The following is a 72,089-nucleotide window of genomic DNA, read 5'->3' as shown; positions in this document are numbered from 1 at the left end:
AATGGGCAGACACGTGGCAGATGAATTTATTGCAGAGAAATGTGAAGTGATACATTATGATAGGAAGAACAAGGAGGTAACATAAAATACCAGAGGAGATGTTGGCATAGTGGTAATGTCATAGAAACATAGAAACATAGAAAATAGGAGCAGGAGTAGGCCATTCGGCCCTTCGAGCCTATTCTGCCATTCATTATGATCATGGCTAATAATCCAACTCAGTAACCTGTTCCCGCTTTTGCCCCATATCCTTTGATCCCTTTAAACCCAAGAGATATTTGTAACTCCTTCTTGAAAACATACAACGTTTTGGCCTCAACTGCTTTCTTTGGTAGCAAATTCCACAGGCTCACCACTCTCTGGGTGAAGAAATTTCTCCTCATCTCAGTCCTGAATGATTTACCCTATGACCCCTGGTTCTGGACTCCCCCACCATTGGGAACATCCTTCCGGCATCTACCCTGGCAAGTCCTGTTAGAATTTTATAGGTTTCTATGAGATTCCCCCCTCACTGTTCTGAACTCCAGCAAATATAATCCTAACTGATTCAATCTCTCCTCATACGTCAGTCCCGCCATCCCAGGAATCAGTCTGGTAAACCTTTGCTGCACTCCCTCTATAGCAAGAACATCCTTCCTCAGATAAGGAGACCAAAACTGCACACAATATTCCGGGTGTGGCCTCACCAAGGCCCTGTATATTTGCAGCAAGCCATCCCTGCTCCTGTACTTGAATCCTCTCGCTATGAAGGCCAACATACTATTTGCCATTTTTACTACCTGTTGGACCTGAAAGCTTACCTTCAGTGACTGGTGTACAAGAACACCCAGGTCTCGTTGCATATTCCCTTCTCTCAGTTTATAGCCATTCAAATAATAATCTGTCTTCCTGTTTTTGCTACCAAAGTGGATAACCTCACATTTATCCACATTATACTGCATCTGTTATGCATTTACCCACTCACTCAACTTATCCAAATCACCCTGAAGCCTCTCTGCATCCTCCTCACAACTCACCCTCCCACCCAGTTTTGTGTCATCTGCAAATTTGGAGATATTACATTTCGTTCCCTCATCTAAATCATGAATATATATTGTGAATAGCTGGGGTCCTAGCACCGATCCCTGTGGTACCCCACTGCCATTTGGAAAAAGACTCATTTATCCCTACTCTTTGTTTCCCATCTGCCAACCAATTTTCTATCCATTGCAATACACTACCCCCAATCCCATGCGCTTTAATTTTACACGCTAATCTCTTATATGGGACTTTGTCGAAAGCCTTCAGAAAGTCCAAATAAACCACAACCACTGGCTCCCCCTCATCAACTCTACTAGTTACATCCTCAAAGAATTCTAGTAGATTTGTCAAGCATGCTTTTCCTTTCATAAATCCATGCTGACTCTTCCCGATTCTACCACTGTTCTCCAGCTCTGCTATAAAATCTTTGATAATGGACTCCAGAATTTTCCCCACTATCAACGTCAGGCTGATTGGTCTACAATTCTTTGCTTTCTCTCGACCTCCCTTTTTAAATAGTGGCGTTACATTAGCTACCCTCCAACCTGTAGGAACTATTCGAGTCTTTAGAATCTTGGAAGATGACCACCAATGCATCCACTATTTCTAGGGCCACTTTCTTAAGTACTCTGGGATGCATACCATCAGGCCTTGGGGATTCATCGGCCTTCAATCCCATCAATTTCCCCAACACCATTTCTCTACTCATATTAATTTCCTTCAGTTCTTCTCTCTCACTGAACCCTGCGTTCCTCAACATTTCTGGTATGATATTTGTGTCCTCCTTTGTGAAGACAGAGCCAAAGTATGCATTTAGTTGGTCAGCCATTTCTTTTGTTCCCCATAATAAATTCCCCTGTTTCTGACGGTAAGGGACCTACATTTGTCTTCACTAATCTTTTTCTCTTCATATACCTTCAGTTATCTGTCACTGGACTAGTAATCCAGAGGCCCAGGCTAATGCCCTGGGGACATGCATTTGAATCCCACCACAGCAGCTGGTGGAATTTAAATTCAATTCATTAATAAAAAAGTCTGGAATTGAAAGCTATTCTCTATAATGGTGACCATTACAGCATCGATTGTCATTAAAAACCTACCTGGTTCAGTAATGTCCTTTAGGGAAGGAAATCAGCTGTCCGCACATGGTCTGGCCTACATGTAACTCCAGACCCACGGCAATGTGGTTGACTCTTAACTGCCCTCTGAAATAGCCTAGCAATTCACTCAGTTGTCAATGGCAATTAGGGATGGGCACCAAATGCTGGCCTTGCCATAGACGCCCACACCCATGAAACTATAATAAAAAAAAAGATGCAATTCTAAAGGGGGTGCAGGAGCAGAGGGACCTTGGGGTATATTTTATTTTATTTTTTTATTTATTTAGAGATACAGCACTGAAACAGGCCCTTCGGCCCACCGAGTCTGTGCCGACCATCAACCACCCATTTATACTAATCCTACACTAATCCCATATTCCTACCACATCCCCACCTGTCCCTATATTCTCCTACCACCTACCTATACTAGGGGTAATTTATAATGGCCAATTTACCTATCAACCTGCAAGTCTTTTGGTGGTGGGAGGAAACCGGAGCACCCGGAGAAAACCCACGCAGACACAGGGAGAACTTGCAAACTCCACACAGGCAGTACCCAGAATTGAACCCGGGTTGCTGGAGCTGTGAGGCTGCGGTGCTAACCACTAAATGTGCACAAATCGTTGAAGATTGTAGAACAGGGTGTGAAAGTAAGGCATACAGGATCCTGGGCTTTAAAAATGGAGGCATACAGTACAAAAGCAAGGAAGTTGTGGTGAAATAAAAACAAAAATTGCTTGAAATACTCAGCAGGTCTGGCAGCATCTGTGCTGATGAAAGGTCACTGACCTGAAACATTAACTCTGCTTCTCTCTCCACGGATGCTGCCACACCTGCTGAGTATTTCCAACATTTTTTGGTTTTTGTTTCAGATTTCCAGTATCTGCAGTATTTTACTTTTATTTTAAAAGTTATGTTGAACCTTTGTAAAATACAAGTTCAGCCTCAACTGGTGTATTGTGTCCAATTCTGAGCACTGCACTTTAGGAAGGATGTGAAGGCATTAGAGAGGGTGCAGAAAATATTTAGGAGATTGTTTCCAGGGATGAGAGATTTCAGTTATATGGATAGATTGGAGAAGCTGGGACTGTTCTCTTTAGATAAGCATAGGTTGAGAGGAGATTTGATTGAGGTGATCAAAATCATGAGGGGAGATTTGATAGAGGTGATCAAAATCATGAGGGGTCTGGACAGAGAAGATAGGGAGAAACTTTTCCCATTGGTCAAGAATCAGAGGACACCAATTTAACATGAATGGCAATAGAGCCTGAGGCGACATGAGGAAAAACTTTTTTTACGCAGTGAGTGTTTAGGATCTGGAATGGACTGCCTGAGATTGTGGTTGAGGCAGATTCAATTGTGGCTTTCAAAAGGGAACAGGATAATTATTTGAAGAGAATTGATTTGCAGGGCTATGGGGAAAAGACAGAGGAGTTGGACTAGCTGAGTTGCACTGACAGAGAACCATCACGGACATGATGGGCCAAATGGCCTCCTTCTGTGCTGTAACCATTTTATGATTCCATAAGTTGATATTAAATGTTTATTGAGCATATATGTGACTACAAGTAAACAAATACATCTAATTATACTCACAAGTAGGATATCCATCAGGGACTAAGACCCTATGAAGGAGAAAGAAAGAATTTGCATTTATATTGTGCCTTTCACCAACTCAAGACATCCCAAATAGCTTTACAGCTATTTAAGTAATTTTGAAGTGCAATCAATGTTGTAATGTAAGGAACGTGGCAGCAAGGTTGTACACAGCAAGCTGCCGCAATCAGCAATGTGAGAATGATCAATCTGTTTTTTCGTGATGCTGATTGATGGATAGATATTGACTGAGCCCCGGGGTAAACCCATCTACTCATCATTGACTCAGTGCAATGGGACCTTTTGTACCTGCCTGAGAGGGCAGATGGGGCCTCTAACAGTGTATTATTCCCTCAGTGTTGCACTATCAGCATAGATTTTGTGTTCATGTCTCTGGAGTAGGATTTGAACACAGTCATCTGATTCAGAGGTGCGAATACTACTAAGTGAGCCACAGCCGACAATAGTTGTTAGGCTCTGTGTAATTAAGAATGCACAACTCCATCCCATATTTATATGTTTCAAGGAAATATATCTCTTCTGGTCACAAGCTATCCATTTGGCTGTACTTGACTTCAACCAGTCTGTCCAGATTTGCAGTATTTCGCACAACCTGCTTTTTGGCATGAAAGTGTCAGCTGATGTGTCCTACTACTCATCTAAGTTTATCTCATCTGAGTATTTTTCCATCACACGTCTATTTTAACCCCAATATTGCCAAAGAACTTTAATCTCCACATCCCCTCTTCGAGGCAATTTTTGAGCTTTTCAATTAATCACATGTGCTAACTATCCCATGGTGCTCTTTACGTATGCCAAGTTCTCAATTTATTGTATATTATACTTCCTTGCACATATCAGAAAATGCAGGCTAACGGATCAGGACACTCCCCTTTTCATGTCTGGTAACTGGCTCAAACCTCTGTGAATTTTTTCCCTGATTTATGGATGACTTTTAATCCAAGACATTTGCCATGGTGGAATTTGAGGTGATGACCATTGGGTTGTTAGTTGAGCACCATAAGTATCACACTACCATACACAATTTCAGGTACTCTGACAGCAGCACACATTCAGAGTTTCAGCTCTATTATGTTTTTACAATTACTGCCACCTCAGTCTACACACAGTGGAATGGGAAACAATCATTGAAATTATATTAGGAGCCAGCAGTGCATATATTAATCAATATTATTGATAAATATATGGAATCATACAGCACAGAAGGAGGCCTTTTGGCTCATCACACCTGTGCTGACTCCTTGAAACAGCTATCCAATTAATCTCACTTCCCTGCTCTTTTCCCATAGTCCTGCAATTTTTTTAGCAATTGATGCAAGATGAGGATTTAGCAGCAGTTCAGACCAACTCACACACTGACCTGAGGAAAATTGAATCTTTGAATTTTGTTTGATAATGCTCCTGTGGAATGCTTTGGAACATTTTACTTTGTTAAAGGTGCTATAGGAGTACAAGTTGTTGTTGTTGTATTCCATGCAACATTCCCCACAAAAGAAATACGAGAAAAATAGGAGCTTCCTTACAATTTAGTTGGTAACTAGCTCCCCAGTGTGACTGGCAGAATACGAATTCAAGAATGAAATTGGATATAATAGCAGTTGTGAATATGTGTGGGCCTATTTGCAGAAACATTTGCGGGTATAGTACCATGGAGGCTTGCAGCACGGAAGGAAGCATTCTCATTCATTATGTCTGTGCCAGCTCTTTGCTGGAGCAATCCAAAACCAATTCCACTTCCTTGCCCTCTTGCCCTCTCCCATAGCCCTGTGCCTTCCTCTGCTTTCAACAATTCTTCCAATTTTCCCTTAAAAGATACAATATTCTCTCTCTCAACATCTCCCTATGACAACGGAGTACCACAGGATATCAGCTACATTTAACACAAACCCCACACGTAAGAGTAGTAAGAAAGAAGTTGAATTATTCAGAAACTATGAGAAATAATATCCAACTTAATTTATTTCTTTTAAAAGAAGCTGTTCTATAAATTGGTTCCTCTTTCACCTTTGAAGAGCTGGAACTTTTTTACTTTGTCGTTGACAAATAAAAACTCACTCAAGGTGATCTAATTACTACAAAATATGCCTTTTGCACCAGCTGTTGGACCAGATGTTGTCCTAACAATTAGCTGTGTTTGTTTTATATTGCATTTGCAAACCTTTAATCTTTGGTACCCCATAATATTCAGAAATATCTCAGATTCACAACAGATTGCCAAACATATGTAGTCTTTTAAGCTATTTGCTGATGTATTATGTGTCAGCCTGTTATAATGTATTCTCCCTATCAGCAGTAAAACAGTGGTATCTTCTTTCTAAATTTTATGGATCTCCCATTCATGTCCTGTGCTCCCAAGGCGCAACTGTTGACTATCAGTTGTTGATTTCACCATCATTTATAAATGTTTGCAGTCTGATCCCATGCTGTTAGTTGCTGCAGTGCAATAAATTTACTAAAACCTCTCTGTTTCAAGGGGCTTGCACACAGCAAACAAAGCCTCACGCTAGAAGATAAACAGCCTGTTTTATATAGATTAGATTCAGCTGACACCAGCATGAAATGAAGTGTCAGAGTGGACTATTACTAGGAATAAAACTGTTTCCATGCTTTGTTCTCCATTTCCTTCTTCCCTCCCCTCCGGTTTTCTCCCATTCTTGTGTGAAGCTATTTGACTCTTTGCTGAGATTTGGCTCCATGGGCAGTGACAGCTCTTTGGTACCTGTCCAGCTGACCATTCTGCACTTCGGAACCATTTAACACTGGCAGGCTCTTTGACTATGGGGGAGATGGTGGCATAGTGGTAATGGCACTGAATTAGTAATCCAGAGACCAGGTTAATGTCCTGGGGACACGGGTTCAACTCCCACCACAGCAGCTGGTGGAATTTAAATTCAATTCATTAATAAAAATCTGGAATTTTCAGTAATGGTGCCACCATAACTATCATTGATTGTCATAAAAACCTATCTGGTTCACTAATGCCCTTTAGGGAAGGAAATCTTCTTTCCTTACCGGGACTGGCCTACATGTGACTCCAGACCCACAACAATGTAGTTGACTCTTAACTGCTCTGTGAAATGGACTAGCAAGCCATTCAGTTCTCAAGGGCAATTCGGGATGGGCAACAAATGCTGATCCTGCCAGCGATGTCTACATCCCATGAAAGAACAAAAGAAAGGGATGGGGGACGGTCTCCCACAGCTGTGTCCAATCTTATTCTTAGTAAAGGGAGTAAGAGTCTTGACTTGCAATGTTATTTCTGTATCTGATTTGGGTATCCTTGCCGTTATACAGCGTACATAGATGTTTCCACCTTCCCTTCATAATTTAGTTGATAGGTTCCTCACTCTCAGATGAGTTTGAAACTGGGATTTTTTGCTTTGTCCCTTGGCTTGTGCTGGACATCCAGAGCCATACTTGTAGAATTTTAAGATTACATTCTGTAGTCATGGCAATTCTGCAGAATAATGGTTCCTTCAAGATGCTTTCAAATGGTCTGTGGTCACTTTCCACTCTGATCCTGCAGTCTTGGAGAAAGTGATGAGATTCTTCACAAGATCTATCATCTTCCTATTTGTGTGTAATTCCTTTGTGCTGCCATCAGTGCATATGAGGTATAAGCATCAGGTTAGACAGCTCAAAGGATTGCAGCACCTAACGTGGCCAGTGATGTGTCAACTTGTAACATGAACCCTTCTGTCAAGATACTGTAACATTGGTCCTGAAGTCATTGTGATCAGTTGCTTTGTCTTCTTTTAAATCAAAGTTGGCATCCAATTCAAAAAGTGCCTTCTTTTTCATTAACTTATACAGTGATTCTGTCATCTGTCTTAGTCTTGTTGCAAATGTCTTAAGATCATTGGAAATACCCATGCTCAGCTCATGCTCCACTTTCATATTTCAAACATGCTCTATTCTTCAAGACCATTAACATTTACTTTTGGAACTGTGACCTGTATTTTGTCCTTGTAGTCCTCAGTTCTTCTTCCATTATAGGGAAGTCTTGGATTGCCAATTCTGTTTGGACATATTCCTAGACATTTTATCACTCAACCTTTCATTTGATAGAGATTTTCAAAATCTACAAGTGTTTTGACAGAGTGAAAAAGCAGAAGCTGTTTGTGCTGGCAGAAGGACCAGTACCAGAGGACACAAATTCAAGGTAATTGGCATAAGTACCAGAGGCGATAGGAGGAAAAATATTTTTTAACACAGTGTGTTGTTATGGTCAGGAATTCACTGCTTAGAAGGTTGGTGGAAGCAGATTCAGGAATAACTTTCAAAAGGTAATTGGATATATAATTGAATAGGAAAAGTCTGCAGGGCTATGGGAAATGAGCAGTGGAGTGGGAATAATTGGATAGCTCTTTCAAAGAGCCAGCACAGGCACGATGGGACGAATAGCCTCCTTATGCATTGTATCATTCTATGGCTCTCCACCTCCAACCATCCCCACTTCCATGCTCCTGTCCTCGATCGCTTGACTCCTCATAGAGTCCTGGTTATCCAAGCCAATTGGAAATTAAACAGACTCTTAATTACCAGTTTGAATGATGTGAGTCAGTTAAACAGCCTTTTTATCAAGTTTTCAATATTTTGAACAGCCTTTTTGTTGAGTTTCCAACATATTAATAACTAAGAAATTAAAGACATAAACAAATACACACGATTTCTGTTTCAATATCCCCTTTGATTTTTCTCTTGAACTGATATTGGCAGTATCCTGGAGATTAATCTTCAATTCCTGGAGCCTCCAGGATAATCCTGAAGAGTAGAATCATAGAAATCATAGAAAGTTTAAGGCATAGAAAGAGGCCACCTGGCCCATCGTGTCTGTGCTGGCCGAAAAACGATCCATCTATTCTAATCCGACCTTCCAGCATTTGATCTGTAGCCCTGCATCTTACGGCACTTGATGTGCTTTTCCAGACTCCTTTTGAATGAGTTGAGAATTTCTGCCTCAACTACCCTTTCAGGCAATGAGTTCCAGACCATCACCACCCTCTAGGTGAAAAAGTTTTTCCTCATCTGCCCTCTAATTTTTCTACTAATCACTTTAAATCTATGCCCCCTCATCACCAAATACTCTGCTAAGGTGAATAGACCCTTCACCTCCACTCTATCCAGGTCCCTCAGAATTTTGTACATTTCAATCAGATCTCCCCTCAGCCTTCTCTGTTCCAAGGAGAACCATCCCAGCCTATCCAATCTTTCCTTATAGTTATATTTTCCCAGTCCTGGCAACATCCTTGTAAATCTCCTCTGTATCCTCTCTGGTGCAATTACATCCTTTCAGTAATGAGGTGACTAGAACTGCACACAGTACTCAAGTTGTGGCCTAACCAATGAGTTAATCAGTTCCAGCATAATCTCCCTGCTCTTGTATTCTATACCTCGGCTAATATAAAAAAGGATTCCATATTCCTTCTTAACCACCTTATCGACCTGACCTGCTACCTTCAGGGATCTGTGGACATTCACTCCAAGGTCCCTTACTTCTTCTACACTTCTCAGTATTTTCCCATTAATTGTGTATTCCTTCGCCTTGTCTGACCTCCCCAAATCCATCACCTCACTCTTCTCCAGGTTGAATTCCATTTGCCACTTTTCTGCCCATCTGACCAGACCATCAATCTCTTCCTGCAGCCTACAGCTATCCTCCTCACTATCTACCACACAGCTAATCTTTATGTCGTCCACAAACTTCTTGATCATGCCCCCTAAATTTACATCCAAATCGTTAATATACACCACAAAAAGAAGGAGACCCTGTACTGAGCCCTGCAGAACACCACTGGAAACAGCCCTCCAGTCGCTAAAACAGCCATCAACAATTACCCTTTGTTTCCTGCCACTGAGCCAATTTTGCATTCACCTTGCTGCATTTCCCTGGATCCCATGGGATTTTTTTTTTAACCAGTCTGCCATGTGGGACCTTGTCAAAAGCCTTGCTAAAATCTATGTAGACCACATCAACTGCACTACCCTCATCTATCTTCTTTGTTACCTCTTCAAAAATTTCGATCAAGATCGTCCCTTAACAAACCCATGCTGACTATCCTTGATTAACCTGTGCCTTTCTAAGTGACGTTTATCCTGTCTCTCAGAATAGATTCCAATACTTTTCCCACTACTGAGGTTAGACTGACTGGCCTGTAATTATTCGGTCTATCCTTCGCTCCCTTTTTAAACAGAGGTACAACGTTAGCAATTCTAGAATCCTTCGGCACCGCAGCTGTATCCAGTGGGGACTGGAAAATGATGGTCAGAGTCTCTGCTATTTCCTCTCTTGCTTCTTTTAACCGCCTAGGATACATTTCATCTGACCCTATTGATTTATCAATTTTCAAGGATGCTAATCCCATTAATACCTCCTCTCTCCCTATGCTTATCACATCCAATACTTCACACTCTTCCTCCTTAACTATTATATCTGCATCGTCCCCCTTTTTTGTGAAGACAGACCCAAAGTATTCATTAAGAACCATACCAATATCTTCCGCTCCCACACATAGGTTACCTTTTTCGTCTTTTATGGGCCCGACTCTCTCTTTAGGTATCCTCTTACTCTTAATGTATTGATAAAACATCTTTGGGTTCACCTTGATTTTGCTTGCCAATATTCTTTCATGCCCTCTCTTTGCTTTCAACCTATATTCTGTGCTTAAGTCATTAATGAGGCTTGAACTCATAACCTTCTGATGCAGAAATGTTAACAACTGAGCCAAGCTGACCCTTCACCTGCTCTCTTTGTAGCAGGGATAAAGAAAAGTATTACTTAAACAGAATGACAAGTGTGTGCATTGGGATTAATTGATTCATGGAGAGAACTCAGCTGAATATTATGGTTTCTGACACCACATGCAACCCATGTCTCTGGGCTAAGTCTAGATGGAATCTGGTATTGGCATGCAAACCCAGACAGAAAGTTCCAGCAAAAAGAAGTTGGTTTATTAAACATTCTGGCAACATTAAGGCAACTTGGCAGTGATTAAGCCATGCTAGAGAAACAAGTAGTTGTAGCTTTATCAGTCATGAAAACTTGTAAATTAAGCCAAATAAATGTTGAATCATTAGAAAGTTGGCAAGGGGACCCAACTCCAAAAACAACCAGTATTTCATATGTTGTCATATGAAATGTGTACTGTTGCATTCTGCTGGGGGATGCTGGGCTTGGATTAAATCACTAACAGAAACATGCCAGAAAGCCACAGCAATTCCAGATTGCAACAGTGCCAGGCAGTCACCTGTGTATGTATTCCTAAACACAACAGCTGAGACATTGGACTCACTGACAACCAATTTTGGGAGGTACAGGTGCTCTTAGAGCTCAAAAATGGCGTCTGTGGTGTGCGCGAACACTTTTCAGGGGAAGTCACACCGGACGCAGGTGTTAGTGTACACACACTGAAAATTGTTGGTCGTAAAATGAGAATGCTGATCATGACATCAATAAAGTGTGCTCACTGATTTGAAGCCAGTGGTGCCATTTTGCAGCTCAACCTCCACCCAACACCTTCTCTTCAACTTGCACAGCTAAACATGAATTCAGCAGTATGAGCACTACAGGACTAATTAACAGGATCATCTACTACTTGCAGGTTAGTTGTTGGTTGATTTATTCTGCCTGTTATCACAATTCTACAACTGTGTGTTGCTTCCTGTAGTTGTTTCAAGTTGTTAAAGTCTATTGGGAGTGGTGTGGCAGGTGCTGAAGGACTTGTTCCTGACTTCAAGGTTTCTGCACAGACCAGTTGCTGTCAGCTATGGGTGCACGAGCAGGCATTCCCCTTGGAATACAGCATGATTTGAAGAATGAACAGAGGCCATGCAGAGCAGGACAAACTGCTGGAAGAGTGAGGAAGGGAAGAAGGGCTCTCAATATATGGCAATATCTGCCCAGGGTACTCAGGGAGCAATTCTCCTACCTGAACTTCAGTGAGGAACAATGTGTCAGAAGTCTGCACTTTAGTAAGGATATGCTCACTGAAATCTGCCCCCTGCTGCAGCCACAACAGCAACCTCAACCAAAACAACAAGGACCACATTGCCAGTGGCTGTGAAGGTTACTATGGCGATGAACTTTCATGTGTCTGGCTCCTTCAAGGCCGGAGATGGAGGTATTTGCAACGTCTCATATTTTGTTGTTCACAGTTGTATAAGGCACTGTATTCCAGACCTCAGACCGGAGCAGCGGCAGTCGGCGGTGGATCTGGGAGGAGACGGATCCGGAGTGGGACCTGGAGAAATAAAGAGTGGGGCTCAAGGCCTACACCTACCTCAGACCAGAGCAGCGGCAGTCGGCGGCGGACCTGTTTGTGTTGACACATGCTGGATTTGAAAAGAGGGAAAAAAAAGTACCAATAACATCATGGAAAATCTGTAAACTGATTGGTTGGTAAGTAACAGCTGTTATTGTCTGTAACTAGCTTAAAAAAACAGAGAAAAAGTTCTCTTTGTTCAACCCTCAAATAGCTACCTTGTAAGTGATAAGGTTAGTCCTACTAAGGTTTTGTTTTAATTCGTGTAATTTATTAATAATTACTACTTAGAATAGTGCTATTTGGACAAAGTCAGGCTATAAGTTGTGTGTGAGGGATTTTACTCACTAGGGAAAAGAGGTGCTCTTTGCAGTCTTTCTTTTCTTTTCTGCCTTTTCAACTTCCACGGTACAGGGGAAAAAGCTGATTGGCAAGTAACTGGTAAGTTATTCGACTTATTACATTAGCAATAGTTAGTTTGCACTGGAGTGCTGACTTGGGTTGCATTAGAGTTTTGTGACTGAGGGAGTTCGGTGAGGAGGGAGCGAGGAGCTCCTTTCATTTCCTACTGGTCCTCAAAGAGCATGAGGGGAACCGGGAGTTTTGACAGAGCACAGCTGACTGGTGAGTAAGTCCTGGTGGGTACTTTTCAAACTGGATTGAATTGTAAGTCATTGTTTTAGCAAGACTTAGTTGATTTTTATTATTATAATAGTCTTCTAAAGTTTTAAATTTAAAGGGTTTATTCATGGCAGGAGAGCTTAAAGCCGTGGTTTGCTCCTCTTGCTGCATGTGGGAATCCGGGAACATTTCCAGTCCCCGGGACCAGCATGTGTGCAGGAAGTGTGTCCAGCTGCAGCTCCTGGAAGCTCGGGTTTCAGAGCTGGAATGGCAGCTGGAAACACTGTGGAGCATCGGTGAGTCTGAGAGCATCGTGGACAGCACATATAGAGGGTGGTCACACCGCAGCTGAAGGGACTTGAGGAAGGAAGGGAATGGGTGACCACCAGGCAGTCCAAGAGAATCAGGCAGATAGTTCAGGAGACCCCCGGGGTCCCGCTTGCAAATCGGCATTCCATTTTGGAGACTGATGAGGCTGGTTCTTCCAGGGAGTGTGGACAGAGCCAAGCTTCTGGCACCGCAAGCAGCCTGTCTGCACAGGAAGGGGGAAAGAGAGGAAGAGCAATAGTAATAGGGGATTCTATAGTCAGGGGAACAGATAGGTGCTACTGTGGCCGTCAACGTGAATCCAGGATGGTGTGTTGCCTCCCTGGTGCCAGGGTCCGGGATGTCACTGAACAGCTGCAGGGCATCCTGAAGGGGGAGGGTGATAAGGTAGAGGTCGTGGTACATGTCGGTACCAATGACATAGGTAGAAAGAAGGATGAGGTCTTGCATCAAGAATTCAGGGAGTTAGGCAACAGACTAAAAAGCAGGACCTCTCGGGTTGTAATCTCTGGATTACTCCCAGTGCCACACGCTAGCGAGTATAGAAATAGGAGAATAGCACAGATGAATGCGTGGCTTAAGAGTTAGTGCAGGAGGGAGGGTTTTAGATTCCTGGACCACTGGGACCGTTTCTGGGGAAAGTGGGACCTGTACAAGCGGCACGGTCTACATCTCAACCAGAGGGGGACTAACATCCTTGCTGGCTGGCTTGCTAGTACTGTTGGGAGGAGTTTAAACTAATTTGGCAGGGGGAGGGGACACAGAGTCCTAGTAGAATAGGGACACAGCTAAACACAGGAAAGCAAACAAGTCAGAGGGAACACAGTGGAAGTGAGTTTCAAGGGAGTAAGACCAGGATGGATGGCCTTTATTTTAATGCCAGGAGTATTGCAGGTAAAACGGATGAGTTAAGGGCAAGGATTGACAAGTGGAATTGTGATATAGTAGCCATCACGGAGACATGGTTGAGGAAGGGGCAGGATTGGCAGCTCAATATCCCAGGATATAGAATCTTCAGGCGAGACAGAGGAGGGGGTAAAAGAGGAGGAGGCATTGCAATATTAGTTAAGGAATCAATTACTGCGGTAAGGAGAGATGATATCTTGGAGGGGGCATCAAATGAAGCTTTATGGGGAGAGTTTAGGAATAAAAAAAGGGACAGCCACATTGCTAGGTGTTTATTATAGACCCCCAGATAGTCAGTGGGAAATTGAGGAGCAAATATGTGCGCAATTCGCAGAGGTGTGTAAAAATAATAATAAGGTCATTATATTAGGTGATTTCAACTTTCCCAACATTAATTGGGATACTCATCGTGTTAAGGGCTTAGATGGAGTGGAGTTCTTAAAATGTATACAGGAGAACTTTTTAGCTCAATATGTACAGGATACAACAAGGGAGGGTGCAGTGTTGGACCTAATTCTGAGGAATGAAGCCGGACAGGTGGTTGATGTGTTGGTGGGAGAGCAGTCTGGTGATAGCAACCACAACATGGTACAATTTAAGCTTGTTATGGAGAAAGAAATAAACAAGTTGCAAAAAAAGGTTTTGGGTTGGGGGAGAGCGAATTTTAGTAAAATAAGGCAGAATCTGGCCAAGGTAGACTGGAAAGAGTTACTTGTCGGGAAATCTACAGAAGAGCAGTGGGGAGCATTCAAAAAGGAAATGCAGAGGGTACAGGCCCAACATGTTCCCTCTCGGGTAATAGGTAGGAGCAACAAGCCCAGGGAACCATGGATGACCAGAAACATTCAGGGTACGATGAGTAGGAAAAGAGAGGCTTTTAGCAAATACAAAATCAGGAAATCAATGGAAGCATTAGTGGAGTACAGAAAGTGTAGGAGGGAGCTTAAGAAAGCAATTAGGAGAGCAAAGAGGGGATATGAGAAAGCTCTAGCTGGTAGAAATCGGGAAAATCCCAAGATATTCTATAGGTATATCAATGGGAAGAGCATAATCAGGGAAAGAGTAGGACCCATTAGGGACCAAGGGGGAAATCTGTGGGTGGAGCCAGAGGACATTGGTAGGGTGTTGAATGAATACTTCACATCTGTCTTCACCCAAGAGAATGAGGAAGTGGATATGGAACTCAGAGAGAGAGACTGAGGTTCTTGAGCAAATTGTCATAGGGAGTGACAAGGTATTGGAGGTTTTGGAAAGCTTAAAAGTGGAGAAATCTCCAGGTCCGGACAATTTGTGTCCCACGATGCCGAGGGAGGCGAGGTTGGAGATTGCAGGGGCTCTGACCCAAATTTTTAATTCCTCTATGGCCACCGGGGAGGTGCCAGAGGACTGGAGAACAGCTAATGTGGTCCCACTATTTAAGAAATGTTGTAGAGATAAGCCAAGGAACTATAGACCAGCGAGTCTCACATCAGTGGTAGGGAAACTATTGGAGAAAATTCTGAAGGCGAGAATCTATCTCCACTTGGAGAGGCAAAATTTGATTAGGAATAGTCAGCATGGCTTTGTCAGAGGGAGGTCATGGCTAACAAATTTGATTGAATTTTTTGAGCATGTGACCAGGTGTGTAGATGAGGGTAGTGCAGTTGATGTAGTTTACATGTATTTCAGCAAAGCCTTTGACAAGGTCCCACATGGGAGACTTATCAAGAAAGCAAATGCAGATGGGTTACAGGGTAACTTGATAAGGTGGATTCAAAATTGGCTTAACTGTAGGAGACAGAGAGTGATGACAGACGGCTGTTTTAGTGACTGGAAGCCAGTGTCCAGTGGCGTACCACAGGGATCTGTGCTGGGTCCCCTATTGTTGGTCATTTATATAAACGACATAGATGACTATGTGGGGGGTAGGATCAGTAAGTTCGTGGATGACACAAAGATTGGCCGAGTGGTTAACAGTGAGGTCGAGTGTCTTGGGTTACGGGAAGATATAGACGGGATGGTCAAATGGGCAGAAAAGTGGCAGATAGAATTTAACCCTGAAAAGTGTGAGGTGATTCACTTTGGAAGGAGTAATGTGACATGGAAGTATTCAATGAATGGCCTGACACTGGGAAGTTCTGAGGAACAAAGGGACCTTGGCGTATTTTTCCATAGATCCCTGAAGGCAGAAAGGCAGGTTAATAGGGTGGTGAAAAAGGCATATGGGACACTTGCCTTTATCAATTGAGGCATAGATTACAAAAGCAGGGAGGTCATGTTGGAGTTGTATAGAACTTTGGTAAGTCCACAGCTGGAGTACTGTGTGCAATTCTGGTCACCACATTATAGGAAGGATGTGATTGCACTGGAGGGGGTGCAGAGGTGATTCACCAGGATGGTGCCTGGGATGGAACATTTCAGCTATGAAGAGAGGTTGGATAGGCTTGGGTTATTTTTGCTGGAGCAGAGAAGACTGAGGGGTGACCTGATCGAGGTGTACAAGATTATGAGGGGCATGGACAGGGTAGATAGGGAGCAGCTGTTCCCCTTAGTTGAAGGGTCAGTTACGAGGGGACACAAGTTTAAGGTGACAGGCAGGAGGTTTAAGGGGGATTTGAGGAAGAACCTTTTTACCCAGAGGGTGGTGACAGTCTGGAATACACTGCCTGGGAGGGTGGTCGAGGCGGGTTGCCTCACATCCTTTAAAACGTACCTGGATGAGCACTTGGCACGTCATAGCATTCAAGGCTAGGGGCCAAGTGCTGGAAAATGGGATTAGGTAGACAGGTCAGGCGTCTTTAATGCATTGGTGCAGACTCGATCGGCCAAAGGGCCTCTTCTGCGCTGTATTATTCTGTGATTCTGTGATTCTGTAAAGCTAAGTAATGGCAGGGCAGCTCGACCAAGTGGAATGTACCTCCTGTGGCATGTGGGAAGTCATGGACGTACCATGTGTCCAAGATAAACACATCTGCAGGAAGTGTCACCAGCTGAAGAAGCTTGAGCTCCGGGTTTCGGAACCCAATCGGTGACTAGAGTCACTGTGGCACATCCGCGAGGCAGAGAACTACCTGGATAGCACATTTCAGGTGGGTGGCACCCTGGAGCTTAAGAGAGCACAGGCAGACAGGGACTGCCTGGCTGCCAGACAGATGAGAAAGTAAAGGCAGGTACTGCAGGAATCCCCTGAGGGCATCCCACTTTCCAACTGGTATTCAGTTCTGAGTACCGATGGGAGAGAGGGTTCCTCTGCAGAGTGCAGCGAGAGACATGACCAGAGTGCCATGGGTGGCTCAGCTGTGCAGGGAGGGAGGAGAAAGGACGATAGAGAAATAGTGATAGGGGATTCTATAGTTGGGGGTACAGATAGGCATTTCTCTGGTCACAGACATGATTCCAGGATGGTATGTTACCTTAAAGGCCGGCTCGGGTCTGCAAATGAAACCCGACCCGAGCCCGCCAGAACCACTTCCAACCCGGGCCCGACCCGACCTGAGGCCTTTCATTTTTTCCCGCGCCCGACCCGACCATCAGTTAACCTAGCTTCCGTTTTTCACTTTGTTGTTTATCCACACAGGCTTAAAAAAACTGTAACTAAACAACCTTTCAAGTCCTAAAAGTACATTAATAAAGGAGCCACTTACCGGAGGTGGTGATAGAGTGTGTCCGACACGGTGCGACCTGGCCCCACCCGACCCAAGCCCGAATGCGACCCTCCCCGACCTTACCCAAACCCGACTCATGTCGTCGGGTCCCATCTGGGAGCCATGCTCAATGTTACCTCCCTGGTGCAAGGGTCATGGATATCACTGAGCGGCTACAGAGCATTCTCGAGGGTGAGGATGCACAGCCAGAGGTTGTGGTCCACATTGGTACCAACAATATAGGAAAAAAGAAGGATGAAGTCCTGCAGGCTGAGTTCAGAGAGTTCGGAATGAGATTAGCAAGCAGGACCTCAAAGGTAGTAGTCTCCAGATTACTCCCAAGGCCATGTGCTAATGAGTATAGAAATAGGAAAATACACCAGATGAATGGGTGACTGGAGAGCTGGTGCAGGAGGGAGGGCTTCAGATTTCTGGGGCATTGGGACCAGTTCTGGGAAAGGTGGGACCTGTACAAGCCGGACGGTCTGCAGCGGAACAGGACTGGAACAAATACCCTTGCAGGAAGGTTTGCTAGTGCTGTTGGGGATGGTTTAAACAAGTTGGCAGGGGGATGGGAACCTGAGTGCAGTCTTAGATAGGATAATTTCAGGGCAGGGAACAGGAGGCAGAAAATTAGCGAGTGACTCAGAAGAAGCAAAGGTTAAAATGTGTGCAACACAGGAATTTGAATGTGTTATAGGGTATTTATTTAAATGCAAGAAGTTTAGTAAATAAAGCCAATGAGCTGAGGCACAGATAGACACATGGCAACATGATATCGTTGTTAGAAAGGAAACGTGGCTTATGGAGGGGCAAGAATGACAACTCAACACCCTGGAAATAGAGTTTTCAGGTAGGATGGAGAGGGGGATAAAAAGGAAGGGGGTGTAGCATTATTAGTTAAGGAATCAATAACAGCTTTGAGGAGGGATGAAATGCGAAATGAATCATCAAATAAGGCCATATGAGTGGAGTGCAGAAATAAAAAAGGGACAGTGACACTACTAGGAGTGTACTACAGACCCCCAAATAGTAAGAGGGAGATAGAAGAAAAAATATGTAGGCAAATTTCTGAGTGCAAAAACTGTAGGGCACTAATAGTTGGAGATTTCAACTACTCCAATATCAACTGGGATACAAACAGTATGAAGGGCACAGAAGGGACAAAATTCTTGAACTACATTCAAGAGAACTTTTTTAGCCAGCACATAACAAGCTCAACGCGGGGGAGTGCAATTCTAGATTTAATCTTCAATAATGAAGCTTGTCAAGTGGAGGAAGTAACAGCGGGTGACCATTTTGGAGATAGCGACCATAATATAGTAAGTTTTAACATAATCATGGAAAAGGACAAAGATAAAACAGGAATAAAGCTCTAAATTGTTTATTATTGTGAAGTTTATTATTATAAAAGTTCTAAATTGGAGGAAGGCAAATTTTAAGAAACTGAGAGGTGACCTGGCGAAAGTGGACTAGATACATCTACTTGAAGAAAAGTCAGTGGCAAACCAGTGGGAGACATTCAAAAGTGAGATACTGCAGGCACAGTGTAGGCATGTCCCTACAAAGATAATTTCTATTTATTTTATTTCGAGATACAATACTGAAACAGGCCCTTCAAGTCTGTGCTGACCATCAACCACCCATTTATACTAATCCTACATTAATCCCATATTCCTACCACATCTCCACCTTCCCTACCACCTACCTATACTAAGGGCAATTTATAATGGCCAATTTACCTATCAACGTGCAGTATTTGGCTGTGGGAGGAAACCGGAGCACCCGGCGAAAACCCACGCGGTCACAGGGAGAACTTGCAAACTCCGCACAGGCAGTACCCAGATTCAAACCCGGGCTGCTGGAGCTGTGAGGCAGCAGTGCTAACCACTGCACCACTGTGCCGCCCTAAAGGGTGGTACTGCTGAATCTAGAGCCCCCTGGTTATCTAGAAGCTTACAGGGTAAGTTAAAGCAGAAAAAGAAAGCTTATGACAATCACAAGAATCTTAATACTTTAGAAAGTCTAGAGGAGTATAGAAAGTGCTCTGAGGATCATCTTCAAATCCTCACTAGATACAGGAAAGGTACCAGACGACTGGAGGTATACCATTGTTTAAAAAGGGTGCGAGGAATAAGCCAAATAATTATAGGCCGGTCAGTCTGACCTCGGTGGTGGGTAAATTGTTAGAATCTATTCTGAGGGACAGGATAAACTGCCACTTAGAAAGGTACGGATTAATCAGGGATAGTCACCATGGATTTGTTAAGGGAAGGTCATGTCTTATTAACTTAATTCAGTTTTTTGAGGAAGTAACGAAGGATTGATGAGGGTAGTGCAGTTGATGTGGTCTACATGGATTTTAGCAAGGCATTTGACAAGGTCTCACATGGCAGACTGGTCAATAAAATGAAAACCCAAGTGATACAGGGGAATGTGGCAGGTTGCGTCCAGAATTAGCTCAGGGACAGGAAACAAAGGGTAGTAGTCAACGGATGTTTTTGTGAATGGAAAGCTGTTTCCAGTGGTGTTCCACAGGGCTCACTGTTGGGTCCCTTGCTGTTTGTGGTATATAATAATTAAATGTGGGAGGCATGATTAGGAAATTTACTGATGACACAAAAATTGGCCGTGTAGTTGATAGTGAAGAGGATAGCCGTAGACTCCAGAAAAATATCAATGGCTTGGTTCAGTGGGCGGAAAAGTGGCAAATGGAATTCAATCCAGAAAAATGTGAAGTAATGCATTTGGGGAGGGCAAATAAAGTGAGGGAATACACAACAAATGGGAGGATATTGGGAGGGGTAGAAGAAATGAGAGACCTTAGAGTGCATGTCCACAGGTCCCTGAAGGTGGCAGAACAGGTAGACAGAGTGGTAAAGAAGGCATATGGAATGCTTTCCTTTATTGGTCGAGGTATGGAATTCAAAAACAGGGATGTAATGCTGGAACTGTATAAAACGCTGGTTCCCCCAAAGTTGGAGTATTGCGTACAGTTCTGGTCACCACATTACAGAAAGGACATAATGGCTCTGGAGAGAGTACAGAGGAGATCTACAAGAACGTTGCCAGGGCTTGAAAGTTGCAGCTATAAGGAAAGATTGGATAGGCTAGGGTTGTTTTCCTTAGAACAGAGGAGGCTGAAGGGTGACTTAATTGAGGTGTACAAAATTATGATGGGCCTAGATAGGGTAGACAGGAAGGACTTGTTTCCCTTCGTGGCGAGGTCAATTACCAGGGGGCACAGATTTAAGGTGATTGGTAGAAGGATTAGAGGGGACAGGAGGAAAAACCTTTTCACCCAAAGGGTGGTGGGTGTCTGGAATTCACTGCCAGGAATGGTGGTGGAGGCAGAAACCCGCAATTCTTTTAAAAGGTACCTGGACATGCACCTGAAGTGCTATAACTGGCAAGGCTATGGACCAGGTGCTGGAAGGTGGGATTTGATTGGGCGACTAGTTTTTTTTCAGCCGGCACTGTCATTGACGGGCTGAGTTGCCTCCTTCTGTCCCATAATTTTACTATGGTTCTATGGTTCTACAGCTAGCTACATTTCATTCTTTCTTCCCAGAAAGAAGTTCATGGCACCATGGCTGGCTAGGCTATACAGGGTGGGGGCACAAAGAATACTGGAAAAGCAATAATGACAGGAGATTCAATAGCTAGGGGGATAGATAGGTGTTTCTGTGGCCGCAGACGTAAATCCAGGACGGTAGGTTACCACCCTGCTGCAAGGGTCAAGGATGTCACTGAACGGCGGCAGAGAACCCTGAGTGGGGAGGGTGAACAACCAGCAGCAGTGGTCCACATTGGTACTTACTACATAGATAGGAAGAGGGATGTGGTCCTACAGTCAGAATTTAGGGAGCTAGGTAGGAAATTAGCAAGCAGGACCTCAAAAGTAATTATCTCTGGATTACTTTCAGTGCCACGTGCAAATGATTACAGAAATAGGAGGAGAAAGCAATTGAATGTATGTCTGGAAAGATGGCACAGGAGGGAGGGCTTTAGATTCCTGGGACATTGGGACTAGCTCTGGGGAGATGGAACTTGTACAGGCTGGATGGGTTGCACAAAACAGAGCCTGAATCAATTTCCTTGCGGGGCGATTTGCTAGTGCTTTTGGGGAAGATTTCAACTAACTTGACAGGGTGTGGTAACCAGGAGGTAATATCAGAGAGGAATACCAAAGTGCACAGAAAACTGAGAGAGACAGATAGCATTAGAGAAAAAAATAAGTTATTAGCTGGGTTCAGAGTAAGGGAGAAAGTAATAAAGTCTAAATTAGGGTTACTGTGTATGTGAATGCACGGGGTGCGGTAAATAAGATCGGTGAGTTACAGGTGCAGATTGCCACGTGGAAATATAATGTTGTGGCTATAACAGAGACCTGGCTCAAAGAAGGGCAGGACCGGGCATTGGATATTCCTAGATACAACATGTTCAGGAAAGATAGGAAAGGAAGGAAAGGGGGGAGTGGTGGCAGTATTGATTAAGGAGAACATCGCAATGCTGAAGAGAGAGGATGCCCCTGAGGGGTTAAGGACAGAATCTATTTGGCTAGAGCTAAGGAGCAAAAAAAATGCAATTACATTGCTTGGTGTTGTCTATAGACCACCAACTAGTGGGAAAGATGTAGGGGAACAAATTTGCAAGGAAATTATAGACAGATGCAAGAACTACAGTGTAGTTATAATGGGGGACTTTAATTATACGAATATAGACTGGGATAGTAGTAATGTAAAGAACAAAGAACAAAGAACAAAGAAAATTACAGCACAGGAACAGGCCCTTCGGCCCTCCAAGCCTGCGCCGATCCAGATCCTCTATCTAAACCTGTCGCCTATTTTCTAAGGGTCTGTATCTCTTTGCTTCCTGCCCATTCATGTATCTGTCTTGATACATCTTAAAAGACGCTATCGTGCCCGCGTCTACCACCTCCGCTGGCAACGCGTTCCAGGCACCCACCACCCTCTGCGTAAAGAACTTTCCACGCATATCCCCCCTAAACATTTCCCCTCTCACTTTGAACTCGTGACCCCTAGTAATTGAATCCCCCACTCTGGGAAAAAGCTTCTTGCTATCCACCCTGTCTATACCTCTCATGATTTTGTACACCTCAATCAGGTCCCCCCTCAACCTCCGTCTTTCTAATGAAAATAATCCTAATCTACTCAACCTCTCTTCATAGCTAGCGCCCTCCATACCAGGCAACATCCTGGTGACCCTCCTCTGCACCCTCTCCAAAGCATCCACATCCTTTTGGTAATGTGGCGACCAGAACTGCACGCAGTATTCCAAATGTGGCCGAACCAAAATCTTATACAACTGTAACATGACCTGCCAACTCTTGTACTCAATACCCCGTCCGATGAAGGAAAGCATGCCGTATGCCTTCTTGGCCACTCTATTGACCTGCGTTGCTACCTTCAGGGAACAATGGACCTGAACACCCAAATCTCTCTGTACATAAAGGACAGTGAGGGGCAAGAGTTCCTAGAGTGTGTTCAGGAAACTTTTCTACAGCAGTATGTTTCCAGTCCAATGAGAAAGGAGGCACTGCTAGACCTGGTTCTTGGGAATGAGGTGGGCCAAGTGAATCAAGTATCAGTAGTGCAACATTTAGGGGACAGTGATCATTGTTTCATAAGGTTTAGGTTGGCTATGGAAAAGGACAAGGAACAATCCAGAGTAAGAATAATTAACTGGGGGAAAGCGAACTTCAATGGGGTAAGAAGGGATATGGGCCAAATAAATTGAAATCAAAGGTTGGCAGGCAAAACTGTAACTGATCAATGGGCTGCCTTTAAAGAATGTTCAGGTACATTCAAGGTATATTTCCACGAAGGGGAAAGGTAGGGAAACAAATCCAGAACTCTCTGGATGATGAAAGAGATAGAGATTAAGATGAAGAAGAAGAAGATGTCAGGTGGATAATACAACTGTAGACCAGGCTGAATATAAAAGGTTCACAGGGGAAGTGAAAAAGCAAATAAGAGAAGCAAAGAGAGAGTACAAAAAGAGACTGGCAGCTAATGTAAAAGGGAATCTAGAAGTCTTCTATAGGCATAAAATCGTATGGTAAAAGGAGGAGTGGGGCCAATTAGGGACCAAAAAGGGGCATAGCTGAGGAATTAAATGAATCCTTTGCATCTGTTTTTACCAAGGAAGACGATTCTGTGCAGGTCATGGTGAAAGAGGAAATAATTCAGACACTTGAAGGTTTTAAAATTGATAAGGAGGCAGTAATGCTGCCTGTTGATAAGGCACCAGGACTGGATGAGCTGCATCCAAGGATATTGAACAAGGTGAAAGTGGAAATTGCAGAGGCACTGGCCGTAATTTTTACAGTCTTCCTTAGACTGAGAGATGGTGGCAGAGGACAGGAGAATTGCAAAGGGTACATCCTTGTTCAAAAGAAAGGATATAAATACAAGCCCAGCAATTACAGGCCAGTCAGTTTAACTTCAATGGTGGGGAAGCTTCTTGAAACGATAATTCAGGACAAAATTAATGTTCACTTGGGTTATTATGGGTTAATTATAGAAAGCCAGCATGGATTTGTAAAGGGCAAATAGTGTTTGACTAACTTGCTGAAGTTTTTTGATGAGATAGTAGAAAACTTTGATGAGGTAATGCTGTTGCTGGGGAGTACGTGGACTTCCAAAAGGCATTTGATAAAGTGTCGCACAACAGACTTCTGAGCAAAGTTATAGCTCATGGAATAAGAGGGACAGTAGCAACATGGATACAAAATTGACTGATTAATAGGGTGTTATGATCCTGTTTTTTTTTTCCTCCTCGGGAAATATTGTGGTACGCCTTTAAGGCTGTAAAGGATCACTGCATCTTTAAGGCAGCAGCTCCAGAGACTGAGTGAAAGTGCATTATGGTTGCTTAGCTGCAACCATACTGAGAGGGAGAACAGGACATGCAAAGTAATATAATAAAATCAAAATACTGCAAATGCTGGAAATCTGAAATAAAATCAACAAGTGCTGGAAGCACTCAACAGGTCCGGCAGCATTTGTAGAGAGAGAAGCAGAGTTAACATTTCAGGTCTGTGACCTGTCATCAGAACCAATGAAAGGTCATAGACCTGAAGCGTTAACTCTGCTTCTCTCTCCACAGATGCTGTTAGGACATACCATTTTGTTTTTGAAAACTGGCTAACTGGTTTTATTCAGAGACAGACAGACATGCTGTGCCAGCATGGACTAAAGGGAGAAAGGAGAGCTCTCTAAGACAATTTGTGTAGCTTCTCTCTCAAAGTTCTAAAAACTTAAAGCCAGATTAACTCCTTGAAGAAAATAATCAATTATTGATCTGCTGTGTTCATCGCTGGACATCAGAAGAAAAGTTTGATGCTTCAAATGCTGAACTGAACTGCTGAATTCCCATCTCTGAAAGGATTCTTTCCTCATCGGACCTTGGAAGACTGCAAGAGAACTTGAACTGTGGAATTTGAAGACCATTTGTAGAAAGCATAATCAACAAAGACTTTATGGTTATTTCTATTTTATCGGGCAGCTAATTAAACACCAAACTACCGTTAGTTTGGGTATATGTATGTGAATATGTGAGTTAGATTCTTTAAATAATTTATAAGGTCTTTAGATATTGGTTTATCTTAGTAGTGTTTAAGATTTTTAGTTGCTTTAATAAATAGTTAATTTGTTGATCTAATGATACCTGGTTTGGTTCGCCTCATTCGGTGGGGGGAGGGCGTGGAGGTTACGATATTGTTTCAATTCGGCTGCTGCTTTCTTTGATTTGGAATGCTTAAATATATGTATGATGCGTCCTGTGGAGTGGCGGGACTGAATTGACAGTGTGTTGCGCCCACCGCAATCAGAATCATATATTTTGATTCGGGGCTTTGAACTGAGCGAACGTACCATAGCATATTAATTGGGGGCTCGTTCACGGTCAAATCATATTTTAATTAGGTGGCTCGTGTCTGGGATCAGAATCAGACTAATTTGGAGGGCTCGTGTATGGAATCATATAAATTGCTCATTTCTGGGATAATTTACAAATTGGAGTCTTGCGTCTGGCATCATATTAATTGCTCTCATGTCTGGGATCATATCAATTGGTAACTCGATTGTTGGGATCTAAATCTAACACCAATTACAAAGAAATAAAAGTAACCAGGTCTCTTGTATAATAAGGCACAGTCAATACCATAGTAATGGTATTAGCGGTTTCTGCAGAGTTTTTGGGAAAGCAGAATGTTTTCCTGAGTGACTTGATAACTTTAACTAAGAACAAAGCAAAAGACTTGGCCCCAAATTGGGGTGAGAATTGAAATCAGGCGCCAAAAAAGCAGACATAATTGACATAATAGCCCAACCTCTGGAATTAGAAGAAGAAGAAGAAAGGGAATACGAGAGAAAAGAAGGTCGTAAGTCAGAGGGTAATGAAGTGGAGTTGGCTAGGATTCAGTTAGAAATGAAAAAAACTGGAGCTTCAACAAGAAACAGAAAAGGCAGTAGCAATAAGAAAACTTGAATCGGAAAAAGAGGAAAGGGAGAAAGAGAGCATTTCGGAGAGAAAGTGAAAGAGGAGAGGGAATTTAAGTTAAAAGAGATGGAACTAAGCCAAAAGGGTAGTCTTAAAACCAGGGAAAATTCGGGTCAGGAAGAATCTGAATTCAGCTCAGAACCCAGTGAAAAGTTATTTAAATTTATACAGGCTCTTCCTAAGTTCAAGAAAAAGGACATATAGGCATTTTGAAATATCTTTTGAAAAAACAGCCAAACAAATGATATGGCCAAAAAAAAGGTGGACAATGCTTGTGCAAAGCAGGTTGGTAGGCAGAACTCATGAAGTTTATGCCATGCTTCCTGAAGGGGCTTCTGCAGCTTATGAGCTGGCAAAAAAGGCTATTCTCGCTGTCTATGAATTAGTCCCTGAAGCTTACCGTCAGAAATTTTGGAACTTACGGAGATTGGCTCGGCAGAAATACGTAGAATTTGAGAGGGTGAAGCAAATTAATTTTGACCATTGGATACGGGCATTAAAGATAGAAAACACATATGAGAACCTTCAAGAATTGATTCTCTTCGAAGAGGTTAAAAACTCCATTCTTCAGTAGTGAGAACTCATACAGATAACCTAAAAGTTTTGATAGCCAGGCAAGCAGCGGAAATTGATGATGATTTTGAGCTTGTGAATAAGCCAACCTCTTTTGTCCATCACCCCTATAAACCCGAGAAGGATAGAAAATGGGAGATTGAAAGGAAGGCAAGTAGCTGGGGACAAGAAGGAACAGCAGGGAATACCCCAGGGTCACTTTTTCAGGTCAGAAAGAAAGGTGCTGAGGGTAGAAGTGAGGTTCGCAAGCCAAAGTGTTGTTATTGCCACAAAGCGAGTAATCTTCGTTCAGATTGCTGGAAATTGCAAGGTAAACTCATAGGATTTGTTGGGATATGCAAAGCGAGAGCAGAGGAAAAGACTCTGACTGAGGGTATAGAAGACCATGCTATAGCTTTAACAACAGTGTAAAACCAAATACTAAAACTAAAAGGAGTGTAGAGGTTAAGAATAAAATACCCGAGAGTTATAATGATTTTTTGTCAAAGGGGTAAGTAATTCCATATCCTGTAAGTGAGGCAGGAAAACCTATCATTATACTCAGGGATACAGGAGCAACCCAAACACTCTTGCTGGGGAAAGATATAACATTTCCACCAGAGAGCGCCTTGAATGCTGAGGTTTTAGTTAATGGAATTGGTGGGGAGTGTATACCCATACCTTTGTATAAGGTATGCCTAGAGAGTGAATTAATATCTGGGATAGTAACTGTAGGAGTTATCCACAGTTTGCTAGTAAAGGGAATTGATCTACTCTTAGGAAATGATTTGGCTGATCAAAAGTATCAGTTTCCCCTATAGTTACAGAGGAACCAAGTGAAATTAAGGAAATGGAACGATTATAGGAACAAGTTCCGGAAATATTTCCTACGTTTGTGTAATCACCTGAACAATAGCTAAACAGGATCCATTGTCGGAGGTAAAAAGGGCACTGCAAACAGATAGCCAAGTATCTGAAACCTTATTTGGGGATTTAGATAATCCAAATGAGATGTTTAACAGATCATCTATCATTGCAACACGGCAAGCTGATCCAGAGATATATCGAATAGCACAGGTAGCTCTGACAGAAGCTGAGGTGAAAGGAGTTCCTTTGTTCATATGGCAAATGGGGTTTGGAAGAGGAAATGGAGACCGCCTCATAGACCGATGAAGACTGGACAGTTGTTGAATAGATAGTGGTACCACCTAAATATTGCCAAGGATTATTAATGTTCGCACACAACATTCCTTTTGCAGGATGTAGGGGAACTCAGAAGACCAAATCACGGATAAGCCAACACTATTACTGGCCAGGTCGTACAAAGGATGTGAGACAACTTGTAGGACATGCAATACCTGTCAAATGGTGGGAAAACCATAACCTACAATAAAACTGGCACCACTAGTTCCCATACCAGTGATTGAGGAACCTTTTATCAGAGTATTAGTAGACTGTGTAGGACCCTTGCCAAAAACAAAAGCGGGGCATCAATACATCAATATCATGGATATGGCTCCTCAATTCACAGAAGCCATTCTTTTGAGGACAATTACTGCTAGAGTAGTAGAGAAGTTAACCCAATTCTTTATGAGATATGGGTTGCCACTTGAATTTCAATCAGATCAAGGTTCTAATTTCATGTCTAGAATATTTCAAGAAGTCATGGGCAATTTGGGGATTAGACAGTTGAAATCTTCAGGATATCACCCACAGTTACAGGGAGCTTTCGAGAGATTTCACCAAACTCTCAAAACAATGATTGGAACGTACTGTCACAAATATCCACATGACTGGGATAAAGGACTAGACTTTCTTTTATTTGCCACCAGAAACTCACTGAATGAGTCTAGAGGCTTCAGTTCTTTTGAATTGGTTTATGGACATCAAGTAAGAGGTTCTCTAAAACTTATAAAAGACAGGTTCTTGGAACAAAAGAATGACTCTTTGATACTGGACTATGTATCTGTGTAACGGGAAAGGCTCACGAATGCTTGCGGTATGGCCCGGGAACACTTTAAAACATCCCAAGCCAACAAGAAAAAATGGACAGACAAGAATGCAAAAGCCTGTGATTTTCAACGAGGGGATATAGTATTAGTGTTGTTACCATAGCAGGGAGAACCATTAAAAGCAAAGATCAATGGCCCATATAGAATGATCAAAAGAGTGGGTAAGATTGACTACCCTGATCGCCGGAAGAAGAACTGGTTGTGTCACATCAATATGCTAAAGCAATATTATCGCAGGGAGGAGGATAAGCCAGTACAGGTATGTCAGGTAATTGGGACTGTTGAGAAGGAAAAGGATAGTGAGGATGAGACAGAAGCAGGCCGAGGAAATTCTCAGTTTGAACCTCCAACTATCAGATTAGCGAAATACAGAATTAGGAAAATTAGACAATATGCTTTTGCACTTAGAGGCAAAACAACGTGAAGACCTAACCAAGCTTTTCACAATGTTTCAAAGAGTTTGTAGGAATTAGCCGGAATGTGCAACCTTGGCCACACATGATGTGGATATAGGGGGAACCATTCCTTTAAAACAACATCCTTGCCGCTTAGGTCCAGATAGACAGGCCCAAGTGGAAGCAGGGGCCCAACGCATGCTGAAGGGTAGCTCAGTTGAACATAGTCAGGACAGCTGGAATTCGCAGGTGGTCTTGGTGCCTAAAGCTGGTGGGTCGGCTCAAACTTGCATAGACGATAGAAAGTCACTGCGTTAAAGAAGGCAGACTCCTACCCAAATTCTTATTTAAAGGACTGTATGGACAGAGTGGGGAACACCATTTGCCTTAAAAAATGTGTTGGAGTGATACTGTCAAATTCCTTTGATACCCCAGGATAAGGAAAAGTCAGCTTTTGTTACAAGTGACGGGGTTTTCCAGTATCAAGTGATGTCACACAGGTTAAGGCGTACTCGAGAAACTTCTCAGAGAATAGTGAACCCATTAGTGGTCAGTGCTCCTAGTTGTGCAGTTCACCTGGCTGAGGTGATGGACAATAGCGACACTTGGAAGGAAAACAGGAGACATCTGGGAGACTATGTTTGGAAATTTGAAATGGGCTAATTGGGACAAAGTTTGTAAAATTTAAAGCCAAAAATGTTCTGATGGAACTTGTTGCTGTAGTCTTACCATTTTATAAAAATTGTATATCTATATATTTTTGGGAAAAAAGTTAGTGTTTTTTCATTTTTATTTTTAAATTGTAACGAAATGCATTTCGGGAATGGCGTTTCATTTCACCAGGGGCAGAGGTATCATGATCCTGTTTATTTTCCTCCATGGGAAATATTGCAGTATGCCTTTAAGGCTGTAAAAGGTCAGTACTTCTTTAGGGCAGCAGCTACAGACACTGAGTGAAAGTGCATTCTGGTTGCTTAGCTACAACTATACAGAGAGGGAGAACAGGACATACAATGTATCCATTTTGTTTTTGAACACTGGCTAACTTGTTTTGTTCAGAAACAGACATGCTGTGCCAGCATGGACTGAAGGGAGAAAGGAGAGCTCTCTAAGACAATTTGTATAGCTTCTCTCTCAAAGTTCTAAAAACTTAAAGCCAGATTAATTCCTTGAAGAAAATAACTAATTATTGATCTGCTGTGTTCATTGCTGGAAGACAGAAGAAAAGTTTGATGCTTCAAATGCTGAACTAAACTGCTGAATTCTCATCTCTGAAAGGATTCTTTCCTCATCGGACCTTGGAAGACTGTAAGTGAACTTGGACTGTGTGGAATTTGAAGACCATTTGTAGGAAGCGTTATCAACATAGACTTTATTGTTATTTCTATTTTTCAGGTAGCTAATTAAACACCAAACTACTGTTAATTTGGGTATGTGTATGAGAATGCGGGAGTTAGAGTCTTTAAATAAGTAATAAGGTCTTTAGATATTGGTTTATCTTAGAAGTGTTTAAGATTTTTAGTTTTTTAAATAACTAGTTAATTTGTTGATCTAAATATACCTGGTTTGGTTTGCCTCATTTGGGGGTTACTAGATTGTTTCAATTCAGCTGCTACTTTCTTTGATTTGAAAAGCTCAAAGATATGTATGATGTGACCTGTGGAGTGGCGGGACTGAATTGACAGTCCGTTGCTCCCACTGCAGTCAGAATTACATATTTTGATTGGGTGCTTTGACCTGAGTGGTCATACCATAACAAGGGGCATAGAGTAAAAAAACAAGGAAGTTATGTTAAACTTATATGAAACACTGGTTTCAACTAGTGTATTGTGTTCATTTCTGGGTGCCACACTTCAGGAAAGATATGAAGGCACTGGAGAGAGTGCTGAAAAGATTCACGAGAATGGTTCCAGGGATGAGGATAGGCTAGGGAAGTTGGGACTGTTTTCCTTAGAGAAGAGAAGGTTGAGAGGAAATTTGATAGACATGTTCAAAATCGTGAGAGTTCTGGACAGAGTAGATAGAGAGAAACTGTTCCTAATGGTGGAAGGACTGAGAACAAAAGGGCACAGATTTAGGGTAATTAGCAGAAGAAGCAATGGCGACTGGAGGAGAAACTTTTTCACGCAACAATTTATTAGGATCTGAAATGAAATGCGTGAGAGTGCAGTGGAGGCAGGTGCAATCGAGGCATTCAAGAGGGAATTAGATTGTTAGCTATGGGAAGAAGGCAGGAGAGTGGTACTTGGTGAATTGCTCCTTCAGGGAACCAGCACAGACACAATGGGCTGAATGGCCTGCACTGTAACAATTCTGTGATTCTGAGAAGCAGGTGGAGCGAGCACGCAGTTTCGCTAAGATTGACGGCTTCTCCTTGCTGCAGGGTGCCATTGACTACACACATATTATTTTTCAGGTGCTGCATGTTAACTCTGTTTTATACCGGAACCAAAATGGATTCCACTCCCTCAACAACCAGCTGATGTGAGCCCATAAGCAACAAATCATACAGTTCACCAAAATCAAAACAAAATATTGTAGATGCTGTAAATCTGAAATAAAAACAGAAAGTGCTGGAAATACTCAACCGGTCTGGCAGCATCTGTGGAGAGAGAAACAGAGTTGACGTTTTGATTCAGATATGACTCTTCTTCAGAACCAGGCTGAATATTTCTAGCATGTTCTGTTTTTAATCATGCAGGTCAATGCCTGAGAGCCTAGCAGCAGTTATAATGCCTTCATTCTGCTACAGTCCATTGAGCCAACTGCATTTGAGCCATCATAGCAAACTAAAGAGTGGATAATATGCAACAAGGGCTATCTGCTGACCGTATGGCTGATGTCTCCTGTGCATAATCCACAGGTGTGCAACATGCATACAGTGGAAGCTATGATGCCACATGAAATTTGATAGAGCAGACCTTTGGCACACTGAAACAATGCTTCGGCTGCATGGAACGCTCTGGAGGAACTCTGCAGTACCTGGCAGAATGGGTGTCAAGATTCCAAATGGAGGAAGGGAAGGAGGCAGAGGAGGAGGAGGATGAAGAAGCGGAAGAGGAAGGGAGGAGGAAACCTGGACAGCTCCTTTCTGTCTGGGGATCTCCATGAAGAACTTATCCGAGTGCAATACCGATAACTGTAAACCCAATTCCCCATTCACCAACTGTCACTGACCATTACCGTGTCTACTTGGGCACAAATCAAAAATGAAAGGTAACTAATCACCCTTGTGCATTCCCTTAGAGACTGTTTTTGGTGCACCTTTGTCTGTCTTAGTGCCTCTGTTGCTGCAGCTTAGCTGCTGGAAGGCTGCTGACATTCAGTGGAGGAGACTGCTGACGACCTTGGAGGGCGTGCTCGAGCAGCTCTGGGCCTTGAAGGCCCGGCTGCAGACTGCACCATCTCAGCATGGGTGGCAGCAGTCTGGGCTGGCTGGCTGACAAGAAACTGCAACGGCACTGTGGCGTAGCAGAGGTAGGTGGTCAAATGCTGAATTTCTGAGTGCAAACAGCAGCTTTGTACTCCATGGTGCCACTGCCACCCCCCTGCAGCAGCATCTCAGCAGTCCTAGTAATGTGTTGGAGGACAGATTGCTGGGTGGGCTGTGACACCCTGTAAGTCTCTTTGCACACGGTAAACCACAGCCATGATGGCAGCAGCCTAAGCTTGCATAGCAGGAAGCTGAGCATGCATGACTTCAGTCTGAGATTCCACTGCAGTACTCAGATGTTGGGTAGCTGCTGCATGTGCTGCAATGGAAGCTGAGACATTGGCCAAGAGCCACTGCATCATGGTTGGGTCCATGAGTGTGTGAATGGAGATTACCAGCACTTCCATACTGCAGAGGATGGGCTCTAAGCCTGTGTACAAAGCCATGTGGCAAGTTGTTGCTGAACTCCTCCATGCTCCTTGTCGCTGACTACAGACTTTCTGGCAGGGCTGCCAACGCACCAGTATTTTGTTGTGCATACCCTTCAGCGTTCGTCTGTACTCTGCCCCATTGAAGACCTCATCTAACTCCTCTGCAATGGAACCTTCTGACTATTCCTGTGTGTTCAGTATGGAGTTGTGCCAGAATCATATCTCTCAAAGAACTAGGCATCACCACTCCATGATGCCACTTAATGCTGTTCACATGATAACTCGTTGCGACATTTGTGGAGTGATTTCAATTCCTTGTCTGTACACAAGCCAAATTCTATCCATCCATTCAATATCTGTTTTAGACTCTTTTCAACACTCAGTCCTTCTGAGTATCAGCTGCAATTTTAGTCCATAGTCCTATTATGAAGACTGCACCTACACGGCCCACTTCTGAGTCCTCATATGGCAACTGTGACAATGCATTAGCAAAGGCATTCTATTTTGAATTGCGATATTTAATGTTGTAGTTGTATTGTGAGAGAAGTACAGTCCACTGCTGCATCCTTCACGCTGATATCAATGGTATTGCAGACTTTGGTCCCAGTATAACTATGTGGGGTTTAATGATCTGTTACTAGCGTAAAGTTTCTACCCAACAAAAACTGGTGAAACATTTTGATTCCAAAGATGATTCCAACCACTTCCTTTTCTATCTTCACATAGTTGTGTTCACTCTTGGTCTGGGTAGGTGACACAAATGCTATGGGTTTCTCTTGACCGTCATCCATGACATGACTAATCACTGCTCCAACTCCCTAGTTTGAAGCATCACATGCTAGCTTCATGTCACGATTTGTGTCATAATGAACGAGTAGGGCATCACTGGTCAAGCTTCTCTTACATGCATCATGAGCATCTTGCTGTGATTGAGACCATTCCCATTTCACATCTTTCTTCAATGACTCATGTAGTGGAGCTAACACCATTGCAAACTCAGGCAGAAATCACAAGTCGTATTGGACCTTGCCTAGAAAAGATATAAGCTCAGACACATCTTTGGGCTAAAATAAAAACAGAAAATGCTGGAAATGCACAGCAGGTCTGGCAGCATCTGTGGAGACAGAAAAAGAGTTAACGTTTCAGGTCTGTGACCTTTCATCAGCACTGGCAAAGGTTAGAAATGTAATAGATTTTGAGCAAGTGAAAGGGGGGAAGGGGAAGAAGAACAGAAGGCAAGGTCTATGATAGGGCAGAGGGCAGGAGAGAATAAATGACAAAGACATTATGGAACAAAAGACAAAGGGAGTAGCAATATAGCAATAGCCATATTAAAAGGCAAAGCATTTGTCCAGAGTGTCACTGGCAGATATGAGGAAGAACTTTTTTTACCCAGCAGGTGGTAATGACCTGGAACTTGCTTCCCACAAGGGTGGTGGAAGTGAAGGCAATTAATGACGTCAAGAGGAAGTTGGATGGCCACTTGAAAGAAATAGACTTGCAGGGTTACGGGAACTGAGCTGGGGTGTGGCACTAACAGGATAGCCTGGTATCCTGGGATGTTGCCTGGTATGGAGGGAAGGTCTTACGAGGAAAGGCTGAGGGACTTGAGGTTGTTTTCGTTGGAGAGAAGGAGGAGGAGAGGTTAGATAGGGTGGATAGTGAGCGTCTTTTTCCTCGGATGGTGATGGCAAACATGAGGGGACATAGCTTCAAGTTGAGGGGTGATAGATATAGGACAGATGTGAGAGGTAGTTTCTTTACTCAGAGAGTAGTAAGGGCGTGGAACGCCCTGCCTGCAGCAGTAGTAGATTCGCCAACTTTAAGGGCATTTAAGTGGTCATTGGATAGACATATGGATGAAAATGGAATAGTGTAGGTCAGATGGTTTCACAGGTCGGCGCAACATCGAGGGCCGAAGGGCCTGTACTGCGCTGTAATGTTCTAATTCTAATTCTAAAAAAAAAAGCTCTGTGGAGAACTGGCATGAACTAGATTGGCCAAATAGCCTCCTTTTGTGGTATAAATGTCTCGATAAGCATGGGAAAAATTCAACTTTGTGAATAGCTTGGATCACATTATTCTTTTAAGGCCAGCATTTGCTGGCCAACCCTAATTGCCCTAGACAACTGAGTGGCTTGCCAAGTCATTTCAGAGGGCAGTAAGAGTCAACCACATTGCTGTGGGTCTGGAGTCACATGTAGGCCAGACCAGATAAAGACAGCAGATTTCCTTCTCTAAAGGACATTAGTGAGCCAGATAGCTTTTTATGACAACCGATGATAGTTTCATGGTATCATTAATGGAACTAGTTTTCAATTCCAGATTTGTTCATTTATTATTTCAATTTAAATTACACCAGCTGCCATGGTGGTCCCAGAGTATTAGGCTGGGCCTCCTGGATTACTATTTCACTGGCATTACCACGACACCAACATCTCCCTAACTCCACATACAAATCTTAAGAGGTCGGTACTGGATAACGCTCATCATTCACTGCCTGGTTTGATTTTGAATTTGTCGTCCCCACATAGTCTTATGGTTTTGTCTGACTTGGGCACAACTACAATCGGGCTGCGCAATCACTGTGGTCAGTTTTTACTAGCACACCATTTCTCTCTAGCTTCTTTAGTTCCTCTTCAGCCTGGGTTTTGAGAGCATACACGGCCTTGCAGTATACTGTTTTGCATCAGGTTTCATTTGGATGTGCACTTTTACACCAATTATGCTTTCACAGCTATCCTCAAAAATGTTGCTGCAACTATTTCATAGCTGATCAAGCTTCTTTATCGTCAACTTGGAAAAGCTTCTTAGGCAGTCCATCGGGATCGAGGATGACGTGCTTGTACTCCGGTTTGCTGGGTACTGAGATGGATGATAGGTCTAATGCATGATCTGCAGACTCTGCCACATGAGGGGCAGGTAGTGTTTGAAGGTTCAGGTAGATGAGTAGTTTGGAGGTTGTGTGCTCTCTCTGATGCCTCGACTTCTCCTCCTCATGTTCCCGACAAGTTTCTCGAGGTGTACGATGCCTTCCCATGTGAGCTTTCTCCATCCAGGTTGGTCAGGTTCCAGGGACTCACACAAGTCTTCAAAAATGCTATGAGGACATCTCCAAAGCATTTCCGCTGTCCTCCTGGGAGTCTCCTGCCACAACCAATCCAATACATGTCATCGTGGAGTAGACAGAGGATGGTGACAAACTTCTGAGGGATGGATGCTCCATAAGCCTTCACGGTTGACAGTGTCAAAGGCTCGAACATGTTGCTGATTAAGCTACTTAGTCACGACAGAGGCTGAACCAAGAGAATTTTGTTTAACTGTGGTCCAGTCCTTTTGCCATCAAGTGCCAGGCTTGTCAACAGCCACCCAAATATAAGATGCATACCAAACATATGAAGATAGATCTTATGAATAAAGTTCTGAGTAGAATAGCTGCTTTGGGAGTCTGGTGTCAGACATTTGAATGGTATGCCCCCTCTAGCAGAGCTGGTTTTGATGATTAGCGCCCCAATGCTGGGCAGGTTGGCTTGGGAGAAAACATTGCTATTGGAACATTTTCTTGTCACTGGATTTGGAGGATCTTGCAGAGGCAACTCTGGTGGTACTTCTCCAGTGCTTTGAGATGCCTGCTGTAGGTTGTCCAAGTCTCTGGAGCACATAGCAACACAGGGATCAGTGCTGCCTGGTAAACCATGATCTTAGTCTCGAATTTGAGATCTTGATCCTCGAATACGCTCTTCCTCAGTCGGCTGAAAGCTGAGATGGCACATTAGAGGTGATGATGAACCTTGTCTTCTGTCTGCCTTCGCCGAGAGGTGGCTCCCAAGGTATGGAAAATGGTCCACATTTTCCAGGATCTCGCCATTGATCTTGATTGACAGGAGGAGAAGTTACACAATGGGAGCTGGTTGGAAGAGGACCTTCCTTTTCTGAGTGTTTAATGAAAGATCCAATTACTCAAATGATTCAGAGAAGGAGTCGACAATGATCTGGAGATCAGTTTCAGAGTGAATGCACATGCAAGTGTCATATGCATACTGAAGCTCGATGACTGAGGTTAGAGTGATTTTGGTTTTGGATTGAAGACAGTGTAGGTTGAAAAGTTTCCTATTTGTTCTGTTGTAGATTATCTCCATGTCTGCGGGTAGTTTGCTGGAGGTGAGAGGTAGCATTGCAGCGAGGAAAATGGAAAAGTGGGTCGGTGCGATGAGACAGCCTTGATTGATTCCAATCTTGACTGAGATAGGGTCTGTGGTGGTTCCTTTGTTGAGGATCATGGCTTACATGTCATCGTGGAGAAGACAGAGTATGGTGACAAACTTCTGAGGGATGAATGCTCCATAAGCCTTCACAGTTGACAGAGTCAAAGGCTTGAAAATGTTGCTGATTAAGCTACTTAGTCACTACAGAGGCTGAACCAAGAGAATTTTTTTTAACTGTGGTCCTGTCCTTTTGCCATCAGGTGCTAGGCTTATCAACAGCCACCCAAATATAAGATGCATACCAAACATATGAAGATAGATCTTATGAATTTGCTTTACTGTCATACAGCTTCACATGCCAAAAATGTCAAGAAGAAAGGAAAGACTTGCATTTATGTACAGCTTTCTCCACCTCAGATGTCCCAAAGTGATTTCCAGCCAATGAAGTTTTTTTTTGATGTGTAGTCACTGTTATAATGTGTGAAATGGATAGCCAATTTGCCCACAAATGGCAACACTGTAATGTCTAGGCAATCAGTTTTCAGTGATGTTGGTTGGGGGATAATTGTTGGCTCCTGTTCTTCTTAGTAAAGTAGCATGAGATTTTTTACATCCACTTGGGAGTGCAGACGGGGTCTGGGTATAACTTCTCATCTGACATATGGCACCTCTGACAGTGCTGCACTCCCTCAGCACTGCCTAGATTTTTGTGCTCAAGTCTTTGGAGTTTGGAGTGGGACTTGAACATACAACCTCCTAACTCAGAGGTGAGAGTGCTACCAACCGAACTAAAGTTGACAGGTCAAAACAGGCCCAGGATTTCTTTTCCATGTGGAATCCGACTCAGAGAGCTTTCTATCATTTGGAGCATAATCCGCTCTAGCTAGAGAGGATAATTGGAAATCACACTGGCAACATTCCAATTCGACTTTACCAGCTATTGCTTAAAACTCACTAACTACCACATTCTACGATGAATATTGTATCTTGTGCACCATAGGGTATATTTTCGAGTTTTGGATGGAATGTTAACATTGTTATCAGGTGAGGAGAGGTTCCTGTCCTTGTTTGACCACAACAGAGTTTATTTCTTTTAAACAGTGGATATGTTTACCAATTCAGTGTTTAACTCTTTATGTTCTATGATAATAAAAGAGTCAATTGACAGGTTTTCTTGAGTTTAAACAAGAAAGAGGTTAGTTTTATTGTGCTTAAAAACAAAATCCGATTTTTGTAAAGTAATAAACTACACTCCAACTTTCACATACTTCTTCTTTGGCCTCCTTGTCTCGAGAGACAATGGGTAAGTGCCGAGAGGTGGTCAGTAGTTTGTGAAGCAGTGCCCGGAGTGGCTATAAAGGCCAATTTGAGAGTGACAGACTCTTCCACAGGTACTGCAGATAATATTGGTTGTCGGGGCTGTTACACAGTTGGCTCTCTCCTTGCACTTTTTTTCCTGCCAACTGCTAAGTCTCTTCGACTCGCCACTCTTTAGCCTCGCCTTTATGGCTGCCCACCAGCTCTGGCGATCACTGGCAACTGACTCCCACGACTTGTGGTCAATGTCACAGGACTTCATGTCATGTTTGCAGACAGCTTTAAAGCGGAGACATGGACGGCCGATGAGTCTGATACCAGTGATGAGCTCGCTGTACAATGTGTCCTTGGGGATCCTGCCATCTCAAGTGCCGCTGGCTCAGTAGGGTGTATATGCTGGGGTTGTTGGCTGCCTCGAGGACTTCTGCATTGGAGATACAGTCCTGCCGCCTGATGCCAAGGATTCTCCAGAGGCAGCGTATATGGAATGCATTGAGACATCATTCTTGGCTGACATACGTTGTCCAGGCCTCGCTGCCGTAGAGCAAGGTACTGAGGACACAGGCTTGATACACTCGGACTTTTGTGTTCTGTGTCAGTGCGACATTTTTCCACACCCTCTTGGCCAGTCTAGACATAGCAGTGGACACCTTTCCCATGCGCTTGTTGATTTCTGCATTGAGAGACAGATTACTAGTAATAGTTGAGCCTGGGTAGGTGAGCTCTTGAACCACTTCCAGAGTGTGGTCGTCGATATTGATGGATGGAGCATTTCTGACGTCCTGTCCCATGATGTTCATTTTCTTGAGGCTGATGCTTAGGCCAAATTCATTGCAGGCAGCCGCGATCCTGTCAATGAGTCTCTACAGACACTTTTCTGTGTGGAATGTTAAGGCAGCATCGTCAGCAAAGAGGAGTTCCCTGATGAGGTCCTTCCATACTTTGGTCTTCGCTCTAAGACGAGCAAGGTTGAACAACCTGCCATCTGATCTTGTGTGGAGGAAAGATCCTTCTTCTGAAGACTTGAACGCATGTGAGAGCAGCAGGGAGAAGAAGATCCCAAACAGTGTAGGTGCGAGAACACAGCCCTGTTTCACGCCACTCAGGATAGGAAAGGAGTCTGATGAGGGACCGCTATGCTGAATTGTGCCTTTCATATTGTCATGGAATGAGGTGATGATACTTAGTAGCTTTGGTGGACATCCGATCTTTGCTAGTAGTCTGAAGAGACCACGTCTGCTGATGAGGTCAAAAGCTTTGGTGAGATCTATGAAAGCAACGTAAAGGGGCATCTGTTGTTTGCGGCATTTCTCCTGGATCTCTCTGCTCGAAAGCCATACTGTGCCTCAGGGTAGACACGCTCAGCCAGCTTCTGGAGTCTGTTTAAAACGACTCGAGCGAAGACTTTCCCCACTATGCTGAGCAGGGAGATTCCATGGTAGTTGTTGCAGTCACCGCGGTCACCCTTGTTCTTATCGAGGGTAATGATATTGGCATTGCGCATGTCCTGTGGTACTGCTCCCTCATCCCAGCACAGGCAAAGCAGTTCATTGAGTGCTGAGAGTATAGCAGGCTTGGCACTCTTGATTATTTCAGGGGTAATGCCGTCCTTTCCAGAGGCTTTACAATTGGCTAGAGAATCAATGACATCACTGAGTTTCGATTTTGTTGGCTGTTCATCCAGCTCATCCATGACTGGCAGATACTGGACTGCATTGAGGGCGGTATCAGTGAAACATTTTCCCTGAGTACAGTTCTAGGTAGTGTTCCACCCAGCAGTCATTTGCTTGCATTGGTCAGTGATTGTGTCCCCTGATTTAGATTTGAGGGGGGGCGATCTTCTTGATGGTTGGCCCAACAGCTCTCTTTATGCCATAATACATTCCTCTGATGTTTCTGGTGTTGGAGTCCAGCTGAATACGGCTGCATAGGTGTTGCCAGTAGTCATTTGCATAGCGCCTGGCTGTTCTTTGTGCAGTGCTTCTGGCTACTTTAATGCTACGGATGTTAACTTGCTTGGGGCTTTCTTGGAGTTCAACAGTGCAATGCGTTTAGCGGCTATGACAGGTTCCAGCTCTTCAAAGTGAGATTGAAACCAGTCTGCATTCTGCTTCTCACGTTTGCCAAAGGTGGTCATTGCTGAGCCATAGATGGCAACTCTGATATGGGCCCACTTGGTCTCTGCATCCCCTGCAGGAGTGTTTTGAAGGGCTTTTTCAAGTGAATTTAGAAACTTATGTAACAGCATACATAGGCACACATGCACACACACACAAGAATCACACAGAAATAGGTTACAGAGTAGTGAAGAATAGATTGGTTGGATTAGAGTCCGTAGCAAATAAAAAAGAGTATATAGTCTGTGGAGTTTGGTAACTCAGTTGTCTTGCAGCTGAACTCGGTGGTCTAGAGTGGTCAGGCTTGTAGATGTGGCCAACTTGTCAGGGTTCTCTTGGAGACTGATTCAGATGGTTTTCCTCTTGTGGTCTCTATCTGCAGCAATGATAGGCTTGGATGGTTACAGCCAGCAGGCAGGGTTCAAACTTACAAGGTGACCTGGAGAGCGAGAGAGAGAGACCCTACTTGGGTCCTGTACTAGTCAGTCTCAGGTGCTTGTCTGCCTGCAGACAGAAAGCGCAGCTAGTTTCACACAGATCGTGAGTTTGTCACATGATGGCCCAGTGTATTCTCTCTCTTGCAACTTAATTAGATCATGTCTAAGAATTCCAATCTCTCTCAGGGTCCCATTGTTTCAGTGATTACCCTTTGATTGGTCCGTCTCCACCAGTGTTAATGTTCCAAGATTGCCTTTATTGCCTTGTTAATGAAGACAGGGCAGGTAGCCCATTCAAAATTCTCAAGCCATTATTCTGGTTGGAGATTTACCAGACCTATGTCTCCACCTTGGACAGGTTTTCTTGAGTTTAAACAAGAAAGAAGGTTAGTTTTATTGTGCTTAAAAACATGTCGGATATGTTGATGCAAATTGTGGGGGCCATTTTCGTTGCTAGCAGTCATCTTTTATCAGTTCCTTTTTCTCCTGTGTTTTTTAAAGTTTAATTCAGGTTTCCAAGCTATTGATTAAAAAAAAATCATTCAGTGTAGCACATGTTCATGACAACATGCTCTTACCAAGTTCCTGTCTACACTATTTTAATCTGTTAAGCATTCATGATAAAACATTGCTGATCAGAAAATATATCCATGTATAGAAAAAAAGAATTTTCATTTTTGGAGCATCTCTCATATCTTCAGGACGTCCCACATAAATAACTTTGAAGTGCAATCACCATTGTTGTGGAGGTCAATGCAGCAACCAATTTGCACACAGCAAGATCTCACAAACAGTAAACAAGATAATGACCAATTTATCTATTTTTGGTGATGATTGAGGGACAAACACTGGCCAAGGTTTTGGGAAAATTCGCTGCTTGTCCTTTGAACAGTGCCTTAGATTTTTTTTACATATACCTTACCAGGCAGACGGTTTAACATCTCATCCAAAAGGTGACAGCTCTGACAATTAACACTCCCCCAATGAGGCATTGAGGTGTGAGCTTAGATTATGTGCTGGAATGACACTTGAAGCCACAGCTCCTAACTCTGAGTCAAGTGTGATACCACTGAGAAAAACCTACATTTATACAGTGCATGTCAATGTGTTGTAACAACTGCAATAACATTTCAAAGAAGAGAAATGCTGCAGTGGAAATTGAGGTGGTACATTTGCCGATTCTGCTCCCTTCTCATCAGCTTTGCATCTCGCCTCTACTCTGTGCTGCGCCTGCTGACTCATGTGACAATCCATCGCGCTGCCATCTGGAAGAAGCAAAGAGTGTAAATGTCAGCCAAACTTGGGCTTTGAACTTGGGTATCAGAGTCTGTGCACTGAGTTGTTCAAAAGGAGTTGCTCGCAGGCTATGCTGATAGTTAGGGCAAGCAATTTGTTGAACCGAGTGCTTTGCTATCGCTCAGATCCACTCAGAAAGTGACATTTCCGCTGTCTTTGATGCAAAGTTGTGGTGTTTTGAAAGCAGATTTCAATCCCGATGCCAAATGTGGAAATTCACAGGATTTGAGGCACGATTGGCCCTACCTTTCTTTAGAAGAAGAGGGGCAATTATCCCGAGTGTCCTGGCCAATGTTTATCCCTCAACCAAAATCTAAAAACAGATTATCTCGTCAATATCACATTTCTGTTTGTGAGACTTCTGCTGTGCACAAATTGGCTGCAGCGTTTCCTGTATTACAACAGTGAGTACACTTTAAAGTGAAAGGGCATCCTGAGGTTGTGAAAGGTAGTGTATAAATGCAAGTCTTTCTTTCTACAGATAGTTCACCACTGCTATCATTATATTATGGAGACGATGGAAATTAGTCAGGAGAAACCATTAGGAACACTTGGCTAGAAAATTCCTCCTAACAATGAGTTGGTAGGGATGCAGCATGGTGCGAATGAGCCTTGCCTCCAAAGCCTGTCCAGTCGCAAATCACTTTAAGATCTCCATCTCACCCCGTCCTGCCAGCAGATATAACTTGACATGAAACTAAAGCTATGTAAATTCCCAGCTATGTGCAGGCTGAGGTTATTAAGCAGCCAAGGTCACTTAATACATTACGATAGGCTACTTTAAATAAAATCCTTTCAATTACATGCTGCAGTTGAAATTCAGCATAATAAACAATGTAACTTTTTGAATCATTAACTTGGATTATCTAAATTGGCCTGTGTTCACCTTTCAACCAATTTGCAAGACAGCAACATCCTGTTCTCCAGAAGCACAGGAGAAATGTTCTGTTACTGTAAATAGTTACAAGGTGATTGACTGCTCGCAGGTAGTTTAGGAACATAAGAACAGAAGTAGTCCATTTAGCCCCTTGATCATGGCTGATCTGTACCTCAGTTCCATTTACCCACCTTTGTTCCATATTCCCTAGATACCCTTATCTAGCAAGAATCTAACAATTTTAACAACAATCTACAGGATAAGTAGGAGTACAGGTTTTTATTTAAATTCTTGGTGGGCGAAATTCCTTTTTTAGCCAAAATACAGGAGAATCTTTCTAATTAATAAGCCACGAAGAAAGCTGTAACTTCCTGTGATTTCATTAGTGGTTGATAAATAGAAAGTCAGGCGTATGCCAATACTTTTTTCTTGAAAGGAATTTTGGCTCCTTGGCCAGGTCCTATGCTTCCAATAATCCACAACTCATAGTGAATCACTAGGAAATATTTATTAGAAAGTTTACAGCACAGCTGTTTGTACTGCTGCTTCACTCCCCGTTGCCACAGGCTTCAAATTGGTATAAGCATGTTGATATGAAAGAAAGAAAGATTTGCATCTATATAGTGACTTTCACAACCACAGGACATGATAAAGTCCTTTTTAGCCAATAAAGTACTTTTGAAGTGTAGTCACTGTTGTAATGTAGGGAACACGGCAGCCAATTTTCACACAGCAAGCTCCCACAAATAACATTGTGATAATGGTCAGATAATCTGTTTTTATGATTGAGGGATAAATATTGACCTGGAGACTGCTCTTCTTCAAAAGAGTACAGTGGTACTTTTTCCATCCATCTGAGAGGGCAGCACAACCTCAGTTTAACATCTCTTCCAAAAGACATTGGTATAAGTATAGCACAAAAGGACAGCTCAGTCATACTGCACAGATTGTGGCACTCGGGTCTCAATTCTGCATATGGATGACATTTGCTCTCTAGCTCCTTCTAGGATGGCAGCTTGACAAATACTTAAAAATGAGCCAGTAGGTCTGATACAGATTTAACATGTCTGTGAATCTCTGAGGCTGAAAGAGTGGAAACTTAAATTGAGTCCATGTGTTGAGAGTGGATATAATAAATTTGAACCTTAAATATGGCATTTTGTTGATGCAAAAAGGCAAACTTAGGGCAAGCCTTATTTAAAAGTCAATATATTTGAATAGGGTAGGCGGTGGCATAGTGGTATTATCACTGGACTAGTGACCCAGGGTATTTCTCTGGGGACATGGATTCGAATCCCACCACAGCAGAAGGTGGAATTTGAATTCAATTAATAAATTGGGCGGCACAGTGGCGCAGTGGTTAAAACCGCAGCCTCACAGCTCCAGGGACCCGGGTTCGATTCCAGGTACTGCCTGTGTGGAGTTTGCAAGTTCTCCCTGTGTCTGCGTGGGTTTCCTCCGGGTGCTCCGGTTTCCTCCCACATGCCAAAAGACTTGCAGGTTGATAGGTTAATTGGCCATTATAAATTACCCCTAGTATAGGTAGGTGGTAGGGAAATATAGGGGATTTGGTAGGAGATGGGGTAGGAGACAGGTGGGGATGTGGTAGGAATATGGAATTAGTGTAGGATTAGTATAAATGGGTGGTTGATGGTTGGCACAGACTCAGTGGGCCGAAGGGCCTGTTGCAGTGCTGTATCTCTAAATCAAAATCAAATCAAATCTGGAATTAAAAGCTAGTCTAATGATGGCCATGAAACGATTGCCGATTGTTGTAAAAACCCATCTGGTTCACTAATGTCCTTTAGGAAAGGAAATCTGCTGTCCTTACCCTGTCTGGCCTACACGTGACTCCACAGCAATGTGGTTGACTCTGAAATGGCCTAGCAAGCCATTGTATCAAACCGCTACGAAGTCAATAAAAAGGAATGAAACTGGACAGACCACCCGGCATCGACCTCGGCACAGGCAATGGCAAATCCAGCACTGTCGACCCTGCAAAGTCCTCCTTTCTAACATCTCGGGGCTTGTGCCAAAGTTGGAAGAGCTGGCCAACAGACTAGTTAAGCAACAGCCTGACACAGTCATACTCACGGAATCATACCTTACAGACAATGTCCCTGACACTGCCATCACCATCCCCGGGTATGTCCTGTCCCACCGGCAGGACAGACCCACCAGAGGTGGTGGCACAGTGGTATACAGTAGCGAGGGAGTTGCCCTGGGAGTCCTCAACATCGACTCCGGACCCCATGAAGTCTCATGACATCAGGTCAAACACGGGCAAGGTAACCTCCTACTGATTACCACCTACTGCCCTCCCTCAGCTGATGACTCAGTGCTCCCCCATGTTGAACACCACTTGGAGGAAGCACTGAGGGTGGCAAGGGCACAAAATGTACTCTGGGTGAAGGGACTTCAATGTCCATCACCAAGAGTGACCGAGCTGGCCGAGTCCTAAAGGACATAGCTGCTAGACTGGGTCTCGGCAGGTGGTGGAGGAACCAACACGAGGGAAAAACATACTTGACCTCGTCCTCACCAATCTGCCTGCTGCAGATGCTTCTGTCCATGACTGTATTGGTAGGGGTGACCACCGCACAGTCCTTGTGGTGATGAAGTCCTGCCTTCACATTGAGGATACCGTCCATCGTGTTGTGTGGCACTTTCACCGTGCTGAATGGGATAGATTTCGAACAGATCTAGCAATGCAAAACTGGGCATCCATGAGGCGCTGTGGGCCATCAGCAGCAGCAGAATTGTGCTCAACCACAGTCTGTAACCTCATGGCTTGGCATATCCCCCCACTCTACCATTGCCATCAAGCCAGGAGACCAACCCTGGTTCAATAAAGAGTGCAGGAGGAGCAGCACCAGGCATACCTCAAAATGAGGTGTCAACCTGGTGAAGCTACAACACAGGACCATCTGTGTGCCAAACTGCGTAAGCAGCATGCGATAGGCAGAGCTAAGCGATCCCATAACCAACGGATCAGATCTAAGCTCTGCAGTCCTACCACATCCAGCTGTGAATGGTGGTGGACAATTGAGCAACTAACTGGAGGAGGTGGCTCCACAAATATCACCATCCTCAATGATGGGGGAGCCCAGCACATCAGTGAGAAAGATAAGGCTGAAGCATTTGCAACAATCCTCAGCCAGAAGTGCCGAGTTGATGATCCATCTCGGCCTCCTCCTGAAGTCCCCAGCATCACAGATGCCAGACTTCAGCCAATTCGATTCACTTTGCGTGATATCAAGAAACGACTGAAGGTACTGGATACTGCAAAAGCTATGGGCCCTGACAATATTCCGGCAATAGTACTGAAGACCTGTGCTCCAGAACTTGCCGCGCCCCTCGCCAAGCTGTTCCAGTACAGCTACAACACTGGCATCTACCCTGCAATGTGGAAAATTGCCCAGGTATGTCCTGTACACAAAAAGCAGGACAAATCCAACCCGGCCAATTACCGCCCAATCAGCCTACTCTCAATCATCAGTAAAGTGATGGAAGGTGTCATCAACAGTTCCATCAAGCGACACTTGCTTAGCAATAACCTGCTCAGTGACGCTCAGTTTGGGTTCTGCCAGGGCCACTCAGCTCCTGACCTCATTACAGCCTTGGTTCAAACATGGACAAAAGAGCTGAACTCAAGAGGTGAGGTGAGAGTGACTGCCCTTGACATCAAGGCAGCATTTGACCGAGTATGGCATCAAGGAGCCCTAGCAAAACTGAGGTCAATGGGAATCAGGGGGAAGACCCTCCACTGGCTGGAGTCATACCTAGCGCAAAGGAATATGGTTGTGGTTGTTGAAGGTCGATCATCTGAGCTCCAGGACATCACTGCAGGAGTTCCTCAGGGTAGTGTCCTAGGCCCAACCATCTTCAGCTGCTTCATCAATTACCTTCCTTCAATCATAAGGTCAGAAGTGGGGATGTTCGCTGATGATTACACAATTTTCAGCACCATTTGTGACTCCTCAGATACTGAAGAAGTCCGTGTATAAATGCAGCAAGACCTGGACAATATCCAGGCTTGGGCTAAGTGGCAAGTAACATTCGTGCCACACAAGTGCCAGGCAATGACCATCTCCAACAAGAGAGAATCTAACCATCTCCCTTTGACATTCAATGGCTTTACCATCGCTGAATCCCCCACTATCAACATCCAAGGGCTACCATTGACCAGAAACTGAACTGGAGTAGCCATTTAAATACCGTGGCTACAAGAGCAGGTCAGAGACTAGGAATCCGGCGGTGCATAACTCATCTCCTGACTCCCCAAAGCCTGTCCGCCATCTACAAGGCACAAGTCAGGAGTGTGATGGAATACTCTCCATTTGCCTGGATGGGTGCAGCTCCAATAACACTCAAGAAGCTCGACACCATCCAGGACAAAGCAGCCAGCTTGATTGGCACCCCATCTACAAACATTCACTCCCTCCACCACCGACGCACTGTGGCAGCAGTGTGTACCATCTACAAGATGCACAGCAGCAATGCACCAAGGCTCCTCAGACAGCACCTTCCAAACCCGCAACCTCTACCAACTAGAAGGACAAGGGCAGCAAATACATGGGAACACCACCACCTGCAAGTTCCCCTCCAAGTCACACACCATCCTGACTTGGAACTATATCGCCGTTCCTTCACTGTTGCTGGGTCAAAATCCTGGAACTCCCTTCCTAACAGCACTGTTGGTATACCTACCCAAATGGACTGCAGCAGTTCAAGAAGGCAGCTCACCAACACCTTCTCAAAGTCAATTAGGGATGGGCAATAAATGCTGGCCTGGCCAGTGACCTCCACATCCCGTGAATGAATTAAAAAAAGCCTTTTTTCCCAAATATCTGTCAGAATGCTTTACTACAAACCAAGCCACAGGAGACCCAGTAGGTGGTTTCAAAATATTGTAAAATATACTGAAGTGGAGGCGATCCATTACTGATAATTGGATAAATTGTTTTCAGTTCACTATCAATAAACAATTACCAAATGGGTTAAATCAACATCAGAAAATGCAACGATACGTAATCACAGTACTGACATGTGTCCAACCAGCTGAGTCCAGTTCACCAAGTGCAATTAATAAAGTAGTAAAATTACTAACAGCCTGAAAATTGCCTACATAATTTTATTTTACATTAAACATAATTCATGTGCAGTTCTAGTTTATTTTAACAGATGTAAAAAAAAATCAAAGGCCATGCTTAAGGGCACACTCAATTATTTATGGGGACCAGGGGGAACCACAGTCCTAATTAACTAGAATACTCAGGAACTCAGTAAACAATAAAGCAGATTTTAACCCTTTGGCTGTGTACGTCATCTTATCTCAACGTAACCTGGCACCACAAGCAAGGTAAGTGCTTGTCAATCTGAGATTTTTAGAAACAGCAACACTGATCTGCCTGTGCTGGTGGTTTGTTTGATAATGCTCCATTGAAACACTACAGGATCTTTTACTACATTAACAGCACTACATAAATGCATGTTCTTTTTGTTACTCTGGTGGTGTCTATAACTAATCTATTCAATTCTGGCACTCTATTGGCTGCAAGTTTCCCGCCAATCAAAATCAATATTATTTTTTCATATGGAACCCACCTCCAAAATGAATGGAAGCAGAGGAAAAAACATAGAAGGAGTAATTGGTTCACTCTTTCAAAGAGCCCAATGGTTTCTTCCTATACTGTATTATTATATGATTCTATAACGTATTAAAATTTGTTAAAACTACGAAATGGATATGTAGAGCAAATATTATTGATTTAAGGAAAAATCTATGAATGAACTAAAACAAAACAATGGGGAAAAATGCCAACAGGGCAAGTCGATGGATTTTTTTCATAACAGATGTTCATTTTTAACTCAAATTTATACAGCTGAATGTGTGACCAAAAGCTTGATCTGATAGGTAGGTTTTGAGAAGGGTCTTAAAGGAGAGGAAATGAAGAGGTGGTGTGTTTTGGAGAGTGAATTCAAGAGCATAAGGTCTAGATGGTTGAAGATCGCACAAGAGGCCAAAGTGGGAGGAGTGGAGAGTTATGGAGGGAAGCTGTAGGACTGGAGGAGGTGACAGAGATAGAGAAGACCGACACCGTGAGGGAAGTTAAATACAGCAATGACAATTTTAAATTGGAGGCGTTGCAAAACTAGGCAACAATGTAGATCAGCTAGGATAGGAATGATGAGTGAGAACCAGTGTGAGATAGGATACGGGCAGCAACTTTATGGAGAGTGGTAGTTGGGAGGCCAGCCAGGAGATCATTCAAATAGTCTAATCAGGTGGTTGGGGGCGGGGTGGGGGAGGGGCAGGGGGATTAACAGAAGCATGGATGTGGGATTCAGCTGCAGATAAGCTGAGGCAGGGTTGGAGACGGGTCATGTCACGGAAGTGAAAGGAGGTGGTCTTTGTGATGGAGACTTAGCATCAAAAGGATTCTTAAAAAACTTTCAATTCAGTCACGCCTTCAGTGTCTCTTCCTAAATGTCTTCACTTATGTGTCTTCTGCCCCTTTTGTTGTCATTGTCATACTCATTCTATTAAATTCACTGCATTGCCTGAAACAACCATTTTTATCTTGGATTGATTTTATATTTGAAGATGAATGAAAAGCACATATGCTGGGGTAATGAATTCCACAAGATTTCCACAATTATAAAGTAAATAAGCTGTAAAGAAAGAATAGATATAAAGTCTTCAGATCTTCAGATTAGAAAAGTGCCAATTTAATGGTATATAAGCGAGGGAAGAGATTGCCGTGCCTTTGGCGATGATCATTGCGTCCTCACTGTCCACTGGAGTAGTACCAGATGATTGGAGGGTGGCAAATGTTATTCCCTTGTTCAAGAAAGGGAATAGGGATAACCCTGGGAATTACAGACCAGTCAGTCTTACGTCGATAGTGGGCAAATTATTGAAGAGGCTTCTGAGAGACAGGATTTATGATTATTTGGAAAAGCATAGTTTGATTAGAGATAGTCAGCATAGCTTTGTGAGGGGCAGGTCATGCCTCACAAGCCTTATTGTATTCTTTGAGGATGTGACAAAACACATTGATGAAGGAAGAGCAGTAGATGTGGTGTATATGGATTTTAGCAAGGCGTTTGATAAGGTTCCTCATGGTAAGCTCATTCAGAAAGTAAGGAGGCATGGGATACAGGGAAATATGGCTGTCTGGATACAGAATTGGCTGGCCCATAGAAGACAGAGGGTGGTAGTAGATGGAAAGTATTCAGCCTGGAGCTCGGTGACCGGTGGTGTTCCGCAGGGATCTGTTCTGGGACCTCTGCTCTTTGTGATTTTTATAAATGACTTGGATGAGGAAGTGGAAGGCTGGGTTAGCAAGTTTGCCGATGACACGAAGGTTGCTGGAGTTGTGGATAGTGTGGAAGGCTGTTGTAGGTTGCAACGGGACATTGACAGGATGCAGAGCTGGGCTGAGAAGTGGCAGATGGAGTTCAACCTGGAAAAGTGTGAAGTGATTCATTTTGGAAGGTCGAATTTGAATGCAGAATACAGGCTTAAAGACAGGATTCTTGGGGTCCATGTCCATAGATCGCTCAAAGTTGCCACCCAAGTTGATAGGGTTGTTAAGAAGGCGTATGGTGTGTTGGCTTTCATTAACAGGGGGATTGAGTTTAAGAGCCGCGAGGTTATGCTGCAGCTCTATAAAGCCCTGGTTAGACCACATTTGGAATATTGTGTTCAGTTCTGGTCGCCTCATTATAGGAAGGATGTGGAAGCTTTAGAGAGGGTGCAGAGGAGATTTACCAGGATGCTGCCTGGACTGGTGGGCATGTCTTACGAAGAAAGTTTGAGGGTGCTCGGGCTTTTCTCATTGGAACGAAGAAGGATGAAAGGTGACTTGATAGAGGGATACAAGATGATGAGAGGCATAGATAGAGTGGATAGTCAGAGACTTTTTCCCAGGGCGGAAAGGGCTATCACCAGGGGGCATAATTTTAAGGTGATTGGAGGAAGGTTTCGGGGAGATGTCAGAGGTAGGTTCTTTACACAGAGAGTGGTGGGTGCGTGGAATGCGCTGCCAGCGGTGGTAGTAGAAGCAGATACATTAGCGGCATTTAAGCGACTCTTGGATAGGTACATGGATGATAGTAGAATGAAGGGTTATGTCGGTAGTTTGATCTTAGAGTAGGTTAAAGGTTCGGCACAACATCGTGGGCCGAAGGGCCTGTACTGTGCTGTACTGTTCTATGTTCCATGTTCTAAATGATTAAATGTACAGATAAAATTAATATGATTACCAAGCAATTTTTTTATTATTCATTTACAGGATATGGGTGTTGCTGGCAAGGCAAACATTTATTGCCCATCCCTAACTGTCCTTGAGACGGTGGTGGTGTGCTTGAGCTGCTGCAGTCCATGTAGGTACATCCACAGTGCTGTTAGGAAGGGAGTTCAGGATATCGTCCCAGCAATGACGAAGCAATATATTTTCAAGTCAGAATGGTGTGTGACTTGAAGGTTCACTTGGTGTTCCCATGTGTCTGCTGCCCTTATCCTTCTAGGTGGTGGAGGCCACTGTTTGGAAAGTGCTGTCGAAGGAGTCTTGGCAAGTTGCTGCAGTGGATCATGTAGATGGTAAACACTGCTGCCATTGTGAGGTAGTGGTGGAGGGACTGTATGGTTAAGGTGGGATGCTGATCAAGTGGCTTGCTTTGTCCTGGATGGTGTCGAGCTTCTTGAGTGTTGTTGGAGCTGCACCCATCCAGGCAAATGGAGAGTATTCCATCACACTCCTGACTTGTGCCTTGTAGATGGTGGACAGGCTTTGGGGAGTCAGCAAATGGATTACCCGCTCCAGAATTCCCAACCTCTGACTTGCTCTTGTAGCCACAGTATTTAGGTGGCTGGTCCAGTTAAGTTTCTGGTCAATGGTAACCCCTAAGATGTTGATGGTGGGGGTGTCAGCAACAGTAATGACATTAAATGTCAAGGGGAGATTGTTCATAGAAATCGTAGAAAATTTACGACATAGAGGGAATTCGGTCCATCGTTTCCGTGCCAATCAACGAAGAGCTGGATTCTCTCTTGTTAGAGATACAAAGAATAAAGAACAAAGAACAGTACAGCACAGGAACAGGCCATTCGGCCCTCCAAGCCTGCGCCGATCTTGATGCCTGCCTAAACTAAAACCTTCTGCACTTCCGGGGTCCGTATCCCTCTATTCCCATCCTATTCATGTATTTGTCAAGATGCCTCTTAAACGTCTCTATGGTACCTGTTTCCACCACCTCCCCCGACAATAAGTTCCAGGCACTCACCACCCTCTGTGTAAAGAACTTGCCTCGCACATCCCCTCTAAACTTTGCCCCTCGCCCCTGGTCCTTGTCTGGCACTTGTGTGGCACAAATGTTACTTATGGTCCTGGCAGAACCCAAACTGAGCAGTGAGCAGGTTAATGGTGAGTAAGTGCTGCTGGATATCACTGTCAATGACACCTTCCATCCCTTTTCTGATGATTGAGAGTAGACTGATGGGGTGGTAATTGGTTGAATTGGATTTGCTTGCTTTCTATGGATCGGACACACATCGGCAATTTTCCACATTGTCGGGTAGGTGCCAGTGTTGTAGCTGTACTGGAACAGCCTGACTAGGGGACATGTCTAGCTTTGGAACACAAGCCATCACCAATTCAGTCTGGATGTTGTCGGGGTCCTTAGCCTTTGCTGTCTCCAATGTGCTGAGCCGTTCTTTGATATCACATCGATTGCATTGAGTTAACTGAAGACTGGCAACAGTGGTGGTGGGGATCTCAAGAAGAGGCCAAGATGGATCATCCACTCTGTACTCCTGGTTGAAGATGGTTGCAAATGCTTCAGCCTTCTCTTTTGCATTCACATGCTTGACCCTGTCGTCATTGAGGATGAGAATGTTAATAGAACCTCCTCCTCCTCCTGTTAATTGCTTAATTGACCACTACCATTCTCAACTAGATGTGGCAGGGCTGCAGAGATTTGATCTGATCCATTGGTTGTGGAATTGCTTAGTTATGTCTACAGCACACTGCTCCAGGCATAGAAACATAGAAAATAGGAGCAGGATTAGGCCATTTGGCCCTTCGAGCCTGCTCCCCCATTCATTATGACTATGGCTGATCATCCAACTCAGTAGTTTGTTCCAGCTTTCGCCCTATACCCTTTGATCTCTTTAGACCCAAGAGCTATATCTGACTCCTTTTTGAAAACATACAATGTTTTGTCCTCAACTGCTTTCTGTGGTAGCGAATTCCACAGGCTCACTACTCTCTGGGTGAAGAAAATTCTCCTCATCTCGGTCCTGAAAGGTTTACCCCGTATCCTTAGACTATGACCCCTGGTCCTGGACTCCCCCACCAACGGGAACATCCTTCCTGCATCTACCCTGTCAAGTCCTGTCAGAATTTTATAGGTTTCGATGAGATTCCCCCTCACTCTTCTGAACTCCAGTGAATATGATCCTAACCGATTCAATCTCTCCTCATACGTCAGTCCCGCCATCCCAGGAATCAGTCTGGTAAACCTTCGCTGTACTCCCTCTATAGCAAGAACATCCTTGAGGGCGGCACAGTGGCGCAGTGGTTAGCACCGCAGCTTTACAGTTCCAACGACCCGGGTTCAGTTCTGGGTACTGCCTGTGCGGAGTTTGCAAGTTCTCCCTGTGACCGTGTGGGTTTCCACCGGGTGCTCCAGTTTCCTCCCACTGCCAAAGACTTGCAGGTTGATAGGTAAATTGGCCATTGTAAATTGCTCTTAATGTAGGTAGGAGAAAGGTAGGGAATATGGGATTAATGTAGGATTAGTGTAAATGGGTGGTTGATGGTCGGCACAGACTTGGTGGGCCGAAGGGCTTGTTTCAATGCTAAATCTCTCTATAATCTCTAATCCTTCCTCAGATAAGGAGACCAAAACTGCACTCAGTATTCCAGGTGTGGCCTCACCAAGACCCTGTATAATTGCAGCAAGAATTTCCTGCTTCTGTACTCGAATCCTCTCGCTATGAAGGCCGACATATCATTTGCCTTTTTTACTGCCTGTTGCACCTGCATGCTTACCTTCAGCGACTGGTGTATGAGAACACCCAGGTCTCACTGCATATTCCCCTCTCTCAGTTTATAGCCATTCAGATAATAATCTGCCTTCCTGTTTTTGCTACCAAAGTGGATAACCTCACATTTATCCATATTATACTGCATCTGCCATGCATTAGCCCACTCACTCATCTTGTCCAAATCACCCTTAAGCCTCTCTGCATCCTCACAACTTACCCTCCCACCCAGTTTTGTGTCACCTTCTTCTACATGTTCTTCTACACTCCTCATTGAAGCAGGGTTGATCCCCTGGCTTGATAGCAATGGCAGAGTGAAGGAAATGTCAGGCCAGGAGATTTCAGATTGTGGTTGAATACAATTTTGTTGTTACTGATGTCCCACAGTGTCCCATGGATGCCAGGTTTTGAGCTATTGGATCTGTTCTGAAACTGTCTCTTTTAGCCCAGGGGTAATGCCACACAACATGATGGAAGGTGTCATCAGAGTGAAGATAGGACTTCATCTCCACATAAATAAAACTTAAACTTGAAAATAGATATTAGGAAGAAGAAGCTTTTGTCAAAAAGTGATAAACACTTGAAATAATCCACTCGGGTATTCAAAGTAAAGCCTTTAGGTTCAGATGTACCTGGGTGCTATGATGAGAGTTAGAACATGAAAGGGATCAATTTTCTTGGGCCAAATAGCCTTGTCTTCTGTCTGCTTTTATGTTTTTATGTTGCTAAGACTAACTGGTTCCATAGGGATCAGCGACTGTGATAGTGCTCGAGTAAATTTGTGACAGAAAGGTCGTGTTGGATTACAGTGGTATGCATGTGGAAGCTGGGTCTGTGTTTCTTGGTGTCACAGAGAGATATCGGGTATTTTATGAATAGAAGGGGACTGAGGATAGAGCCCTAAGGCACACCAGGAGTTTGTGTCAATATTGATTGTAGCTCCTTAGAGTTTCTGAAAAAAGTGTTGTACCCGTAAACATCTTTCTTTCAGATACTGATTTGAGTCAGCTTTTTCTGCTTTTATTTCATTATATTGAGTCATATGGTTACTATCCTCTTCAATGAAAAGAAAGTCACTTTGTGGTGCTTCAGTATATTCCATCAGCTCTTGCATATTATGAATTTTAATCTTCAAATGCCTTAGCACAGTATTATTCTATTTGCATCAACAAGAATAACATTCATGGTCTCTGATTACTAAAGTAGTCAAAAAGCACCCTGCACCGTGCACTAATAACTATCACATTGTATTTGTGTGCGTTGCAGCTGTAATGAAGAGTGGTTAATACAGTTTACTGTCGCCTCACTGGCCTAATGGTGCCCTGCATCATCATTGTCTTCTACTGCAACCCGTAATCGGAGACTTGCTTTCACATTTTTAAAATGCATGATTTACTTCAATATTGTTTGAGAATCACCAAAATGCACTGAAGATTGTAGTTCTAAATGAATTACATTCAAATGTCATTATCATCATTTCATAAGATCATACTAAGTCATTTTTCCAATTAGGATGCAAATTGGGTTGAAGTTCGAACTCTTCTGCAGTGTATAATGGCCCTTTAACTATGACCAGGTAATAATGGCATTATAATTGGTTAGGACTATAATTACATTCCATATTTAATTCACGTTTCAGCATCTAATCAAGTTGTCTATGTTACTAACAGATATAATACCTCTGCATGATGGCTGAGTTGACCAGCTGTAGTGTTTAAGACTACATTAAACAAGCAGAAGCAATCATGTGTAACTACGTGTGCATCCATGGACCTCTGGCTCTCAAAGCTCTCCACCACTAGGATTTTCTTCACTTTGTGTCTGGATCTGTTGTAGACTAATTGATAGAGATTGATTGCTATGATTAGTCAATAGCTCCAGTAATGATGTATCATGTAACTACCAGCATAGTAGAAGGTGAACTGGATGGACTTTGGGTATTTTCTTCGTGCAATTCCTATCTTACATAAGAGGGAACTAAGCAGGGATGCAATGCTGCCACTTGCTGAACTCTTGGCTGAAGTAGACGAGTCAGCAAGTTAGAGAATGTGCAGCTACGCATCCAGGAATAATCATCTTGTGAAGCTGTCATTCCTCTTGAGTTTCTTCAACACTCTGTTGCACACACATCAATCAGACAAAATATATTTTTTGCAACATTTAATACAAGCAAAATCATGCCTCAGTGCTAGTAAAACCTACCCTGATTATAGCTGTCTGCCCTGAGAATCTGGTCCTCCAAAAGGTATAAAACACCTTTTGTTCCTTTTTTTTTTGGAGGGTACTGGTGTTTTTTTTCATGTTTATTAAAATAATGATTGTCAGCCCTGGGGAATTAAAATTTTCCACTCTTGACGCTCAGCAGCTTAGATTGTCCAATCAGGTGTGTGCATCGGGTGGATGGTGTAAGATTATAGGGTTGCCAAATCTGATTGGACATATTGCTGGAGGTTCACCATCACATGATCTCCTGACAACAACCATCCACACAGTCAAACAACCCTTGCTTCCCATCTCCAATATTTTTGTAACTAATAAACAAAAGTGTTCAAAGAAACCTGAAATGCCAACAGTTTAACTTAATGTGGCTATGATTCTTTGCCTGGGTTTCCAATATCCGGGAGATTCATGTTAATTCCTCCGTACTCTAGGACAATCCTGGAGGTTTGGCAAGGCAGTTGATGTGGAAAATGTACCTTCCAAACTTCAGTGCACTGAGCGAGTGTATATTTTAATTGCCAGCATCATGAACATGAGCTCCCATGTTTAAAACGTAAGTGTTTTAAAAGGTGTGAAACTGGTAAGTGTTGATGTTCAGAGTGACTTGTGGGTACTCGTACAAGGAATGCACAAAGTTAACATGCAGGTACAGCAGGCTATTAGGAAAGCAAATGGCATGTTGGCCTTTATTGCAAGAGGATTGGAGTACAGGGATAAAGAAGTCTTACTAAAATTGTACAGGACTTTGGTGAGACCACACCTGGAATACCATGTGCAGTTTTGGTCTCCACATTTACGAAAGGATATACTTGCACTGGAGGCCGTGCAGCAAAGATTTACTAAATTGGTCCCTGGGATGATGGCGTTGTCCTATGATAAGAGGCTGAGTAAATTGGACCTATATTCTCTGGAGTTGAGAAGAATGAGAGGCAATCTAACTGAGACACACAAGATTCTGAAAGGGCTTGATAGGGTAGAAGCTGAGAGATTGTTGCCACTGGTCAGGGAATCTGGAACACAGGGTCACAGTCTCAGGATAAGGGGTCAAACATTCAGGACTGAGATGGGGAGAAATTACTTCACTCAAAGGGTTGTGAATCTTTGGAATGCTCTATCCCAGAGGGTTGTGGATGCTCCATCACTGAATACAATTAAGGCTAGGATAGATAGATTTTTGGTCTCGTAGGGAATCAAGGGATATCGGGAGTGGGCAGGAAAGTGGAATTGAAGCCCAAGATCAGCCATGACCATATTGAATGGCAGAGCAGGCTCGATGGGCCATATGGTCTACTTCTGCTCCTATTTCTAGTGTTCTTGATTGGGAGATTGTCCATTAGTGTGCAGAAAATCTGGTGCTGCCACAGGTTTTAAAGGGTTGTCATGGTCTACTGGTTTCAATGCAATAGGCTTCTTTGTTGACAGAATATTTGGAAGGAGGTCAGAAGCCAATTTTCTAATCTGGTGATTTAGGGAGCAAGGTGGAAGCAGGGGTTCTCCAAGAAGAATGACGAAGGGAGAATGGGAAGGGGGTAGTGATCACCTTGAATGCTATCTCCACATGTCACCGCACCAGTGGGTAGTCCCAAAATGACTTCACCAGGTGGTATGTACCATTACTTTCCAACTATGTAATGCTCTTACAGTTAGCTTCCTCTCACACTTCTTAAAGTACATTCAGTGTGTACCATGAATGCCAATTATGCAGTGATTTATATTTTGCATTCCAAAGTCTTTACATGAACGTGTTCCTTTTTTCATATTCCAACATACTTTCAACCCAAAGTAACCATCCTCCTTCATTTTGGAGTTATTGCTGCAGTTCAATTCATCCCTCTTCAGTAAAAATGACAGAGGCATGGAAAGAATGCAAAAATTAATTCGAGTGGAACAAAATGAAAGGTAATATTTATAAACACAGGCTGACAAAATGGGTGTTTTTTTCACTGGAACTGGGAAAGCTCAGGAGGGATATAACCATTGTCCAAAATTTAGCAAGTTTTTAAGAGGATGAGTAGTAAAATTGACTGCCAATTTAATAATTCTTGGTCTATTGTTTCATAATTACAAGTAGAAGAACAAAAAGGGAAGTTAGAAGAATTTTATTTACAAAGAAGATTATTGGAATATGTTTTTTTAACCAAATGTAGTTATTGAGGCAGATACTAAGGTCTCATTTAAAAGGGAAGTATTTGAAGAGAATATAAGCATTTGAAGGCCAGAAGGGATAAGAGGTTTTAGATGTTGCAACCAGCCTGACAAACCAGAATTGCATACAGGAACCTAGTGGTTACGATGCTGGACTAGCAACCGAGGTGTCCTGAATTCAAAACGCACTGTCGTTAAATTATGACATTGGATTCAATACACATGGTAATTTAAGAGTTGGTATCAGATAAAGTGACCATGGAAACTGCTGAATTATTGTAAAAATCCAATTGATTCATTAATGTCCTTCAGAGAAGGAAACTTGCCACTCCTACCTGCTCTGGCCGACATGTAATTCCAATCATGCAGTATGTGGTGAACTCTTAATGCTCTCTGGGCATCTAGGGATGGGCAATACTGCCTTTTACACCATGAGGACAAGCAATAAATGGATTTCTTCATGCCTGGAACAATCCTGTGTCCCTAACATTCTCATTCTTATCCTTTTGTTGCAGCAGCTTTTCTGAAGCAGCGATAGTGCGAGCGAGGTGTCAGCTGGGAAGGTGAGTTTCAGTTTAAAATAACTTACCTTTTGTTTCGGCGGACAAGGGGACTGCTGGGTAAGTAAACCTATATATTCGGGGCAGTTGCTAAACCCGAAACACTGCACGTGTAGTGTCTCCCACCCATCCTCCTCCTCTAACCAAAAAAAAAGGACTCTTGTGTGGAGGGTTTGGTAAGGTAAGGTTTTCCTTTTTTTAAAAATCTCTGTTGTCAATTTAGTGCAGAGGGGTTGGAAGCTAGGGCAGTTGTATGCTCCTCTTGCAGGATGTGGGAGGTGAGGGTCACCACTGGTGTCCCTGCTGACTTCACCTGTGAGAAGTGCACCCAACTCCAGCTCCTTGCAGACTGCGTTAGGGAACTGGAGCTGGAGCTGGATGAACTTCGGATCATTCAGGAGGCTGAGGGTGTGATAGCGAGCATTTATAGGGAAGTAGTGACACCTAAGTTACAGGATAAAGGTAGCTGGGTGACCGTCAGGGGAGGGAAAGGGAATAGGCGCACAGTGCAGGGATCCCCTGTGGCCGTTCCCCTCAATAATACGTATACCGTTTTGGATACGGTTGGGGGGGACGACCTACCAGAGGAAAGTCACAGCGGCCAGGTCTCTGGCACTGAGCCTGGCTCAGTGGCTTGGAAGGGAAGGGGGGAGAATAGGAGAGCGATAGTGATAGGAGATTCAATGGTTAGAGGAACAGACAGGAGATTCTTGTGGTCGCGAACGAGACTCCCGGATGGTATGTTGCCTCCCGGGTGCCAGGGTCAGGAATGTCTTGGATCGAGTCCACAGGATTCTTAAGGGGGAGGGGGTGCAGCCAGAGGTCATGGTACATATCGGTACCAATGACATAGCTAGGAAAAGGGATGAGGACCTGAAAAGCGAATATAGGGAGTTAGGTTGGAAGCTGAAAGGCAGGACGAGCAGAGTAGTAATCTTAGGATTGTTACCAGCGCCACGTGCTAGTGAGGCTAGCAACAGGGAGTGAGTGCAGCTGGACAAGTGGTTACAGAACTGGTGTAGGAGGGAGGGATTCAGATATGTGGATCATTGGGATACCTTCTGAGGAAGGTGGGACCTGTACAAGAAGGACGGGTTGCATCTGAACTGGAGGGGCACCAATATCCTGAGCGGGAGGTTTGCTAGAGCTCTTCGGGAGGGTTTAAACTAGTTTGGCAGGGGGATGGGAACCGGAGCCACGGATCAGTGGATGGGGTAGCTGTTGAAGAGGCAGATACCGAGTGCAGAGAGTCTGTGAGGAAGGTTAGACAGTTGACAGGGCAAAGTTGCAGCCAGTATGATGGGTTGAATTGTGTTTATTTTAATGCAAGAAGTGTCAGGAATAAGGGTGATGAACTTAGAGCATGGATCAGTACTTGGAGCTACGATGTTGTGGCCATTACGGAGACTTGGATATCACAGGGGCAGGAATGGATGTTGGATGTTCCGGGGTTTAGATGTTTCAAAAGGAATAGGGAGGGAGGTAAAAGAGGTGCTGGAGTGGCATTGCTAATCAGGGATAGTATCACAGCTGCAGAAAGGGAGGTCGTCGAGGAGGATTTGTCTACTGAGTCATTATGGGTGGAAGTCAGAAACAGGAAAGGAGCAGTCACTTTGTTGGGAGTTTTCTATAGACCCCCCAATAGCAACAGAGACATGGAGGAACAGATTGGGAGGCAGATTTTGGAAAGGTGCAGAAGTAACAGGGTTGTTGTCATGGGTGACTTCAACTTCCCTAATATTGATTGGAACCTCCTTAGTGCAAATAGTTTGGATGGAGCAGTTTTTGTCAGGTGTGTCCAGGAAGGTTTCCTGACTCAATATGTAGACTAGAGGGGAGACTATGTTGGACTTGGTGCTTGGCAACGTACCAGGCCAGGTGGCAGATCTATCGGTGGGAGAGCATTTCGGTGATAGTGATCACAACTCCCTGACCTTTACTATAGTCATGGAGAGGGACAGGAGCAGACGGGATGGGAAAATATTTAATTGGGGGAGGGGGAATTACAATGCTATTAGGCAGGAACTGGGGAGCATAAATTGGGAACAGATGTTCTCAGGGAAATGCACGACAAAAATGTGGAGGTTGTTTAGGGAGCACTTGCTGCGACTGCTGGATAGGTTTGTCCCGATGAGGCAGGGAAGGGATGGTAGGGTGAAGGAACCTTGGATGACAAGAGATGTGGAACATCTAGTCAAGAGGAAGAAGGAAGCTTACTTAAGGTTGAGGAAGCAAGGATCAGACAGGGCTCTAGAGGGTTACAAGGTAACCAGGAAGGAACTGAAGAATGGACTTAGGAGAGCTAGAAGGGGACATGAAAAAATCTTGGCGGGTAGGATTAAGGAAAACCCCAAGGTGTTCTACACTTATGTGAGGAACAAGAGGATGGCCAGAGTGAGGGTAGGGCCAATCAGGGATAGTGGAGGGAACTTGTGCCTGGAGTTGGAGGAGGTAGGGGAGGTCCTAAATGAATACTTTGCTTCAGTATTCACTAGTGAGAGGGACCTGGTCGTTTGTGAGGACAGCGTGGAACAGGCTGATATGCTCGAACAGGTTGAGGTTAAGAGGGAGGATGTGCTGGAAATTTTGAATCATATGAGGACAGATAAGTCCCCGGGGCCAGACGGGATATACCCAAGGATATTACGGGAAGCGAGGGAAGAGATTGTTGCGCCTTTGGCGATGGTCTTTGCGTCTTCACTGTCCACTGGAGTAGTACCTGATGATTGGAGGGTGGCAAATGTTGATCCCTTGTTCAAGAGAGGGAATAGGGATAACCCTGGGATTTATAGACCAGTCAGTCTTACATCGGTAGTGGGCAAATTATTGGAGAGGATTCTGAGAGACAGGATTTATGATTATTTGGAAAAGCATGGTTTGATTAGAGACAGTCAGCATGGCTTTGTGAGGGGCAGGTCATGCCTCACAAGCCTTATTGAATTCTTTGAAGATGTGACAAAACACATTGATGAAGGAAGAGCAGTGGATGTGGTGTATATGGATTTTAGCAAGGCATTTGATAAGGTTCCCCATGGTAGGCTCATTCAGAAAGTGAGGATGCATGGGATTCAGGGAAAGTTGGCTGTCTGGATACAGAATTGGCTGGCCCATAGAAGTCAGAGGGTGGTAGTAGATGGAAAGTATTCAGCATGGATCTCGGTGACCAGTGGTGTTCCACAAGGATCTGTTCTGGGACCTCTGCTCTTTGTGATTTTTATAAATGACTTGGATGAGGAAGTGGAAGGCTGGGTTAGCAAGTTTGCCGATGACACGAAGGTTGCTGGAGTTGTGGATAGTGTGGAAGGCTGTTGTAGGTTGCAACGGGACATTGACAGGATGCAGAGCTGGGCTGAGAAGTGGCAGATGGAGTTCAACCTGGAAAAGTGTGAAGTGATTCATTTTGGAAGGTCGAATTTGAATGCGGAATACAGGCTTAAAGACAGGATTCTTGGTAGTGTGGAGGACCAGAGGGATCTTTGGGTCCATGTCCATAGATCGCTCAAAGTTGCCACCCAAGTTGATAGGGTTGTTAAGAAGGCGTATGGTGTGGCTTTCATTAACGTTAGCTTTCATTAACAGGGGGATTGAGTTTAAGAGCCGCAAGGTTATGCTGCAGCTCTATAAAGCCCTGGTTCGACCACACGGAATATTGTGTTCAGTTCTGGTCGCCTCATTATAGGAAGGATGTGGAAGCTTTAGAGAGAGTGCAGAGGAGATTTACCAGGATGCCGCCTGGACTGGAGGGCATGTCCTACGAAGAAAGATTGAGGGAGCTAGGGCTTTTCTCATTGGAGCGAAGAAGGTTGAGAGGTGACTTGATAGAGGGGTACAAGATGATGAGAGGCATAGATAGAATGGATAGCCAGAGACTTTTTCCCAGGGTGGAAAGGGCTATCACCAGGGGGCATAATTTTAAGGTGATTGGAGGAAGTTTTCGGGGAGATGCCAGAGGTAGGTTCTTTACACAGAGAGTGGTGGGTGCGTGGAATGCGCTGCCAGCGGTGGTCGTAGAAGCAGGTACGTTAGGGGCATTTAAGCGACTCTTGGATAGGTACATGGATGATAGTAGAATGAAGGGTAGGTAGTTAGTTTGATCTTAGAGTAGGTTAAAGGTTCGGCACAACATCGTGGGCCGAAGGGCCTGTACTGTGCTATACTGTTCTATGTTCTATGTTCTATTCAATCAGATTATTCAGGAGTGGATTCCTCAGAGAATATCTGCACACCCTCCTTGTCTTTTTAAGCTCTAATTAGAACAGATTCCTCAAAGGGAACTAGATAAATAAAAAAACAGATTTATGCCAACACCAGATTAAAGAAAACAAAAAGTAAAATGGAATTTATTCGACAGACAGTTGTCCAACAAGTGCCAGTAGAAGCCCATCAAAACACGGAGATGCTGCAGATGTCCTTGCAGTCCAAGCACTGAGCCTTGCCCACCAGGATCAAATATTAGAAATTTCGGCATGGTTTTGTGACCATTATCTAAATGGTGAGGTCAGAAAATGATACCTTTAGTGCAATACTAACTAATTGGAAAATTGAATGGACATAACTATCAAAAAATTGAGCAGCTGAATTCAAATTTAGACCATGAGGATTGTGTAAAAATTCATTTTTTCTGGACACTGCACACCCCACAATACCACACCACACACAGCACCATAAAAGCACATCAACCTACAACCCACCACAATCTCATTCCTCCACACACCCCATAGTCCACCACAAAACCACATTCCACCACAACATCTCACCACATTCCACAGAAACATTACAAACCCCCAGCACCACATTCTCCACCACTCAACACAGCCCACCACAACAGCACACACTCCACCAAAACCACACAATACACTCCACCACAATGCTACCTGGGTTACTTACATATTCCAATCAGCAAGCTATCACCAGAGTTGGAGCCAAAGTGGTAAATTTGAGTGCTTACTTTAAACAGCATTCCATTATCACCAGAAAAGATAAAATATAGGCCAGAATCACTGTTTGACCTCCCTCCATGAATAATTATAAAGTCATAGAGTCATTTGCAGCACAGGAGGAGGCCATTAAGCCCATCGAGTCCATGCCGGCTCTCCATGGAGTTATGCAGTCAGTCCCACTCCTGGCTCGATCCCCGTAGCCCCGCAAGTCTATTTCTCTCAGGTGACCATCCAACTTTCTCTTGAAGTCATTGATCGTCTCTGCTTCCACCACTCTTGTGGGCTGCGAGTTCCAGGTCATTACCACCTGCAGTGTAAAAAAGTGCTTTCTCATATTCCCCCTGCATCTTTTGCACAAAACTTTCAGTCTGTGTCTCCTAATCCTTGTACCATTTGTTAATGGGAACAGTTTTTCCTTGTCTAACTTCCTGTCATAATCTTGTACGCTACTATTAAATCTCCCCTCAATCTCCTTATATTGTGTATAAAACATATCAGTGCAATATTTATCACTGAAGATCTGAATGTATCAGTGCATGGCTAGATGTTGCATATGGTTATATTAGTGGATGTGGCTGAATATTCTGTTCCTATTCTTCTATCCACTTTTTATAACTGGCTTTTATTTTAAAATCTCGGATGGACGTTCAGTATTCATCCATTATTTATCATCAAAGGAATTTCTAGCTTGATATCATTTACTAAAGAGGTTGTCATCATGAAATTCCACTGTACAAAAGCTTAACACCCTGATCTGAAATTCCCTGTCTTGTTATTTGAATGGAAGCTTTAACCCGCATATGTATAGGGGTAAAATTCCCCCTGGAATTCCCGCATCGGGAAATAGTACATCTCTAGCCCATGCCGGAATTTACTCCCCCAAAAGAGCGGGCTGCTGGTGGTGAAGTGGGAGGCTGGGAGGGCCCTTCCCGACTTGCTCCCACCTAGGCTGCACATTTATGTGGGGCGGCGGTGGCAGAAAATGGCCCGCCCGCCCCGGGCCAATCAAGGCCCTTAAGTGGCCAATTAACTGGCACTTAACTGATGAAATGAGGCTGGCTTCTTACAGGCTGGGGGCGAGGGCCCTGCTGATCAGGCACCCTGTGCCCCACGAAGGGTCGCTCCCAAAGTCTCAACCACCCCCAATGCACAAGACTCCCTCCCGCCCCCCCTAACCAAACCCCTTGCCTCGCCAGGGCCTGACTGATTATCCTGGGCGCGGCCCTAAAAACTTACCTTTTTTCCGGCGCTGTCCTTCATCTTCTTCCGATGGCTGGGTGCAGTCCCAACAGTGGCCACTGCTCCCGGTGGTGCTGCTGGGACCAAGAACTGCTGGCCTGCTGATTGGAGGGGCAGCTCTATCAGACGGGCGTTGCTGCCTCAAGGAGGTGGAAGTACCGCCCATGACCCATTAAGGGCTGGGGGAGTGTAAAATCCGGTCTGGCTCCCCAGGCCCGGCGGAGGCGGGCTCGCCACCGACTTTTCGTCCTGTGGACAGGGGACCCCCCCCGACTCAACGAAAAATTCCGGTGATGGTGTCAGTTGTGCACCATTTGTCATACCTTTGCTCCTGGCAGTTGTCCAGAGCTGATGTAGTGCGATGTTTACCCAATAAACCAAATTTTGTATGAACGTGTGGAACAAATCTCGAGTGGTGTCATTCCGCTGAGCACCAGCCTCTTGTGTACTGTTGAAAGATGTTACTGCACTCAGCCTATGGGGGTGGATTTTAAAAGCTTTTAATTAGTTGAGCATGAAAGGATTCTCTGCAACATCCTCATCCATCTATCTGCCTGTAATTGAGATTGGTAACAGCTGTGATATATTGCCTACGTGGAGAAATTATGTGTAGGAGCAGACTAGAAATGGAGGCTTGGCTGAGCAGAAATACTCATCACGACATGAATATTGAAAATAAAGGAAATGATAAAAGGATGCCGATTGAAAGACTGTGCGGCTTGCATTTGAGGTGACCCATTCCCCTTCCTCAATGAATGCTCTTGAGGTGTTCTTGAAAAAAAGTGCAAACGAGTTGAAGATATAGCTGAGTCAACAACTAATATTGTTCGCTAATTATTTCCAGATCACTGGATTGAGGTTGGTAAGAATTTTCCTGTTCAAACCGAAATGGAAACCAGTGGCAAATAATTGGCATGGAATTTCAATTTCCCTCCCCCTGCCGCCATCCCCGCCCACCCCCCCTTCCCCCCCCCCCCCACACACGCACACCCTCTCCTCACTCTCCAAGATTTTTTTCACCTTGTTTACACTTTGTTTCATTAATCCACGTGATGTGGAGAAATGAACTCAGACTTTTATTTTCAGCTTGAATTAAAGGGTAATTCTTGGCAACAAAATATTTTAAAGCGTGTCTTTCCAAAGCATTTAAAAGGAAGACAGGCTTGCACTTATTTAACGTCATTCACAACATCCTAAAGTGCTTTAGAGCCGAATGAAGTTATTTTGAAGTGCAGTCACTGTTGTAATGTAAAACTCATGGCAGCCAATTTGCACACAGCAAACTTCACAAACAGCAATATGATAACAATCAGATAATCTGTTTTAGTGATGCTGGTTGAGGTTTAAATATTGGCCGGGACATCAGGGAGAACTCTCCTGCTGTTCTTTGAAATAACATCAGGAGATCTTTAATGTCCACCTGATAGGACAGGTGGTTTCATGCCTCATCTGAAAGATGGCACCTCCAACAGTGCAGCACTCCCTCAGTGCTGCATTGAAATGGTAACCTACATTTTGCACTAGGGAGACTGTGGCATGGTGGTAATGTCACTGAACTCGTAATCCAGAGTCCAGACTAATACCCTGGGGACATGGGTTCAAATTCCACGACAGCAGCTGGTGGAATTTAAATTCAATTAATGAATAAAAATCTGGAATTGAAAGCTAGTCTCAGTAATGGTGCAATGAAACAACCATCAATTGTCATAACAACACATCTGGTTCTCTAATGTCCTTCAGGGAAAGAAAATATTCCGTTCTTACCTGGTCTGGCCTACATGTGATTCCAGACCCACAGCAATGTGGTTGACTCTTAACTGCCACTCAGTTGTCAAGGCAGTTAGGGATGGGCAACAAATGCTGGCCGAGCCAGCAACGCCCACATGCCATGAAAGAGTTAACCTAGATTCAAGAGTTATGATTGGGACTATGAATCCATAAGCTTCTCACTCAGAGGTGAGAGAGCTACTTACATGGTTGACAATGTAACTAAGTTGCCACAGATTTTAACTTGCTATTCAATGTAGTTTGAGAATGGGGAAAAACAGTATCGTAAGGCAGAAATACAAAAGCAAAATAGTGTGGCTGCTGGAAATCTGAAATAAAATTAGAAAATACTGGAAATACTCTGCAGGCAACATCTCTGGGGAGAAAAGCAGAGTTAACATTTCAGGTCATCAGAACTTCACGCCATCCCAGTTCTGATGGAGGGTCACAGACCTGAAATATTAACTCTGTTTTTATCTCCACAGATGCTGCCTGACCTGCTGAGTATTTCCAGTATTTTCTGTTTTTATTTCATAATGTAGAAATACTAGGGAAAGCCTCTAGTTTTCTTGCTGCATGCAGGATCTAATAAGCGTATCCTATGCCGACAGGGTCAACCTGCTCACAGTCCCCCGAGGACTGTGGAAACATTAGTTAAGTTTGGAGCTACTGCAACTATTTTGTATTCTGGTACTATCGATTTTGCAATGGTTGATATGATATTTGTGGCACATCAAATTCAAGAAAAGTCCTGCGAAGAGAACGAGGAAATCAACATGGTGTTTGTTGAATTGACCAAGGCCTTCGACACAGTAAACTGTGAAGGCCTGTGGAAGGTACAAATATAGCTGCCATGAAAAGATCATCAGGGACATCTGCTCATTTCATAACAGCATGATGGTCCGTGTGATGCAGAATGGTGCCTTATCAGATGCCTTTCCTGTCACCAATGGCACCAAGCAAGGCTGCATCATGGCTCCTATTCTATTTGCCATCTACTTTTTGGCTATGCTCTTGTATGCACTCAAAGATCTTGACACAGGAGTACACATTCAGTTCAGGACGAATGACAACCTCTTCAATCTGCAAAGGCTCAAGGCTCACACAAAGATCAAAGAACAATCACAAAATGAACTCTCGTTTGCCGATGACTCTGATTTTAAAGCACACACTTCAGGAGACGTCCATCTGCTTGTTGACCACTTTGACCAAGACTTAGAACTCTTCAACCTTATAATATGTCTGAAAAAGACCAAGATCTTGTACCAACCTGCCCCTGGCCACAAACTCCAAGACCCCATAGTCACAATTAACAATACACCCCTCAACTCAGTTCACAAGTTCTGCTATCTTGGGACTATCCTCTCCAACAACAGTACTTTGGATGATGAAATCGCCCATCGCCTGGCAAAAGAAAGCTCAGCATTCAGCAGGCTCACCCATAGGCTTTGGAGAGAGCTTGGAGTCTGTCTCAAAACAAAGATCAAATTACGTAAGTTTTAGAATACTCATGGACAAAGACGAGAGTGGTCCCAAAGGAAGAGTGCTAAATTGGGGGAAGGCCAACTATACCAAAATTCGGCAGGAGCTGGGGAATGTAGATTGGGAGCAGCTGTTTGAAGGTAAATCCACATTTGATATGTGGGAGGCTTTTAAAGAGAGGTTGATTAGCGTGCAGGAGAGACATGTTCCTGTGAAAATGAGGGATAGAAATGGCAAGATTAGGGAACCATGGATGACAGGTGAAATTGTGAGACTAGCTAAGAGGAAAAAGGAAGCATACATAAGGTCTAGGTGGCTGAAGAAAGACGAAGCTTTGAAAGAATATCGGGAATGTAGGACCAATCTGAAACGAGGAATTAAGAGGGCTAAAAGGGGTCATGAAATATCTTTAGCAAACAGGGTTAAGGAAAATCCCAAAGCCTTTTATTCATATATAAGGAGCAAAAGGGTAACTAGAGAAAGGATTGGCCCACTCAAGGACAAAGGAGGAAAGTTATGTGTGGAGTCAGAGAAAATGGGTGAGATTCTAAACGAGTACTTTGCATCGGTATTCACCGAGGAGAGGGACATGACGGATGTTGAGGTTAGGGACAGATGTTTGATTACTCTAGGTCAAGTCGGCATAAGGAGGGAGGAAGTGTTGGGTATTCTAAAAGGCATTAAGGTGGACAAGTCCCCAGGTCCGGATGGGATCTATCCCAGGTTACTGAGGGAAGCGAGAGAGGAAATAGCTGGGGCCTTAACAGATATCTTTGCAGCATCCTTAAACACGGGTGAGGTCCCGGAGGACTGGAGAATTGCTAATGTTGTCCCCTTGTTTAAGAAGGGTAGCAGGGAAAATCCAGGTAATTATAGACCGGTGAGCCTGACGTCAGTGGTAGGGAAGCTGCTGGAGAAGATACTGAGGGATAGGATCTATTCCCATTTGGAAGAAAATGGGCTTATCAGTGATAGGCAACATGGTTTTGTGCAAGGAAGGTCATGTCTTACCAACTTACTCGAATTCTTTGAGGAAGTGACAAAGTTGATTGATGAGGGAAGGGCTGTAGATGTCATATACATGGACTTCAGTAAGGCGTTTGATAAGGTTCCCCATGGCAGGCTGATGGAGAAAGTGAAGTCGCATGGGGTCCAGGGTGTACTAGCTAGATGGATAAAGAACTGGCTGGGCAACAGGAGACAGAGAGTAGCAGTGGAAGGGAGTTTCTCAAAATGGAGACGTGTGACCAGTGGTGTTCCACAGGGATCCGTGCTGGGACCACTGTTGTTTGTGATATACATAAATGATTTGGAGGAAAGTATAGGTGGACTGATTAGCAAGTTTGCAGACGACACTAAGATTGGTGGAGTAGCAGATAGTGAAGGGGACTGTCAGAGAATACAGCAGAATATAGATAGATTGGAGAGTTGGGCAGAGAAATGGCAGATGGAGTTCAATCAGGGCAAATGCGAGGTGATGCATTTTGGAAGATCCAATTCAAGAGTGAACTATACAGTAAATGGAAAAATCCTGGGGAAAATTGTTCCCTGAAGGTGGCAACGCAGGTCAATAGAGTGGTCAAGAAGGCATACGGCATGCTTTCCTTCATCGGACGGGGTATTGAGTACAAGAGTTGGCAGGTCATGTTACAGTTGTATAGGACTTTGGTTCGGCCACATTTGGAATACTGCGTGCAGTTCTGGTCGCCACATTACCAAAAGGATGTAGATGCTTTGGAGAGGGTGCAGAGGAGGTTCACCAGGATGTTGCCTGGTATGGAGGGCGCTAGCTATGAAGAGAGGTTGAGTAGATTAGGATTATTTTCATCAGAAAGACGGAGGTTGAGGGGGGACCTGATTGAGGTGTGCAAAACCATGAGAGGTACAGACAGGGTGGATAGCAGGGGCGGCACAGTGGCGCAGTGGTTAGCACCGCAGCCTCACAGCTCCAGTGACCTGGGTTCAATTCCGGGTACTGCCTGTGTGGAGTTTGCAAGTTCTCCCTGTGTCTGCGTGGGTTTCCTCCGGGTGCTCCGGTTTCCTCCCACATGCCAAAGACTTGCAGGTTGATAGGTAAATTGGCCATTAGAAATTGCCCCTTGTGTAGGTAGGTAGTAGGGAAAATATAGGGACAGGTGGGGATGTGGTAGGAATATGGGATTCGTGTAGGATTAGTATAAGTGGGTGGTTGATGGTCGGCACAGACTCGGTGGGCCGAAGGGCCTGTTTCAGTGCTGTATCTCTAAACTAAACTAAACTAAGCTTTTTCCCAGAGTGGGGGATTCAATTACTAGTGGTCACGAGTTCAAAGTGAGAGGGGAAAAGTTTAGGGGGGATATGCGTGGAAAGTTTTTTACGCAGAGGGTGGTGGGTGCTTGGAACGCGTTGCCAGCGGAGGTGGTAGACGCGGGCACGATAGCGTCTTTTAAGATGTATCTAGACAGATACATGAATGGGCAGGAAGCAAAGAGATACAGACCCTTAGAAAATAGGCGACATTTTTAGATAGAGGATCTGGATCGGCGCAGGCGTGGAGGGCCGAAGGGCCTGTTCCTGTGCTGTAATTTTCTTTGTTCTTTTGTTCTTTGTACCAGGCAGTGGTCCTCATATCACTTCTCTATGGCTGTGAGTCATGGACAACCTATCGGCATCACAAAAAGCAACTAGATGTATTCCACCTTCACTGCTTAAAATCTATCTGCAGCATCAAGTGGCAGGACAAAATTCCTAACACCAAAGTTTTTGAAAGGTGCCACATACCTGGTATCGAGAGCATGCTTATCCGAGCTCAACTTTTCTGGGTCGGCCATGTGTTTCGCATGGAGGATTCCTGCATACCAAAGTTGGTATTCTACAGCCAGCTGAGCGCGGGACCCCGCACCATAGCACATCTCATACTTAGATATGAAAACATTCTGAAAGCCAATTTCAGAGCCTGTAAATTGGCCCCCATTACATGGGGAAAAAACAACCATGAACAGATGCAGATAGAGAAGTCTCTGCCATCAAGCAATCTCAACATTTGAAGAGAAAAGAGTCAGGTCCCTACAGGACAAGCAAACATGTCGTAAACCCAGTGCCTTCACCCTCCACCAGTGACTTCATATATATTTGCAATCGGATCTGCAAAATAAGATTTGGTGTAGCATCACATATGAGATGACACCAACCTAGATGGAGAACAATTAGTTTTCCTTGCTGAACACGGATTCATCTGAAGTGACAGGAAAATTCGTCAACTATCGATTTTGCAATTCCTGAGCATTCTGATTAGACATCGTTTTTTAGCCGTATATAGTTACTATTTATCAGTGAAATACCAATGATAATGAGCAATGCACTACTGGAAAGAAATGTAAAGTAGGTGGATAGTATCAAGGGGTTTATCGCCTGTAATGAGGCAATCATAAATTTTCAAAGCTGATTTTTATATTTTGCATCTATGAATGATAACAATCGGCAGCCAGAGCTCAGTGGTGGCACTCTCACCTCAGAGTCCAAAGGTTCAATTCCCACACCAGAGACATAAGCACATATGCAGACTGGTATTTTTTCCTGCAATATTGAGGCTGTTCTGCACTGTCAGAGGTGCCATTTTTCAGATGAGACA

The sequence above is a fragment of the Heterodontus francisci genome, chromosome 1 (assembly GCF_036365525.1).
Source record: "Heterodontus francisci isolate sHetFra1 chromosome 1, sHetFra1.hap1, whole genome shotgun sequence".
NCBI classification, from domain to species: domain Eukaryota; kingdom Metazoa; phylum Chordata; class Chondrichthyes; order Heterodontiformes; family Heterodontidae; genus Heterodontus; species Heterodontus francisci.
Note: the sequence above shows the minus strand (reverse complement) of the source record.